Source organism: Haliotis cracherodii, unplaced genomic scaffold, assembly GCF_022045235.1.
Source record: "Haliotis cracherodii isolate W230 unplaced genomic scaffold, xgHalCrac1.p SCAF_26, whole genome shotgun sequence".
NCBI lineage: Eukaryota > Metazoa > Mollusca > Gastropoda > Lepetellida > Haliotidae > Haliotis > Haliotis cracherodii.
In genome coordinates, this window is record NW_027266282.1 from 4,297,512 (window position 1) to 4,360,544 (window position 63,033).

Sequence of the window (63,033 nt, forward strand, 5' to 3'; positions counted from 1 at the left end):
ATGAATAATTTTAAACAAGTTTCTTGTCAGCACCGTGACTCTTACATAAACAGTAACTACCTTTGACCCCAATCCCACATACAGAACACGAATAATTAATGTGCCCTTTTCTAATTGCAATAGAGTGGATTCCACGAAAATCCGACATACAGCTCTTCCCACAAATTTGTGATCGACCCAAGCATATGAATTTACATCTTGATGTGTCTCTCACCATTGTGATAAATATACACTTCTAGTATCATTTGTCTAAATGCATGCTCAGCCTAACATCTCCACTGGTGAGTCATAGCTGTCATCGCTATTTATAGATAAGCAGTCAGGGTGACATAGTGTGTTTACAGGTTATAGTGGCTGATAAGACTCGCCCTAACTAGGTCATGGTTTATGCATAGTTATTGTGTAGCTATAAATAGCGATGACAGATAACCCAAAAATTATGAATGCTATCTCGGGTTTTTTTTGTTCCTCTGACGGTGTATAAAACTGACTTATTGTTGGTCTCGGTATTGGGTCAAGTTTTTTTCCATTAACGAGGAAGTATTCATGCATGGCAGATTCAACATCCTTAAACGTTTGAATTGAATGTCCCTGTTTACGCAGTTCTTAATTAATAAAATCTAATCTTAATATCCTATTCCTGGTCCATTGTGACTGGGCTGCTTCGAGTTGTTCTAATGCTTTATTATGTTGTTTTCTCTCCTCTTCAACTTCTTAAGCGTTTGAGTCCCTCAGAGTAGAAAATAAAAAATTACTCCCCTAAAAAGCTAGATCATTAACAATAGCCCCACCAACCATCATCGCAATTGATGCCATGTTCGATAATATAAAATATTCAAATGTTGAATTACTTCATTATGTCTTCTGGGATAAGCTCTTGTTTGATGAGCATATCTTTTGTTGTCATTGCTAATCCAATATTGAGAATCATCATACCGATATCATACACATTAAAATCTAGCTTGGATGATCAATTTATCGTATTTTTTGCTATTTTTAGCTATTTTTGCTATTTTTGCTATATTTTTGCTATATTTTTGCCATATTTTTGCTATAATTTGCTAAGCAATTGCATAAGCAGCTGGTTGGTCGCTTTTTAATACGTGTTTACAGTGCTTCGTTGCTGCTAACAGTTTTCTGACTTTATCTCGTTCGGACTTGGTATAAATAACATCATTTTCGCATAGACATTCCTCGAATGAATCTCGGTCTCTGCAGTGAAACAGGGCTACCCATTTGGTCTGCTCTCTGAGATCTTTCAGGACAGAGTTGTATTTTTGAGTAAGTACCCAAACGCTATGATGAGTATGCCGTCCGGAGAATGCTAAATATGAAAGCATATCTTTATTTTTGTTCTTTACTCGCGCTGCAGTCGTCGATTACGAAAAGGGTTGATTCTCCTTTGTATTTTCGTTACATACTCGTAAACTGTCTTGTAAACGATCGCCCGGATCAACTCTGTGTACCCTATCATCATTCATTACCCAATCTCTCGATAGGTATGTTTTATTAACGCTTATAGTCGGGCACAGAATAATAATATGATCAAAAACGTCCCGATAATGACTTCCTAAAATATCTAGAATAAAAGCTGTTTTTCCACAACCCGTTTGCCCGCAGATGATAGCGCAGTCCGGTTCTTTAGGTAAAAGATTATTGATAGATTGCTTGCACGAATCGTCTATTCTGTATATTAAGTTGCACGTCGAAAATCACGTACAAATATATGTTTTATTTACCCGCCAATTCCTGGAGCTTCCTTATCTGTATAGTGACCCCCTCGCTGTCATTTTCTATTCTCCTCCCACTGCCGTGTAGTTGGTCATCGTCCGTGGTTCACATGCCGAGCCATAGCGCGTACTTCGTGGTGAGGTATTCACCCATCGATACATCCCTGAGAGACAGATCTTTCGCAACCGCGTTAACTTCTGGGCTTCTTATAGAAGGAAGTTTTTTAATCTCATCCCTTGTTGATACGCTAGCATTCCTTGACTATATAGTTGATTAGGAGCGCCCTCGATAGCAAATTCTACTTTTGTAATCTTGGGATTGTAGAACTTCTTGGTATTTCTTTTAAATGCATCGGAGGGGTCCTCGAACAACATTAAAATACCCTTCAACAATCTCGTGGGGACGCTTAGATTGATATTCCACGTTGTATCTTTTTTGTTCCTCGTGATCTTTCGATGTCAAAGCACGCGATCGTACAAAATGGCTAAACTTCCGGTAAACTGGTTACGAATTTGTCTGGCTAATTCAGGATCTGTTATCATATCATACTCCAGTGAGATATTGTCAATGGAATAGCTAGCATCTTCAGCAGCTCTGATTACTCTGCCATAGTCATTAAAAGTGAGTTCATATTCTAACCTATCACCCAGGGATGCTTGATAAAAGGGCATGTGGGAATCTAGTAATTCAAAGTCTAGCGGAATATAGAATTGGTTACCCAATGCACTGGCAACAGCGAGATCTTTTACGACGGTATTATCACCATTTTTCAGCACCCCCACGTAGTTTCATTGTGTTCCGATTACAAATACCTTGGTAGTGTAAGTTTTCCCGCTCTTTATCCGTTCTCCAGAGATCCATGTAACAATAGTATACATCGCTATCGTCGATACTCAAAACCTCTTTACCACTAATTTTAATCACGATTTTCTTAACGATAGCACGACCTATGTTCTGAACAGGCTCCCTGTTAACGTCGGTAGAAGTCAAACCAATCGTAAATGCTAGTCGGACAGTTCCCAGAGTTAACACATCGTGTGCGCCGAGATTAGAAAAGCGTACCAGAAGCATTTGATTCTGGTCGATGGTACTAGGGTTATTAGTTATAGTTACAGACTGACGAATTGCTTTGACCCCTAATGGATCCCGAAGTCTACGTTGTGGGTTTAACTTGCATCCGTATTGTGAAGACATTGTGATATTGAAATTATGTAACCTTATGTTTAATATAAAAATGGATGATTTTAATCTAGATAACATAACTGATACTAGTACAATCGAAGAGGGTACTGATGAAACCAGCTTTACGAATCTTAACGATGAACTTTTACAATCAGACGTTAATGATTATTACGATACCTTTAAAGATGTTAGCCCAATTGGTCATGACTATTCAAAGTTTATGATAGATAGTAAAGGAATATTGCGAATACACGGCGAACCTGATATTGACCTTCTGCATTATCGTATTCGTAAGCCCCTAGCTTTGTCTACAATAGCCGCTAAACATGGCATCAACTTTATTCGTAATGAATTAGGTTTTGTAGACTACTCACGACGAGAAAAACTTTCCGCGAAGACTACTAAGGTTCTTCGGTACGATCACTCCTAGGTCAGTGTACCATCCTCGGCATTCAGTATTAGGGAATTAGGAGGCCTTGACAAGGCAATGCAAACAATGCGGGGAGAACTCATCAATAATATAGCCAAGCTATCCGAATTCGACAAGCATATAGCTTATGAAAAAACAAAACTTGAACAGGTGGGTGATTAATTCAGTAGACGTCGAGTTGCAGAAAGATTGTATAACTTCGAAGACGAAAAATCGTCCCGCCTTGAAGCGGCTTCTAGTAAAAGAAAGGCACTTCGTTCACAAATCAGTCGAATTCGAGAAACTATCAATCAAGTCCTCAATGATGACACTACACTGGCCGATAAAATTAAAACATTGTTCAGAGAACAGGGGATAACCATTGCCAGTATTTTAACTGCATTGGGATTTATTATATCGACTTTGACTCTCGCGTTAAACGGTGGTACAGGAGGTGGCATACCGCCTAGTGATAGGGGTGGTATAAAAGAGTAGATAAAAAAGCATCTGCTCTTCCCGGTATAATAGGGAGTGTTGTTTCCTGGCTCTTGAATTTATTAGCTAAGACCACCACTTGGCTTAGTCAAAACTTGTGGGCCCTGATCGTAGCAATTGCAGGGCTGTCGTACGTATCCACTAAGAACTATTTAACCAAATCATGAGTAAACCAGCCGCGACTCCACCTACTATAAGCGCTGTTTTTTCATCAATATGTTGTTGATTTTTAGCTGTAATATGGGGTGACACTTGTGGTTGTGCTTTAGTAGATGTGTTGGTAGATATCTATGGCTTGACTATTCCCGTTTCGCCTGTGTTTGTTTGCCTTATTAATTCGATGTTAATATCTGAATTTACACCTGTATTTTGTTGATTGGCAGCAATAACAATTTTATTATTATAACCGATCACTTGACCGATCTTAGGTTCCATATTACTCGGAGACATGTATAGTCCTGGCACATAAACATCGTCTACTTTGGATTGAGCGTACTGTAATACATCTTGATAACGTTTTATAGAAGATGGTATGTCAACTGGTGAATTAATAGCATCCTCCACGTTTGTAACAAACTGTTTTTGTGCATCGAGCACCATCACAGAATTGATTATTCCCGTTCGTGTTTACGATTGTGCACCAAGAATTGCCCATACATAAGTTCTAATTGATTCATTAACTCTTACAACTCCTTGGTTAGTAAAATTATTTTCTGTTTTATCATATAGAAATTCATTCCAAGCATTTCCAGGTGGTTGCTCAACCTTTTGGATGGTGAAAGCAACACCACCCTTAAAGTTCATACGATCATCTCTCCACTCGTTACTCGAGAGAGCAAAGCTCGGAAGAAGCCGACCCCTTTTCAGTAAATCATCACTGACTTCTTTAACAGAGTGTGCACCAGCATACAGAATACCTAGACCATGGTTAACTCCACTCAGACGCCAATCTTTACTCGTAGAAACATTAAATTCCTGACAAATACGTTCGAATGCCCACCTATTGTACAGATTATTTGATGCATTCCATGCTCGATCCTGTGGTAATGGGGCACTAATTTCTTTTAGTATACGTTTAATCTGACAGTACACGTGAAATGATAAAACAGACTTATTTAGTTCAAATCCTGGGGCATAAAGAGATACACCACATCCTGTTGTGGCACACCATATGGCAAAGTTTACCTGATTCTGCCAAAATTGCATTGGATTGTGGAACCAATCGTGCACCATTTTATCGCTAGTTGCCGTGAACCTGTATTTTTCAAAGATATCAGGGAATTCAACAAAAAAATTAGCACCAGAGGCACTTACTAAAATCGACTGATTAGTAATGTAAGTTGATTTCATATTTAAGTTATGATATAGTATCATTGTATATTTAATATGTATGTCACACTCCCGGGAATAACAAATGGTCAGTCTATTCAACTGCTTCATACTATCGATAACTCAGATGGACAACTTGAAGTCGCTCTATGCGATGTAACGTATTACCCGCGGTGGACCAATATAAATGCTGCAAAAAGAAATACTCAGACAATAACAAATGATAAAGAACACATTATACCTGATGGGTATAACAGGTATGCTCACTCAATGATGAATTTTTTAAGCCTTTGGGAGTTAGTCTCACACAAAATGAGTCGAATGGGATGCTGATTTTGAACTCTGGAGAAAAGAGTATATTTCTTGCCTGGAACATAGCAGATACACTTGGATTTGCACACGGAGGAGGAGAAGTATTAGCCCCCAACAGAACAGGGCATGGAGTTAAATTACCCGATTTAGTTCCCTATTAAGAGTTGTGCATCCATCTTGATCAGATCAGTACAACTGTTAATATTCATCTCGAAAGTCCTTCAACTCTACTCAGAGCTATTCCAGTCAAAGATGAAAAATACAATAGCAGTAGAACGGAATCTTTCTCATCATCACAATATAAAAAATTAAAGCGTGGTATTATTTCAGACCTCAAAATTTCTGTATTAGATGTAAAACACCAACCTGTACATATAGGATACTTGAGTGTAACACTCCATATTATAAATAATGTTTGATTCATCAGGCACTGGAACGCTCAGACGATGTAATATAATTGCCCTTTCCGATCTCGGAGACACAGAAGGATTCAATAAACCCCGTACCGAAGGCAAGTTATACGCTTTAAACTTATAAGATAATGTATACAAGCAGAAAGAAGATGCATTCACAGGTAATCTAGGAGATTTAAGCTATGTCGACGTTAGTAGACTGCATAAAAACACTTTGTATAATCTTACTCTCAACAATGATAATAAATGGACTATGGTCGAAGCAAACATCGAGTGGCTACTGAATATCGTCATTACCCCAACGTATGTGATGATGGGTAAGGCACATAATTTAACTAAGATAATAAATAGTGGCATCGAACTCGGGGCTTATATCCCATCAAAACGAAAAAGTGTGTTAGTCTCTCCCCTGCCAGAAAACCCAGGTCATATGCTATTTAGTTGTCCGTCAGTAAAAAATGTTAGTTTAAATTTGGTTACTGAATTCGATGATATAAAAGATAACTTTAGTGCAATACCTAATCTTTCTATGCTTATAATTGAAGTCTTGTTCGGAGATGCACCGGAAGATGCCTTCGAAATATTACCAGGTCTATGATTAAATGGCTAAAGCAACATGAGCGTCCACGTTGCAGTATTATTTATATTGGAGCATCACCCGTTGCAACCCTTGAGGGGGTCCAAATTATTAAAAGTGACAGCATTTCTCTTACTAAGATATTCATGCCGTATAATATACATTTGATAAGGTTGATGTATACTCTCAAAACATTTAAGCAAGACCAATTAAAGACTATTATATGATATAATAATAATATGGATTTATATCCAGTGCTCGATGAAGTTGATGAATTTCGATTTCATCAAATAAGCGACATAAAACATCGAATAGAGAAGGAGAGGGAGTTGAGACTTGGATTGTATAAAAAGTATCGCAGAGCCGTGAATGCTCTCGACGGAGTTGATACCGCGCTTGTAACAGCTATAATGGGACTCGGTGTCACCGGTGTTGGTTCATTATCAATTATAATCGCCGCGCCTATGATACTTGGCATGCAAATAGCCGTCGGAGTCTCAGGACTGACTGCTATAGCGATAAAATTCATTTCTCAGAAGTTGCAAAAGAAAGCATTAAAACACGATAATATTCGGATACTCGCCGAAGCAAAGTTCAACAGCATTGAGGATCATATTTCAACAGTACAGGCTGATTGTAAGATATCCAAAGAGGAGTTTCGTTTAGTGTTGTCAGAACTAATCAAATACAACGCAATGAAGCAGGAGATTGGATCAAAGACCAGTGGTGTTAGTAGCGAAGACGAGGAAAAAAAGTTCATAGAACAGGGGAGACAATTATTCCGACTTTTAGAAGAATGCTTACAAAAATATATAATAATAGAATTTATGCTCAGGGACAAAATTATCAAATGGAGAGAATAACCACAAGGTATATTATTACAGCAGTGATATCAAACCAACCAAATACGGTCATCAATTGTTTCTTTCCAATTACCAAGAAGAGTATATAGTCTGGTCTCCTAGTAAAATGAAAGAAGAACCTGGTTATGTAATCAGCCCGACGTCATGCGTCTGGAATATGCGCAGTACGACTTTAAACAGCTGTCAAATATAGGATTTATAGACAGAGTGTAATCTGCTTGGTCACATTCGTCCATATTGTGTTTCTCACAGTGGTGCAGCAATGGTAAGTGTGTGTTCACAGTGGCGCTGCAATGGTAAGTGTGTGTTCCCAGTGGTGCTGCAATTGTAAGTGTGTGTTCACAGTGGCGCTGCAATGGTAAGTGTGTGTTCACAGTAGCGCTGCAATGGTAAGTGTGTGTTCACAGTAGCGCTGCAATTGTAAGTGTGTATTCACAGTAGCGCTGCAATGGTAAGTGTGTGTTCACAGTAGCGCTGCAATGATAAGTGTGTGTTCACAGTAGCGCTGCAATGGTAAGTGTGTGTTCACAGTAGCGCTGCAATGGTAAGCGTGTGTTCCCAGTGGCGCTGCAATGGTAAGTGTGTGTTCACAGTAGCGCTGCAATGGTAAGTGTGTATTCACAGTAGCGCTGCAATGGTAAGTGTGTGTTCACAGTGGCGCTGCAATGGTAAGTGTGTGTTCACAGTGGCACTGCAATGGTAAGTGTGTGTTCACAGTGGCGCTGCAATGGTAAGTGTGTGTTCACGGTGGCGCTGCAATGGTAAGTGTGTGTTCACGGTGGCGCTGCAATGGTAAGTGTGTGTTCACAGTGGCGCTGCAATGGTAAGTGTGTGTTCACAGTGGCGCTGCAATGGTAAGTGTGTGTTCACGGTGGCGCTGCAATTGTAAGTGTGTGTTCACGGTGGCGCTGCAATTGTTAGTGTGTGTTCACAGTGGCGCTGCAATGGTAAGTGTGTGTTCACGGTGGCGCTGCAATGGTAAGTGTGTGTTCACAGTGGCACTGCAATTGTTAGTGTGTGTTCACAGTGGCACTGCAATGGTAAGTGTGTGTTCACGGTGGCGCTGCAATGGTAAGTGTGTGTTCACAGTGGCGCTGCAATGGTAAGTGTGTGTTCACAGTGGCGCTGCAATGGTAAGTGTGTGTTCACGGTGGCGCTGCAATTGTAAGTGTGTGTTCACGGTGGCGCTGCAATTGTTAGTGTGTGTTCACAGTGGCGCTGCAATGGTAAGTGTGTGTTCACAGTGGCGCTGCAATGGTAAGTGTGTGTTCACGGTGGCGCTGCAATTGTAAGTGTCTGTGAGAATTGGGAGTAACTTCATAGGTCGGTGTTAGTTGAATGTCATTTACACATTGTGCATCCTGGGGACAGTTGATAACTGTTTGTTGAACAGAAGAGGGGAGAAAGGGGTTGTTTCGGAATTAAGGCGACTGAGTGGATTATGTGGTCAGGCATGGTGACTTGGGTGATAGCGGGTCATCGTGCCACGACAGCGTGGGTAGTGGATCATAATACCAAACATGAAGATCCGGGTAGCATTGGTCTTCAGGAACCTGTGGTTGTCCTAGGAGGCGATTAACTGGCGCTAGAAGGTTAACAGTCCCATTACCATCTTACCCTCTATGGTACATGCAAGTCGAAATTTAATTGTGTTTCATATTTTGATTTCCAACGTAAATTCCCAATTTACCAGTGAAGATCCGGGTTAGAGTTGGTCTTCAGCAACCCATGCTTGCCGAATAAGGCGACTATGCTCGGCGACTAACGGGATCGGGTGGTCAGGCTCGCTCATTTAGTTGATGCATGTCATCTTATCCTAATTGCTTAGGTCGATGCTCATGATGCCAATCACTGGATTGCCTGGTCCAGAATCTGTTAATTACAGATCGCCGCCATATAGCTGGAAACAACAAAGAAACAACCGAAACAAAACTAACAATGCCCATCATGTATACCACTGTCTGTCTGACCCAGGCTGAATTATTTACAGGCCTGCGGCGTTAAGCAAACTCTTGTTGTTCAAGAAAGAGAATGAGGTCAGTGAAACTAGACTCCAACGAATTAAAAGTCTACAGTTGGGCCCGCATCAGATTGATGTGGCAGCTGTTAATGTCCTCATACTGCCTGATTTGAAACCCTCATTGTCTTTCATTCCAGAAGTTGGTATCATTCCTGATAATTGTGGCACTCACCGTTTTATCTGGATGTGGTGAGTAATCATTTCTTCAAGAGCGTTGCATTCTGACTTAAACAATTAAACAACAAAGATGCAAATGACTGTTGTATTGTGATCCAATTATTGTTCTATTGTTGTGCTATTGTTGAGTTTAGTTGTATTACTGTATTTTATTGTATTACCGTTGTATTGTTCCTGTATTATTGTTGTATTGTTGTATTTGTTGTCTAATTGTTGCATTATTGTATTATTGTAATTTGTTGTATTGCTATTGTGTTTATTGTATTATAATAATTTGTTGTATTCTTGTAATTTGTTGTATTCTTGTATTATTGTGTTTGTTGTATTGTTTGTTTGTTTTGTATTATTGTTGTATTATTGGGAGTGTTGTATTATTGCTGTAATTTGTTGTATTATTGTTGTAATTTGTTGTATTATTGTTGTATTGTTGTAATTTGTTGTTGTGTTGTATTATTGTTTCGTTTGTTGTATTACTGTTGTAAATTGCTGTTATTTTGATTTATTGTATTGTTGTTTCATTTTTATATTGTTTATTATTATTGTTGTGTTTATTGTATTATTGTTGTGTCTGTTTTATGCCTGTTGTATTATTTTTGTGTTGTATTCTTATTGTTTTATTGTAATCGTCAGATCCATGTGTTTTAACGATCATGCCGAAGTGTATAATCTGCATCCTTGTTTCCTAGACTGTGAGAAGCGGTTCCTGCTTGACACTCTGAGCCACGCCGTGGACAGTCTCGGACATGTCATCACTGACACTGCACACAGCATCGGCAACACCCTCGGGCATGTCACAGGAACGTTGCTAGGTACATGGAACTAAACGTCGTTTCCCTTTGATTAGTTTGTGTTTGTAATGCCGCACCTAACAATATTCCGGCAAAATGACGGCGGTCTGTGGTGGTGCTGAGAGGTGATGTCGCTGTTCTCACACGTAAGTAAAGAACATGGGGCACAAACGTTATAACGTAAATGCAGGGTATTATATCTTACCAGAGACCATTATTTTATGGTATCTGATCTGACATAGTCTTAACATGTTCAGGCCCCGTAAAGATAAGAACCCGGGATAGAATAGGTCTTCAGCAACCCATGCTCTTGTAACAGGCGACTATGCTTGTCGTAAGAGGCGACTAACGGGATCGGGTGGTCAGCTTCACTGACTTGGTTGATGCATGTCATGGTATCCCAATTGCGTAGATTAATGCTCATAATGTCAATCACTGGATTGCCTGGCCGATACTAGATTATTTACAGATCGCCGCCACATAGCTGGAATATTGCTGAGTGTGGCGTTGAACAACAAACAAAAGCAAAACATCATATTCAGGCCATGAGATTTAGAGAGAGTGTTGAAGAGACAAATACACGTAGATGTAATTGTGATGATGTCGATGTGGATGCTGCTGATGACGACACATTTCAAGATCTGAAAGATGTTTTACTTCCGACGTAGCATGGTGAAAGTATAGATGATGATGAAGATGGAGTTGACGATGATGACTATGGTGATTATGATGGTGATGATGCGTTGCTACCCTCCAGGAGCTGTTGGGGGTCTTGCTGAAGGCATACTGACGTCTGGGGCCAACCTCCTTCTGCATAAAGTGGACATTGTCACCAAGGGAGCTGTTGAAGTGCTGAACGGTGGCCTTGACTTAGCCTCTGGAGTTGTGCATGGCGTCACCGACATTATCGATGGCATCTTAGGGCATTGTTTCTACTTCTGTAATAACACACAACCTGGTGGTAAATAGAGGTCTTCCTTGTGTACCTATCTCAGAACCTTCACTGTAAAAACACATACGCATACATATTTTGGAATGTGTTTAAATCCTAAACGGAATACACATTTGGTGTGATATACTAAACACGTTTAGGGCCTGTAAACATAAAACGAGCTGTCGCCTCACAGCCTAGCCGCCACCTAAACACATGAGTGTTTACGCATGTTTAGAATATTAAAATGTTTAGAATTAATACATGTTTACGACAAAGAGTATATCTGTGTGTACTATCCCATTGATCTAAACATGTTTAAATAAAATTCATATCATTGTGTATTATCATAATAATCTGAATATGTAAAGGAAATGCTTATCATTTAGCTGTTAAACACAATCCAAAGCATGTTTCGACCCTGAACGCGTCTACATTGTTCATATCATTGTGTATTATCATAATAATCTGAATATGTAAATAAAATGCTTATCATTTAACTGTTAAACACAATCCAAAGTATGTTTAGACCCTAAACGCGTCTACATTGTTGGGATAAGAATGCACTAAGGTTTGTATTCAGAATTCCAACTAATTTTACTGTGGAAAGAGTGGGCAAATAGAACCTCCCTAATCTGTTTACTGCTGCATGGTCCCTGAGGCATCATTTGTGGTTTAATAATTAGCCACACTACGTTTGTCTCGAACTACGGACAACCCGAAGATGTTCCTCTCACTGTACGATGAACGGCAAAGCTATATCCATAGCAGAAACGTATTGTGCTGTTGAGGATGAAATGGACAACTTTTATGTACATGATTCCTGATTGCGGAGCAAGGTCATTGTTAAATGTTTAGTGAGTGAGTTGGGTTTAACGCCGCTTTTAACATTATTCCAGTTATATCACTGCGTGCCTTTTATTAAATTTAGTGTCTGTCATTCAGGATGCCCGTGAAGATCCGGGGTAGAATAGGTCTTCAGCAACCCATGATTGCCGTAAGAGACGACTATGCTTGTCGTAAGAGGCGACTAACGGGATCGGGTGGTCAGGCTCGCTGACTTGGTTGATACATGTCATCGTATCCCATATTGCGTAGATCGATGCTCATGATGTCAACCACTGGGTTGTCTGGTCCATAGTAGATTATTTACAGACCGCCGTCATATAGCTGGAATATTGCTGAGTGCGGCGTTAAACAACAAACAAACAAAACACTGACCGAATGTAACCCTTTGCTGTTTTATTTGACATGTTTCGTGTTAGTTTCTTAACAGGATCTTGTCCTCGTCTTTTCTTCGTCTTCTTGTATTTATAATGAATAAGGAAACAAGTTTTTTCAATGCATGTATATAAAAAAATTCTCTTTCTGTAAGGTCGCGCAGTTCACCCAGTTATCAAGTGTCCACCCAGCATAAGTGCGACCGCTGAACCAAGGTCAAGGTCCAAGGTCGTCACGATTGCTTCTCCAAAGTACAGTGACCCTAATGGGTTCCCTGTCACGTGAGTCATTCATATACCCATTGGAGGTAGTCGATACGAATGTTCTAAAATGTCTCTTATACTTGTAATACTTGTCTCATGCTAGGGGCGGTGGGATTCGCTCGTCACGCCGAAGACCCGGGTTCTATTCCCACATGGGTGCGATATGTGAAACCCATTTCTGGTGTGCCCCGCCGTGATATTGCTGGAATATTGCTAAAAGCGACGAGCACGACTCTGAAAATAGCAGTCGAAAAAAATTACTCTTTTGAGCGCTAATTACGGGATCGCGTCACCTATGGTTGGTTTGTTGTTTAACGCCGCACTCAGCAATATTCCAGCTATATGACGGCATGTAAATGATCGAGTCTGGACCAGACAATCCAGTGATTAATGTCATGAGCATCGATCCACGCAATTGGGATCGATGACATGCATCAACCAAGTCAGCGAGCCTGACCACTTGATCCCGTTAGTCGCCTTTTTACGACGAGCATAGTCACCTTTTACGGCAAGCATGGGTTGCTGAAGACCTATTCTACCCCGGAATCTTCACAGGTCGCGTCACCTATGACGAGTATGTGAACACTTAGATAGATCACCGGGTCCATATTTATTTATTTGTTTTTTCATCTTCAACCTCAACTATAGCAAGATAGAGGGCAAGCGAAATATAAAAATTAAACATAATAACAATAAGTTCACTAATTGTGTAACTTATTTTATGACGACATATTAAAGTTTAAAACACTTCGTACCCGACTTTAAATTTGTTTATGACGTAATTCGGGTGACTTTGCTTCGGAAACGAATTTTTAATAAACCATACTGAAGAATGATCAAGCTGATCTGGGTTTTTGTTTTTGGTGTGCAATGGTTGTCGTGTTTTTTTATCCGGCAGGGCAGATTTTTCCACAGCGGCGGGGAAAATTAAGATACGAAGACTTTTGATTATTTCACGTTGGAGTGAATATTCAGAGCGGGCGGGAGATGGGAAACACAGACAAACACAAAAAGCCTTAGTTGTGATCTGCTAAGACGTTCCCAAACACTGGTCACCGGCTATACGATTCTTGCATGTCTCGTGATCATTTAGGATTTTTTTTCCAGACTATCGGTACACAACCTGCCCGACAGCAACGTCTTCACAGAAGGCAGCACTGCCGTCCGCTACACCGTCACCAACTCCCACGGCCTAGCCAGCAGCTGCCTTGTGTCCGTCACCGTCACGGGTGGGTGTCGGGGGGTGGGGCGGTTGCCTTTGGTGGGAAGGGATGAGTTGCGCCAAGGTGGGGTGGGGTTGGGTGGGGGTGAGGTACGATAGGGTGAGGTGGAGGTGAGATGGGGTTGGGTGGAGGAGGAATCAACAGTATGTGTATAACTGCACTATTTGGTTGTATTCGAATGGGGGAAGTAAAACGAAGTGGAAATGTTAGAAATTAAGCTTCTCATCCTACTTCTTTCCATTCTGAAACGGCTTCAGGGGGCATCGGTCGCCCAGTCGTCTTAGTCTCCGCAATTCGTTGTGCAGAGTTGCGTCCCTTAGGGGCGTCAAGAACCAATAATCGTTGGTTAGCGAATCCCAGATTCTCCTCGATTACGTTTCTAGGTTTGTCGGCACCATACACGTGCATGTGGGTTTCACTAGGGTTATAAACTTTATACCCTCCTCATCTCGGATTTCCCTTCCACATCAACATGACATGCGATGACATAACGGAAATATTAAGAGCGGCGTTAACACACCCACTCACTTTAAATACACTTAAATAAGATTATAGTTATGCCTTACATGGGCCGTAACTAGCATGGAGATTCTGATTTAAAGTTTTGCATGTTTTTTTTTATTATACTTAACGTCCATGATATCAACTGTAATCATTTACAGATAACGTTGAATTATTCATTGATCGATTGTCGTTTTCGGAAACACTTCATACAGACGCAGAGGCAACGATGGCTATAAGTTATGTAAGGCGCCGCTTCTCCATTTGCAGATTTGTGTCCCATAGTTGCGTCAGGATCCGCTGATAGTGTGTTCGAATCCTAGATTCGGCCCGATTATGATCCCTGGTCTGTCATCAACAATCTGCGTCCTGTCCGGGCATTTAATCTGACATGCTTTGACAGAAATACGATGGACCTACATTATTTAGGTCCATGGAAATACTATTGAAATCAGCGTACAACCAAAACAGATATCACACAGAGATAGAAGGGTAGGCATACCCTAGAGGGGCGGTCGGGTAGCCTAATGGTTAAAGCGTTCGCTCGTCACGCCGAAGACCCGGGTTCGATTCCCGACATGGGTACAATGTGTGAAGCCCATTTCTGGTGTCTGCCGCCGTGATATTGCTGGAATATTGCTAAAAGCGGCGTAAAACCATACTCACTCGCTCACTCATACCATGGACTAGAATTGACTGCAACTAAAATGAAAGGAAAGTTAGGCAATGTCGTGTCCCGAAATGCCCTCCTGTATCATGGGACTCTTTCAGTGAAGCGGTGCAGCAGACCGAACTATATTCAAAATGGCCGCCTGACTTGTACATCGGCAACGGGTTACCTGCTGTTGGGGGATTCCTGCGACGTCTCATGTAGCAGTGGCTATCGGAGGAAGGGTGCTGGCACCGTCACCTGCACCGATGATGATACTCTCAGTGCTTCCTTACCCGTGTGTGAAGGTAGGTTCTTCATCCTCAAAGAACAATGCTGCTTTCTTCATCACTTGCAGGCAATCCTTAGTACCATATCGACCCGTGAAGATCCGGGTACAGAATAGGTCTTCAGCAATCCATGCATGCCGTAAGACCGTGTGGTCAGGCTTGCTGATTTGCTTGCGTAGATCGATGCTTATGATGTCAATCACTTGGTTGTCTGGTCCAGACTCAATTATTTGAGTCATATAGCTGGTATATTGCTGAGTGCGGCATCAAACCACAAACAAACTAAAGATAGTACCATCTCTAGGTTCCGAATATTCTTTATTCACATTTGTACATAAGGTAGACATAAGGTGTTTCACTTTCTGCTTGTTGACACGAAGCTGCAAGATTTCGGGTATTTTGTCCAGTAAATATACTTTGCCAATCAGATACCCCTCAAATGTAAGAAGACTGTCATACCAATTTCGACATTTTCTTACCTGATACTTAAAGTCACCCTCCAGGTTTTTTTTATTAACCCACTCTAACAAGCATACCCCCTCATACATACTGGTCTCCAGCCTTACAGTGCGGGGCTCCCCCTACACCCCCCACCGGTCACTACACCTGCCCCCTGGGGGGTACCTACGGATCAACGTGCTACCTGACCTGTCCCCCGGGGTCGTCACCTGCACACAGCAACTTCTACATCACCTGTCAACCGTCAGGAACATGGACACCGGCAGGGCAGTGTGAAGGTGATTTGTGTTTGGATTATTCGTATTAATTTTGATTCTTTATCTTTTTAGCAACTTGCCTCGGAACGATACGAGTGGTAAAAACGAAAATAGAACGACGATGTTCATTTGTTACTTGACTGTGATTAGATTCAACAAAAACCGGTGTTGTATTCAAGCGGCCGCCATCTTGTTTTCCAAATCCGTACCAGTTTTTGTTTTCCTTGTTCAAAGTTTACTTTCGACGAGAAAAAAACTGTTTCGAGTTTGGAAATGAGGGATTTTAAAATTTAGAATTGAAAAATATATTACGACTTGAACCTAATCGGTGATGTAGAAGAGGTGAAGGCGAGGTAAAATTGGGTTTAACGTCGCGTCCAAGATTATTGCACGTGTGTGTGTGTGTGTGTGTGTGTGTGTGTGTGTGTGTGTGTGTGTGTGTGTGTGTGTGTGGCTGCTTGTACTAGTCCGGACTGATGCCTATTTATAGTGCTAGTTAACTGAGATACAATGCCGCAGTTTAACATGAATACCCCACTCAGACACAGTATACTGACTCCGGGCGGTCGCTCTACCACTAGACCACGGAGGCGGTCTAGATGTAGAAGACAAGATGTGCATTAATTATACAGCGTCTAGATACCCGCCGCCGGGGTAATGTGTAATACCTTATGTTGCGTGCTTTACATGTTATGACTTTCAATCCCACTGTGACCAAGAAACAGTGTATATTCGACAAAACCTTTAAAACTACTCAGCATACCTTTTAAAACTTCCGGTAATCCACATAAATTAAAGTGATAAAACCCTTTCCATATTCATAAGGTGAGGTGACATGGGGTCGTGTCCAAGATTATTGCACTTATATAGCGACGTGCATGTACGTGTGTGTGTGTGGCTGCTTGCACTAGTCCGGACTGATGCCCATTTTATAGGGCTAGCCCACTGAGGTGCCATGACACATTTTAACACGAATACCCTACTCATACACAGACTACAGAATCCAAGCCGACCAGTCCTTATTTTAGCTCCATAATGCCGAGCGACAGGCAAGGTATCAACTAGTACCATCTTTTGGTATGACGCGGCCGGGGATCGAACCCCCGACCTTCCGCTCTCTGGGCGGGCGCTCTACCACTAGACCACGAAAGCGGTCTTTCATATTCATAAGAAATCGATTGTACGATTCCGACTTTATCATAAGCATGTGTTCATGAGTCACCGAAAATGATTATCATACTACGTGAACAGCTGATCATGACCGTCATCGCAGCAGTATTGAAAATGACGTTTTAATCCGATGAAAATATACTGAACCAAATTAAAAACTTCACAATCCTAGAATTTTAACATTTTGACCAATTATCATTGTGGGCACTTATTGTGTATTTAAACAGTAATGGCCATGTATTTTCTTCAGATAACACCCGTTTTTGTGCAGGTGAATCGATCAAAATCATGTGCACAGCACTATAGTGGCAAAAGTGGTTTTTCACGTGCAACTGGTCACGTGGCCATTATACCGCACGTGTTTTCAGCCATACTTGTTAGCAGTCATTAACAAAAAAAGAAAAACACAAGAAAACAAAAGTCTTTACGGCCATTTGTTATGCCACGCCTTTCAAATGTGCAACGTGAACGTGCCATGGGCATGTTGCAGACGGGAACGTCCGTAGCTGAAGTCGCAAGGACGATGGGTTGTAGTCGACGGACTCTTTATGATTTACAGACGCGTCTACAGCAAACGGGTACCACTGCTGATCGCCCTCGGCCAGGTCGGCCACGTGTGACGTCACATGCAGAGGATCGTCAGATTGTTTTACGTCACCTCCGTAACCGATTTTTGACGGCTACATCAACCAGAAATGAACTGTTTAGGGGTAGACTGAGTGCGCAAACTGTTCGAAACCGTCTGAGAACTGCTCAACTTCAGGCACGACGGCCATACTGCGGGCCGATTCTAACTCAATTACACAGACGTCAACGTCAATTGTGGGCACAACGACACTTATGATGGCTTGGGGAATTGGAATCAAGTCGTCTTCAGTGATGAATCCCGATTTAATCTTCGATTTGCTGATGGTAGGGCGAGGGTGTGGACGGGCCGTCATGAACGTTTGATCTTCCAACAGAACAATGCCAGACCCCACACAGCAATTCTGACAAGGAATTTCCTTCAGAATGCGGGAGTCAACGTCATGGACTGGCCGTCAAGGTCTCCCAACCTCAATCCAATCGAATACGTCTGGGATGCTCTTGGCAGAAGTCTGCGCACTCTCCAGAACCAACCACAGAATTTGCAAGATCTTGGCACCATTTTGCAGCAACAATGGCGTCGTCTTCCCAATCATGTGTTCACAAGCGTCACAAGGTCCATGCGGAGGCGTTGTGTTGCAGTTGTCAACGCACATGGTGGCCATACACGCTACTGAACTTGCGTGCCATCAGATTCTCGTGCTTGGGACTTATGATTTAAACTGTTGATGTTATTACCGAATACCGTAGGTGCCTGGAACAAATTATGGTTACCACCATTAATTAAAATCTTTCTGTGGACATTAAAGATTAAAAATTACCTTCTCTGATACATTTGTCCGTTGTATATCATATATGGGATTACTTTTTAAAATGTGAAGTTTTTGATTTGATATTTTCTATTTTCTGTTTCCCCACAGTTGTCTCCCCTCCCTCCTTCCTCCACACCAACTGCTCCGCTGGCGTCACCTATACCCCCGTTACTGGTACAGCCAATGCCAACGTCACATGGAGTAACGTTCTCGTCGACCCCACGAAGGGTGTAGGCAAGGTCAGGGTCACCCAGACAGTCGGGCCTCTACCAGGCTCCGTTGTAGGTCCAGGCAGACAGACAGTCGTGTACGAGGCCCAAGACCAGACTGGAAGCAAGGCGACATGCTACTTTACTGTAGATGCATCGAGAGCTGGTTAGTGTGTTTCTCGCCCACATTGGTCGTGAAAATTGTTGAGCTTTTAGTTTATAGTTGAGACATTGATCAAACGAGCCGAGAGCCGCGATGAAGTCCGACAGTCAAGACATGAACCTATACCGGGGTCAGTAACATGTCTTAACTGTCGGACACAATCCCGGCTCTAATGCTTTAGAAACTTGGCTGATACGCTTGTTGAATTCCCCTCGTTACTTATTCCATAGTGTACACCCATGAAGATCCGGGGTAGAAAATGTCTCCAGCAACCCATGCTTGCCGAAAAAGGCGACTATGCTTGTCGTAAGATGCCACTAACGGGATCGGGTGGTCAGATTCACTGACTTGGTTGATGCATGTCATCGTATCCCAATTGCGTGGATCGATGTTCATGATGTCAAGCACTGGATTGTCTCAATTATTTTACAGATTCCGTCATATAGCTGGAATATTGCTGAGTGCGGCGTTAAACAACAAACAAACAAACAAGTCATATTGTAAATCCTGTTCCAATGGCTTCTATATAAGCTGGAAATGTATTGCGAACAAGTTGCAAGCTCTGCCAACCGGGGCCGCTCTTTTTGATGGAAATAGGCGAATGCAGATTTAGATCAGATTTGTACTTGCTTTCAATAATAGCGATAAAACCCTTCCATAATCCTAAAATAATCTCTGCATATCTCCGCTAAAAGGAGTGTACATTTTACGATTCCAACTATTTTATGAGCATGTGTTTATGAACCATGTGCTCTTGTTCCAAATAGTCAATATACAAGGTTTTCACGAAGAGGTAAGCGTACCGTTATGCATGTTCCCATATCCCAATCTTGCAACAGTGACAAATCACTTATTAACTCCTTCTAGCGTTTCAAGTAATGCAATACGTGCAGTATGACTTGATGCCACCAAAACACATCATAAAGCATGTGTACTGTCAACTGGGCGTCGACGGAGATTTTCCGAATCTTTTCGTGTTTTTAATGAAGGTGGTCAAATGATTTGATGCACTTCACTTATTACAAAAAAGATCGTGATTATCAGATCGTCTTTACTGGGCGCCACCATCTTGTTTGAAGCAAATGCAAGTGATATGGGAGGTTGAATCTGATTGGTCAATAGGAGGGAAATCATATAGCGATTGGTGGCGCTACGGTCGAGGATGGAATCAAGTTCGGCAAGATGGAAACTGGACTTTTGTAGTCTGTTAACACCCTTGCCTCGTGAAAATGTGAAATATCTGGGCCCCTGCCAACTCGCTCCCTCACTCACTCTTTGTTTTGAGCTACCTATACATACCCTCATACTCACTCACCCTTGATTTCAGTGAAGACATGCACACCACCTTCCTACAGCTTCACCGACGTCAACTTGAACTTCACATGTCCACGCAGCTTCTACGTGGGCAGCTCGTGCACAGTGCGGTGCACGCTGGGATACCCCCTTGTGGGCGCTGACCACATCACGTGTACCGACAACCCACAAGCCACACTGGGCGTGGCCTGGGCATTCTCATCGCTCTCTAGCGTACCGTCATGTCAGAGTAAGGAACACTAGAGAGATTATTTAACTAACATGTTTTTTAGATTTCGGGCACAGGTGGCCCAGTCGTCTCAGGCGCCGTAATTCGCTTTGCAGGTAACGTCCCTCGGGCGTGCCAGAAACCTTTGATCGAGGGTCCAACCCCCAGATTCGCCAGATATTTGTCTTAGCACTCAAAGTTTTACTTGTAGAATCCCTGACGTCATGACACAAAAGATGACGTCATATGCTTCTATGACAAATGACCCACCTTGTTATCAGAGATAAAACAACTAGAAAACGTTGCTCTGGTAAACAATTCGAATCTTTTATCCCCCCGCCCCCAATATAATCCCCTGGTCTGTCTATCCGTCCATCCGTTCGTCTGTCCGTATTTAGTTCTGGAGCATAACTTGAAAACCGTGAAAGATTTTTCATCCAAACTTAGTGCATGTATTAAACAGAGCTGAAGTAGTGCATTTTGCTATTATATAGGAATTTCATGTTTCAGGATATTGTAGAAAGTTGAACAGCATTTAATTGAAGTTATCCAATGGCAATGAATAAAAAATGGGGTATAAATTGCCAAACTCCTTTTCCGAATTGCATCAGATCGGATGCATATGTCGTCTCCTGATGACTTATGTTATACAAGTAGGCCAATCGTATGAAAGTAGATCCACGCCATATAGGTATCAACCCAAAACAGATTCAACTTAATATAAATCTGATCTAAGCGCTCGTCCCATTAAAGGACGACCTTTCGCGAACTTTGACAAACCAGTGAAATGACTAACAGGAAGTCAATATTAGCCAATCAGAAAGCAGCTATATGGAGTTTTACCGCACTAGTTTCAAAATGGCGACTTCCGTTCAAGAACAGTTTTCGATTCAAAATATGAAAACTGAACAAAATGATATTCTGGAAGTAGTACTCTATGATTTAAAATGTTGATCACTTTATAACCAACCCCTAAATGTCGTTCGGAATGCCTCGTGGTGACCTGTCCGAGGTTGCATAATTAGAAAACACTTTCACTTTCGCGTTCTCGTAGGCGAAGCACTGATTGGTCGGATGAAAGGTCATTCTGACGTAACCTGTAATGGAATGACCTCAGCTGTTTGTGTGGCGGTAGCGAGCACTAAGACCTGATTTTAATGAGATTGAAACAGACATAAAACAACTGTCACTAGGGCCACACGGAACAAAAAATATGCCCCCAAGATTTTGCTATGACCTGTTGTGTGACCTATATACGTACTTACAGAGAGGAGCTGTCCCGCCCTGCTGCCTCCAGAAAATGGGGAGTTGTCATGCGACAAGTCGGTGTCGAGCAACATGTGCCAGATGCAGTGCCAAGATGGCTACCTGATCCCTCGATCAGCGCCCTCTAACGGCATGTACACCTGTGGTGGTAAGAGCGGCACGTGGAAGCCGAACCCTTACGTCATGCCGTGTGTTGGTGAGTGACGGTTTGCAAGCACAGTGTACTGAGGGGTGTACGATTATATTCTTAATCAGCCAAGTCAGTTCTGAAACATTTGTCCAAACATAACAGTGATTGTATTCAATCAATCCCCAAGGGCACCCATTGTCATGACACTTCAGGATAAAGAGGTTTTCCACCTATGATGCCAGCTATAACGAGCACGAAGATGTTTCGTTTGTGTGTTCGTTGTTTAACGCCACACTCAGCAATATTCCAGCTATATGACGGCGGTCTTCAAATAATCGAATCTGGATCATACAGTTCAGTGATTGACATCATGACATCAACCAAGTCAGCAAGCCTGACCACCCGATACCGTTTATAGTCTCTTTCGGCAAGCATGGGTTGCTGAAGACCCATTCGAACTCGGGTCTTCACAGGGCAGCACGACGATGCACAGTGAACTGTTACAACATGAATTTTATTTTAAAATGCTAAAACAAATCACGTAGCTTTTCATCTGTGTTTTTCAAAACGTCACATTAAACAATACTCATTACTTTTTTCTTTCAATTAACCATGCATATTGTTGTGACTGAGCCAATAAAAAAACAAGAAATATACTGACTCGGCCTGAGATCCAAAAAGTTGATTATTATCTTTTCATTGCCACCGACTCACATCATTTTATTGTCCTCAAGTAGACACAGACTAAGAATCAGTGTGCACCCGATTTTTGCTTAAAGTGTGCGACGTAAAATACTATGTCCAGCTCTACCAAAGAATCATGCTTCACGTGAATCTCATCCATCGACAAATGCACTGAACAGATTCTTTGAAGATGGTATATTTTGAACAGTAAAATTTCGAAACAAATGGAAGAATCTGCCAAAAATAATTTATTGTGGCCGAATATAAAGAATTATTCTTAATAAATCTTATGATTATGTCAGTTCAGTTCACTAGTTATATGTCCAGCCATTTTATATTCGGTGGGGAGGGGCTGTTTGATACAGTTTATCTTAGTCAGTGCTTCAAAACATAGAGTTTATTTCTTTGAAAGGAATGGCTAAAAAAAGGTTTTGTACCCACAACACATGCTATTTTAGAACATCAGCAACCCCTCCACATATGAAATTGTCGGTGCCTAAGTTTGTTCCATTTCCCCAGTGTTTTCTCATTTCCAGCCAGTACCCTGCCACTGTCTTTCCGTGCCCCGGGAATCGTCTACTACTCGGGGGCGTGTCCAGCTAGTGCCTCGGCTCGGGCTCAGATCAGGGACAACTTCATCAAGTCTCTCACCAGCAGTATCTTCATGTCCGTGTGCGCTGACAGGACGCAGTGCAATACACAGAACGTGGACGTCATATGCGGCACGGTGACCGGCAATCGCACGACGTCCTCCCAAGTGCAGTTAAAGTTTGACATTGTTGTTCCGTACAGCTCTGCTAATGGCGGGGGACCACTGGCTGTAATGGCTGCCAAGAACCTGCTGAACAAGGTCGCAGCAGGTACGTTGTCTATCCGATATTAATATCTGTACGACTTATCTAACAAAGGGGCGGTCGGGTAGCCTTATGGTTAAAGCGTTCGCTCGTCACGCTGAAGACCTGGGTTCGATTCCCGACATGGGAACAATATGTGAAGCCCATTTCTGGTGTACCTCGCCGTGATATTGCTGGAATATTGCTAAAAGCAGCGTAAAACATTCTCACTCACTCACTTAACTGACCGCTTGATGAGTGAGTGAGTTAAACGCCTCTTTGTAAAGTATTCCATTTATACCAGGGCGAGTTAGCTTCATGTGATAGGAAAGCCGAATTGAGGTCTGACCCCGGAGTACAGGTCTTAACCAGTTTGGTGAAACCCTCGAACATGGGTATGATGTTCACAACCTGGAAACATAATTGGGGTAAATCTGGGATTCGAACCCACGATCACGGGTTCCTGGCTCGCCTAAGGGACGTTACTTGCATAGCCAACTACGGCGCAATAGACTACTGGGCCACCCGTTGTCTCTTTGATGACATGATTGCGTTCCTGAACCTTTGCACAATACAGAATTTTAGGTCCAGGTCGCAAATTAACTACTTGTGCAATTTGAACTAGCAGAGGGATAGGGACGAAAGAAATAGTGTCCATTCACAATCCCACGATCACAATTCAAACTGCAGCGCTTTAGAGGACTGGGAAGACCACATTGTGATGTGAGCATGTTAGATCGTGTGATTCCAGGGTTCACTTTGCCATTTGTTGAAAATATGTTTTTAGGAATCACGACTGGTGTCAAGTCTGGGTCTCTGAATTTCCTGACATTTGGGCTGTCTGCATCAAGTGCTGTGCTCCATGTTGATGCTATGGCAATAGACTGTCCACAGGGCACGGGGCCGGACTATGCTAGTGGAGCTTGTGGTCAGTATACACCAATGTCAATGGTCAAGGTCATGGAATGTACAGGCGCAGTAGGACGAGGGATAAGCAGTGCCTGACACTGACAAAGATATGTCAGTGGATCAAAGGGCCAGCACATAGGAAAATCTACTAGTCCTTTAGATCTCTACTAGACACAAATTAATGGTCCTGACAAAAATGGGTTTCAAAATGTGTTACTTCATTGCGCAAGTAGAATGAGAAACCAGCCAAGGTTTGTACCACGCTGATTTTGCTTAGAATATAGAGTTGATCTATTGCTGATTTCAAAAGTCGTACAAACTTAAATTACATGTTCGTCCCCAAAATAACACTAGCCTTCCGGAACAGCATTTGCTTAATTTTACTGGCCCTTATGACTCTGACCAGCAGACCAGCGTTTGTGTCGAACACTGGGATTAGTTCGATACAGAATACTGAGGGTAATATAACTATTGGATTTTTATTAGAGACAAAACACCACTTTCCTCGCACTGCTTTAAGACATACATTTGTTTCTCTGCAAGGAGGCAGACACATTTCGGGAAGCACAACTAGGTGGTCAGGCTATTCAGCAGTGAACAATGTTGATGCCAGTACCTTTTTAAAACCTTTATGTAAACTATTTACGCCAAACATTGTCGGGGAAGAGAATATCAAAAGGCGTGTTGTGTGATTTCAGCTGGATGTCCAAGAGGCCAGTATTACAACCAGACCAAAGACTCGTGTGATCCTGTTCCGAAAGGGTCTTACCAGCCATCGGACAACTCCGTCACTTATGTGCCGTGTCCTAATGGGACGTCCACGGAAACTACCGGAGCTGTGAGCCTCGCCGAGTGTCACGGTAGACAATCATTAAAGTACTCGACGGTACTCGCGTATACGGGAACACCGGTTGGGTTAGGATGGACTCGAGCCACACATCAAGGGCTCGAGCACCCAAGCTCCTCACAGCGATAGCCCGTTCGAGGAGCTCCCTATACCGGGAGTGTAAAGGTGTCACGCGCTGTGGAGGAGTTTGTCGAATACCCGACCAGGGGAGATAACCAACACCTTCACTTCTCTAAGTTGCAGTAGATGGAGGTGTAATAATAGTACAATGTCTGGGCTTAACTAATTCTAAGAAAGAAAGAAATTAAGTTGAGTAAGAGGCATATTACCTTACAAACAGGGTGCTCCGTGCCGGGTCGCATTTATAGCACGGCGTGTCAGCCTGATGTGGGACGAAGTTGTTCTGCTCGTTCCCCACGCTGATGAAACCTACGAGCACAGGTATGGCACTGACAAACCTAGAAACATGATCAGGGCCAAGCATGGATTCGAACCAACCATCATAGGTGTCTGGCGAATTTTAATCGAATTGCGACGCCTCAGATGATGGGCGTCTCTTTAATTGCATGCTTATTATGTATATATATCTTAGAAGGGCAATTAGAATTACCTTAAATTAAGAAATAAAAGCCGAATTGGTGTTGTTTATCGTGTAATAAAAAACTACAGGGATAATGAACCACAAGGAGCACAATTATATGTCCCTGTCACATATGAACTATTTCTGTAGCTTGGACAAGCATTTAGGTAGGGACGACAAAATAGAGCAATCTTTATTATATTTATGAATGAAGACCCTGTCAAGCCACACAAGCAGGCATTGGTTGTTTCTGATGATGCCCAATACGACCTGTCATTTGATCGTCATTGAAGGGGTAATAGTGACACTGAAACACGGCCGTTTCAGAGGTGTGCCCGCCTGGCCAGTACTCCGCTACAGGACTAGCGCCATGTTCGCTGTGTGGAGAAGGCACCTTCTCTGTTACCCCCGGGGAAGTCAACTGTAGTACGTGCTCCCCTGGGTACACCACCCGGGACTCGGGGGCAACCAGCCCGGGTAGCTGCATTGAGGCCACATACCGTGAGTAGATCACGATAAATAATAGCAAAACATGTTGATTGTTGGACACGTTATTGTTTAATTAAACACCTGCAAAATGCCAATCTGACGATTAAAATTACAACACAATAAATCAATTCAGACAATTGCAAGATTCTTTGGCTTTTGATTGGCTGATCAAGCAATGTTTTGGCTTTAATATTTCCATAAACAGAACGAAAAGTAGGCCCGTCCACCAACAGACTACAGTTTCCTGATTGGTTGGGCTTCTGATGTGTTTTAAATAGAATCTGGAATACTTATGATATATGGGGAAAATATAAGTGAATCTTAACGCAACGAGCTGACAATTATTTTAGCTATGCCTGTTTGCGCTTAGACAGAACCCGGTCGCAAAAATGGCCATGAGAGGGGCATGAGTCGATATTCGGCTTGTCCCGGAATACCACGAGTTGGTAGCCAATGAGTCTAAGAGTTGGCTAAAAGGATCATGTGGTGAAGCCCATTCCCTTTTGACACATGTAACTCAAGCCCCCTACATTTTATCCTATTCTTCTCTACATTGCCACAACAGTCGACAACGAGTGCCTGAGCAGCCCTTGCGGTGCCAACGCCTGTGAGATGCTGGCTGATGGCTTCCGGTGCCGGTGCTCAGGGGGATACAGCGGGGAGCAGTGCCAGACTCCCCCCGACCACTGCGTCAGTCAGCCATGTGCCAACAGAGCTACCTGTGTCACATCCCCTGGGGCGTTCGTCTGTCAGTGCGTGGCTGGGTACACGGGCGATCGATGCCAGGAACAGATAGGTAAAGCTTTTTTTCAGCAATCTCTTTACATTAATGGGAGTTCGAAATCCTCTGTAAAATCCACTTATGGGTTCGACTGTTTGGAAATAATTAGATAAAGATGACATCCAAACGGATGAAAGATTAAACGGGATAGTTTTCTATTTTTCAACCAAGGATGTTATGTTTGCACATCCTAGGTCAAGAACATATCAGACAACCAATGATTTATTGATCTCCAAAAACGAATATAAACGGGGAGTTCCGAAAGCAAAACCATAAAGCCGCTGTATTATATTGTTGGGAAATGTATTTATCAGGTCGTTTCTGAGCGTCATGTCATCAACAACTACAAGTGTGCATTATTGAGGATATATTTGTGTTCTGTTGCTGTTTTCTTTTGCTGAGATCGACATTTCCAAATCGAGGTAGTAAAGAAATCAAGCCGAATCGTTCAGAAAGCTGAGCGCTGATTGGCTAAAGAACCCACGTATAGTTCAATTAGATGGGTCAAAGTTCACTCAGGAGCCACCTGACGCGACATTCTATGGAGGTGTTGTCATATCTTGACGCAGAAAAGTATCCTAAAAGATCTAACTTATATATGACGGGCCTGATTAGAAGTATGTTCTTCACTGCTATATATGCCTGTGAACAGTAAAATTTAATAATCCTGTGTTTCTCCCTTTATCGAGACAGGATCTTCTGGTTGTTGGTCACGATTATTCATCAATAGATCTCATCAACACAGCAATGCTCGTGGTGAACACCATCTCCTCGAGGCAAGGGGGTTAACTGACTGTAAAAGTCCAGTGTCCACCCTTGCCGAACTAGGCTTGATTTATGTAGCCCGATCGACACAGCGCCACGTTGTTAACGAATCGGATGTCTAGTTTCGCAATTTTGATTGGACTATGCATCAGACTTGTTGGTCCAGCCAAACTGTAACTCCGGATTTCAAGCCAAGTTCGTTAAGGGTTGAAACCGGATTTTTATAGTCAGTGAGCTCCCTTGCCTCGGGAAGATTGTGTACACCAATGTTCTGCACTACTTTTACCTTTCTTCCCATTATCAATCGTAATTTTTGCTGAAATACTGCTTAAGCGTGATCACTAAATGAGTCCTTCTCCTGTGTGTCCCCCTTCTGTGGTGTTCGCTCGTCACGCCTATGACTCGGTTCGGTTTCCGAAATTGTCGTCCCCAGCTGTCATGTTGTTTTTTACCTAACTCTGACCCTCTATTAAAAGTGAACGGTGGCTGGAGCGGATGGTCACTCTGGTCAGACTGTTCGGCCACCTGTGGTCAGACTGGCCTCAGATCGAGGTCACGTCACTGCGACAGTCCAGCCCCACAACATGGCGGACTCGACTGCAAAGGGGAGACAACTCAGACAGAACCCTGCAATCGGGTACAATGTCCAGCGTGTATAACCTTCCCGAAGCCGCCGAACACCGTGTTTGAATGTAACCAGACAGGCTCCACCAAAAGCTGTAAGCTGAGATGTAATCTAGGATATAGTTTCACAAATGAACCACTGCCGTCGTACAACTGTGGACCAGGGACAGATTACACGTGGGACTATGTGACCAGAGCTGCCGGGTTTCTGCCATCTTGCAATAGTGAGTGTACTCCCCAGGTAGCTGAGAATGCAATATGAATGTACACTTATCAATACTCGTTTTGCAAACATGAACATTCTTTAGGGCGTGGATACGTTGTCATATACTAAGCATTTATGATTTATTTCGTTCACCTCCTGTTAGCCTCCGTAAACACATCGATCATAACCCAAGCCCCCTACTGTAACACAGACAGACCTATTTACAACATGCACAAGTGCAACCTATTATTGAAAAATGCAACCTAATATTTATATCTACATGCACCAAGTGCATGTCGACAAATTTCAAATTTGTATCTTGACTAAACCACAATTGTCCACACATCGGCTTTATCCATGTGTACTTTGTCATTCTTTCTTGGACGTCCTTGACGTCATCAGACTGTGGGTACTTCACGCTAAAGTACTGTACTGTGGCTTAATCTATCACTGAAGTCGACCATCGTATTACCTATGATATTTAGATTATCCAACCAGTATAATGATAATAATTATTAATTGTACGCTGGTTGCCACTGACATTACCACATACGAATTGTACCGTCAGTACTAACTGTACTAAAAATCATGACACAGTCATCAGAGATCTGAGAATTTATTTAGATAACTTTCTGAGACCAGGATGCTACCTGGTTTTGTCTGGTGCAGCAAGCTTTTTAAGTCAACATGCACATTGTGCAAGTTAAATCAAGTTCCTTAAGTCAAACCTTGCCTACGACAATTGTAACGGTCAGGTCGCCTTGATGAAGGAGGCTCTGTAAGCCCTGCCTTGGACAATCATAATGGTCAGATCGCCTTGTTGAAGGAGGCTCTGTAAGCCCTGCCTTTGACAATCATAACGGTCAGATCGCCTTGTTGAAGGGGGCTCTGTAAGCCCTGCCTATGACAATCGTAACAGTCAGACCGCTTAGTTGAAGGAGGCTCTGTAAGTCCTGCCTATGACAATCATAACGGTCAGATAGCTTAGTTGAAGGAGGCTCTGTAAGCCCTGCCTATGACAATCATAACGGTCAGATCGCTTAGTTGAAGGAGGCTCTGTAAGCCCTGCCTATGACAATCATAACGGTCAGATCGCCTTGTTGAAGGAGGCTCTGTAAGCCCTGCCTATGACATTCATAACGGTCAGATCGCTTAGTTGAAGGAGGCTCTGTAAGCCCTGCCTATGACAATCATAACGGTCAGATCGCCTTGTTGAAGGAGGCTCTGTAAGCCCTGCCTATGACATTCATAACGGTCAGACAGCTTAGTTGAAGGAGGCTCTGTAAGCCCTGCCTTTGACATTCATAACGGTCAGATCGCTTAGTTGAAGGAGGCTCTGTAAGGCTTTGTTCTAGTACAGAATGAAACCACAGTATACAATGTTATTTTCGAGCCGACTGAAAAGTGATTCATAGAATCACATAGGCATTTATTACCAAAATTCAAGCATCAAAGTGTTCAGATATTAGCCTAAAATTAAAGCTTTTTATGCAAGAACATTAAGGTCATAGTCAGTTGGCTTTTTTTAAAAAAACGTTTTTTGAGCGTGTCCGTATTGTTTGTGTTTCCAGCGATGGAGGCACCCCGAGGCATGAGTATCAAAACCACTATATCCTACACCGGGCTAAAATGTTCCTTGATTAACTCGGACGCAAAGTACAAGCAAGAACTGACCAATGAAATCGATCAACACTCCAGCAAGTTGGCATGTAAAGATGGTGGCTTCTGTTCCTCCAAGACTAAGGTTAAGTGCTCTGTGCCTGACCGGGATGTCGTCGTGGATCTCACACTGACGGTTTCTGGCATCACAGATTCGGGGAGTCTCAACATGCACGAGTACTTTACAGACAAAAAAGGTTTGAAACTTAGAAGCTTTCACGAAAACAACATTATCTGAACATGATGTGTGTTTGTTTAACGCCGCACTCAGCAATATCCCACCATTATAAAAGCGGTCTGTGGGGTGGGGGGCATGTTTCAGGTTTGTATACTGGAGCTTAAAGGGGGAGGTCATGTTTCAGGGTTTGTTTACACGAGCTTAAAGGGAGGAGGTCATGTTTCAGGTTTGTTTACTGGAGCTTAAAGGGGGGGGGGGGGGGGGGGGGGGGGTCTAGTTTCGGGGTTTGTTTACCGGAGCTTAAAGGGGGGAGGTCATGTTTCAGGGTTTGTTTTCTGGAGCTTAAAGGGAGAGGTTTTATTTCAGGGTTTGTTTACTGGAGCTTAAAGGGAGGAGGTCATGTTACTGAAGCTTAAAGGGGGAGGTCATGTTTCAGGTTTGTATACTGGAGCTTAAAGGGAGGAGGTCATGCTTCAGGGTTTGTTTGCTGGAGCTTAAAGGGAGGAGGTCATGTTACTGGAGCTAAAAGGGAGGAGGTCATGTTTCAGGTTTGGTTACTGGGGCCTTAAAGGGGAGGTCATGTTTCAGGGTTTGTTTACTGGAGCTTAAAGGGGGGAGGTCTTGTTTCAGGGTTTGTTTACTGGAGCTTTAAGGGAGAAGGTCTTGTTTCAGGGTTTGTTTACTGGAGCTTAAAGGGGGAGGTCTTATTTCAGTGTTTGTTTGCTGGAGCTTAAAGGGAGGAGGTCATGTTACTGGAGCTTAAAGGGGGGGAGGTCATGTTTCAGGGTTTGTTTACTGGAGCTAAAAGGGAGGAGGTCATGTTTCAGGTTTGGTTACTGGGGCCTAAAAGGGGAGGTCATGTTTCAGGGTTTGTTTACTGGAGCTTAAAGGGTGGAGGTCTTGTTTCAGGGTTTGTTTACTGGAGCTTAAAGGGAGGAGGTCATGTTTCAGCTTTGGTTACTGGGGCCTAAAAGGGGGAGGTCATGTTTCAGGGTTTGTTTACTGGAGCTTAAAGGGGGGAGGTCATGTTTCAGGGTTTGTTTACTGGAGCTTAAAGGGAGGAGGTCTTGTTTCAGGGTTTGTTTACTGGAGCTTAAAGGGGGTGTCATGTTTCAGGGTTTGTTAACTGGAGCTTAAAGGGGGGGGGAGGTCTTGTTTCAGGGTTTGTTTCCTGGAGCTTTAAGGCGGGCATGCTCCAGAGTTTGTTGCTCATATTCAGTCTAGATCTCGACACTGTAATTTGTGTCATGTATGAAACTGGAACATTATCTCTGGGAAGGGTAATCGACTGTTAGACTGATGTACACCAAAGAATTCTACTTTGCAGATATCCACAGTAAAGTTTGAAATGACTTCAATCAATTGTAATATCCCCGAATCCTTTTGTGCAGAGGCATTAGCGAGTAAGTGTGGGTTGGCGTAGTTATGAAGGTATTTCATGTGTAAACATGTGGGAGAGTCAAGAGTGAGTGAGTATGGTTGTACGCCGCTTTTAGCAATATTCCAGTAATATCACGGCGGGGGACACCAGAAATGTCCTTCACACATTGTATCCGTGTCGGGAATCGAGTTGAAATTTAACGTTGCATCAGTATTGTTTCATCCATATTGCGACGAAAACAAGAATTCGAACCAACGATTCGCGGATCCTGCAGATAGTCATTCGCCGCTTAAGATAACCGGGCTGCGCTATACTCCTAAGAGGTATTAACTCACTTAAACTTGCTTCGGACTTTATAACCGATTTAGCAGTAATGTAAATTAATATAATTAAAGAAACACGTTTGTTCCATCTGTCCATCAGCTGATTAACATTTGAGTGAGTTGCGTTTAAGGGGACTTTGAACAGTTAAGTCATGCATTTATGTCGGCCTATAAGTCAATCTCATTAAAATGAGATCTTAGTTCTCGCTACCGCTTAACAAAGATCTGAGGACATCACATTACGGTTCACGTCAGAGCGACCTTTCATCCGACCAATCAGATTGTCGCTTACCAGATTGGGAAAGTGACAGTCGCAATATTTTCTAATCATGCAACCTCGAAAGGGTTAACATCGGGTTTTCCGAAAGATAGTTACGGTCCGTACGACTGAATCTGGCCAAACCATCGTCTGTCTCACTTCAATGGGGTAAACATTTCAAACGAAAGAGATTTTCCAAAGCCGTTGAGAAGTACCGCTATACAATCTCGGTCATCTATAAGAATATTTTTTAATTTTCTTTTGTCCAGTTTTCAAATTTTGAATTGAGAATATTTTTTAAGTGTCTGGTTATGAAGTCGCTAGTTTGAAATCGGTGCCGTAATGCTCGAGAAAGCTGCTTTCTGATTGGCTAATGCCGACTTCCTGTTAGTCATTTCATTGACCGGTCAAAGTTCGCGAAAGGTCGATGTCCTCAGATCTTTAGCGGTAGCTACAACTAAGATCTGATTTTAATGAGAAAAGTCTCAGAAACCGGGTACCAAACCAATGATCATAATCAGAGCGAATCTGTGAACCCATGATCAGCTGATCCTGGCACGCCTTAGAACACTGGACCACCATACCCACGTATCTATCAGTTGTCAGTGTGTTGTCATCGTGCAGTGTCCCCGGAGTTGGCCTCGTACCTGCAGACTGTGATGTCCATGGAGTTGACGGGGTCGCAGTTGGTGAACTACACAACGTCCCTGCTGTCCGTCACCGTCAACAACCACCACTACACCGCCATCTCCAAGGGTATTGTCTCCGCTGTCCAATGTGACATTGGCGCTGTTTACCTAGGATCAGTTTGTGGTAGGGATTGTTACAAATTTTGAATAAGGACGTTTCACTATTAAATTTAATTTAATTTTTTCTTGTTATTAGTAATATAATTGGCCCGTTCCTAATTGTTTGGTAATTTTAAACACTTTTTAAAAAAACTTTTTAACACCGTTTTCGTTTTATATCCGAATTCCGAAATTTTAAATACACCATATGTCATTCATGTGTGTCAAGGTTCGCAGGGGAACGTAGACGTGGTAAATATGGCATCGGGAAGCGTCTTTCCATACCCGTGAAAATATCCGGGGTAGAATAGGCCTTCAGCAACCCATGCTTGATTTAAAAGGCGACTATGCTTGTCGCAAGAGGCGACTAACGAGATTGGGTGGTCAGACTCGCTGACTTGGTTGATGCGTGTCATCGATCCAAATTGCGTGGATCGATGGACATGTCATCAATCACTGGATTGTCTGGTCTAGACTCGATTATTTACAGACCGCCGTCATATAACTCGAATATTGCTGAGTGCGGATTTAAACAACAAACAAACAAAACTTCAAGCCGCGGGCGCACGGCCAAAAGAGGCCTCACGGTGCATTGAAAACGTTTACTTTTATGGATTCGTAACCTACGTAAAACAATCAATCTGAGCATAACAACTTGACAGAAGTGACGAAACTACCATTGTAGCTGAAAAACAATTGCTTATATAAGAAAAAACCCACCTAAAACAGCCTTTATTGTTTTGTTTTTTAAATCAGTAAACCTCAAATGACCGTTTATTCAGTAAATTATTCATTCGAACTCTACACGGTCGTACATACTTATTGTCTAACTTGAAAATCGGAATTCTTTACGCACTAGGGTTTTAATGGTAGATGGTGTATCATAGCTGTGAAAACCTTGGTCACAATGCCAGTGAGTTCTGCCACTGCAGGACGTTCGTTCAGCGCAATGAGGCAGATCAAGACATACCTCTCGTCAACAATGACCAACGAGAGGATGAACTCTGTGTCGTAATTATGATAGGCGCACATAACGGTTATATACGGTACAAGGGAAGTAACTCTTGTCTTATGTTATGAGCTCAGAGAAGTAAAGATACACCGGAACAATTGACGTGTTGTTGGTTAAGTAATAAGTCTTCCTACGACAACCCAAAACATAAAATACGTTACAAGCTGTTTGGCACTCCTCCGCACCCACAAGGACAAAGTGAGTGACGACATTTCTGGTGGACGGAACCGCCAACTTGCCCAAATCTTTGAATCAGAACTGATTTGTCACAAATATTTCAACGTTAATTTAAAGCTTCTGCGGTTCTGTCGACGACATGGTGACTTTATATTTATTGTGTATTTCAATGTGAGTGAGTGAGTTGGGTTTAACACCGCTTTTAACAGTATTCCAGTTATATCACGGCGTGTCAGCTTAATGTGGGAGGAAAGCCCGAAGTGATGCAGGTCTCGGACGTTTACCACTTCAGTGAAACCACGATCACGGTATGGATTCGAACCCAAAATCATAGGTTTCTGGCGTGCCCAGTATTTCAATGTGTCGAAAATGTGTTTTTTTGTGAAACACGTATATAGGGGCAATCATGAATATGCTTTTGCTTACACTTAAAATTAGCCAAGATGCGCTCCTAGGAGGTTGATTGTAAGTATAGATCTATATACAGTAAACTACGGTTATTACGAACTCAAAAGGACTACTATTTTAGTTCGTTATAACCGTTGTTCGTTATAAGCATATATACAGCATAGCTACAGCAAATTGTCAGGACCAGAAAAATAAGTTCGTTATCCAGTAAACTACGGTTATAACGAACACGCTTATAACGAACTAACTTTTAAGTCCAGACTTTATGCTGTAGTTATGCTGTATATATATGCTTATAACGAATTACAGTTATAACGAACTAAAATTAGTAGTCCCTTAGAGTTCGTTATAACCGTAGTTTACTGTATGCGTAATTTCGTTATAAGCGTGTTCGTTATAACCGTAGTTTACTGTACAGCAATGGATATATTTTTAATCGGCCCTACACTGTCTATACTTACCACCTACCTCCTAGTTTCTGTGTCTGCCCCCTGGTGTTGCAGTGAGGTGCGGAACTGGTACCCGCCAAGTACAGGACGTCTGCCAGCCATGTGACACCGGTACATACCAACCACGCGAAGGCCAGAGCCACTGCATGACATGTCCTAAGGGGCAGATAACTCTGCAGACAGGATCCACAAGGTCACAGGATTGCATCAGTGAGCCATTTATTTGTGATATTTTGTCATTTTTTTCCATTTAACATCTAACTTGGGATATTACAGCTGTTTCTCTATCCCCTGTACTGTACCAGACAATCCAGCGATTGATATCATCAGCATCGATCCACGCAACTGGGATCGATGACATGCATCAACCAAGTCAGCGAGCCTGACCGCCCGACCCCGACAAGCATAGCATAGTTTGCCTTTTACGGTAAGCATGGGTTGCTGAAGACACCTATTCTACCCCGAATCTACATTTTTTGTTTTATTGTATAAAACATATATCTTCTTTTCACAGCTCCCAATGTCGTCACACTTCCGCCACTACAGGTACTTCCGGTTTAAATCTGATAACTCCATTCACTTCAGCTGGTGCTGCGACATCCATCTTGTAACATCTGTGACAGCGTTATTACAGAATAACCGACGAGGAATGTAGGATTATCTGTCTCGAGTGAGTGAGTAGGGTTTAGCGCCGCTTCGAAGAGTATTCCAGTAATATCACGGCGTGTCAGCTTAATGTGGATGGAAAGTCCGACGTGATGCAGGTCTCAGACGTTTACCACTTTGGTGAAACCCACGAGAACAGGTTTGATGCTGACAGACCTAGAAATAAAATCAAGACGAGCCGGGATCCGAACCCACGATCATAGTTTTCTGGCGGGCCCAAGGGACGGAACTGTGCACACAGCGAATTGCGGCGCCTTAGACGACTGCGCCACCCGTGCCCCCGTCTCGAGTAAATGACTTACAGCAGTCATTCACCAGGGGCAGATAATAATCCATTATTCTTTAATACCTCATTGTCATTTAAAGAAAAGGTACATGAAATGTCAACCCTCCACTTGAGTCATCCTTTTGTTCAGATGACGTGATGTTATCAATTGTCTACGTCATTAATAATAATATATATTAAGCTATGCCTTTGTTCTGGTAATCGCTGAAATGCGCATGTGCAAATATTGGAGAGTTATGACGCACGAACGTCCTATCCTCACTGGTAATGTTAAACTTTCTCGCTTTCAATTCCTTTGTTAAAAGGTCAATGAATTCGAAAGGAAGGTTAATCTTCAACATTGATGCATTTAGTAGCCAAGAAATGCCTCGTTCCTCTGAACCTCATAACTCACGATATTAGTTCAACTCTTATATAACACAACTATTGCTATGACTTATATGCTGGGGCAGTCGGGTAGCCTAGTGGTTAAAGCGTTCGCTCGTCACGCCGAAGACCCGGGTTCGATTCCCGACATGGGTACAATGTGTGAAGCCCATTTCTGGTGTCTCCCGCCGTGATATTGCTGGAATATTGCTAAATGCGGCGTAAAACCATACTTACTCATTTGTATGCTTGTTTCAGATTGTGACTAAAGGGATTCAGATCGGGAGATAAGGCGCCAAAGAAGTGTCTGAAATACTCTGATGGAGTGGTTAATAAAATATCTTACTTACTTACTTACTTACTTACTTACTTACTTTGGAGATTTAACGTGCGCTTTCCGACTGATGCGTATTTCGCACACGGGCCTGGCCAGGCCATTTAATGTGTTTCCGAAAGGGGCGAAGGTGGCCTGTGCAACCCTAAGAATAAAATATCTGTCGTTGCAGTCTTTAATACATCAAAGGAGTGAGTGAGTCTGTCTCATTAAAATCAGATCTTAGTTCTCGCTACCACCAAACAATGATCTGAGGACATCTCATTACAGGTCATTACCGACCTTTCATCCGACCAATTAGAGCGTCGCTTACCAGATCAGGAAAGTGATAGTCGCAATGTGTTTTCTGATCATGCAATCTCGAAAAGGTTAACATGAGGTGTTCCGAACGACAGTTACAGGCTGTAGGTCTGATTCCGTCCAAATGATCTCTCGCTTCAACGGAGTCAACATATCAAACGGAAGGGACTTTCCATTACCTGTTGAAAGTACTGCCATAAAATCTCGGCTATCTATTAGACATTTCAGAATTTTCTTTTGCCCTGTTTTAAATTTTTAACTTTGTCAAAATATGTTTCAAAGCATAGACAGGAATGGAAGTCGCCAGTTTGAAACTAGTGCCTTAAAGCGCGAGAAAACTGCTTTCTGATTGGCTAATATCGACATGTTGTCAGTAATTTCATTGGTGGGTCAAAGTTCGCGAAAGGGGCTCTGACGTGACCTTGAGGGGATGCCAACAGATCTTTGCTCACTAAGATCTGGTTTTGAATATGATTGGTGAGTGAGTGAGCTGGTGTCTAGCAATATGCAAGGGACCCCAAGAATGGGTTCACGCGATGTGTTGGGATCGAATTTTGAATACCCCACTTTCTAATCTCTTCATATTAAAATACCCTACTCATATTTTGATAATGAGAACAGAGGTCATTGTAAGTCGTATACTGAGCCACACCACAACCAAAGATCCTCTTGAGATGTAAAACCAGAACACGGTACATGACACATACATGGGACTACTCTGTATTCTAAATGCAAAACAAACAATGGTATACGCATACCTCCAACGTAATTATATGTCTTTTCCGTGATTAATAATCGAACAAAAACCTTGTCTTCTTGCAGAACGTATTTCCAGTGCCCTGATTTACAAAATAACCGCAGCCTGTAAAATCTAAAGCAATTGCGACACAGTCGCTTTGCGCAACTGAGTCAAGATTTTATATAGACGTAGAATGTTACAAGTACCAACTGTGAGTGAGTTAGTGAGTAAAGATTGACAACCCCTTCAACAATATCCCAGCAAGATGAGGACGTGGGACACCAGAAATGACACTACATGTCGAGCGAAGCTTTAACGAACTACGGCCACCACAAATGTACGAACACCTGGTGTCACTGTAATCTTACTCCATCGGGTTAATCAGTCACCCGTGATGCAGAGGTTCGATTGGAGATGCAGCAGTAACGCATCTCCATTAAATATTGGTTATGAAATGAGGCCGTGTGTAACTCGGGAGTGTCAAACGAGCTCTACTCGGAGCGTGAATTCGACCCGTGAAGGTCCGGATTAGAAATGATCTTCAGAAATCCATGATTGTCGTAAGAGGCGACAAACGGGATCTGGTGGTCTGGCTCGCTGACTAGGTTGATACCATCTTATCCCAATTGCGTTGATCGATGCTTTTGAGGTCAGTCACTGGATTGTCTGGTCCGGACACGATTATTTACAGATTGCTGTCATATAACTGGAATATTGCTTCATGCCTATTCGAACCCGGATCTTCACGGGGCCTACTTGTATGCAAATTGCGACTACATCACGAAGCGGCTGTATCTATTCACGGATGAAGGATGCACGTGGTGTATAAAACTCACGAAGCAGTGACAATGCCTTACCATGATTCGCTGCTTTCTATCAAATTGGACCCGTGACGATCCGGGGTAGAATTGGTCTTCAGCAACCCGTGCTTGCCGTAAGAGGCGACTTACGGGATCGGGTGGTCTGGCTCGTTGACTAGGTTGATGCATGTCATCGTATCCCAATGACGTGGATCGATGCTCATGATATCATTAACTGGATTGTCTGGTCCAGACTCGATTATTTACAGACCGCCGTCATATGGCACCTGATATTGCTGAGTGCGGCGTTTAACAACAAACAAACATATTCTATCAAATTGTCGCGCACGTTTGTGTTTGAACTCATGTGACAGAAATACGAATATGAACAACTCTTGTGGTAGCAATGTTTACAGTATTCAAATTCATTTATCGCTTGTCACATCAATCGCATGCAGCAGTAACTCCATGTACCGCTCCACGTCAAGTTCTTTAACAATTTGAACATTTGGTTTCTTTCCAAGCCGCTTCCCCCAGTCCACGACCATCTGACCTCTGGTCAAGTGACCATGCAGTTCCACGCTTGCGTACACGTGGTCACTCTTCGTGATAACCTTGTTATCTATAGCGCACGCAGCCGCCACCTCGTCACAAGGAATGTACGTTGTCCAGTTTAACTCCTTGCACGAGGACACCATGAGGCGTTCGACTTCCTTCATAAACTGGCATTTCTTGGAATTGTGTTTTCTCAGTTCTGCATACTTTTCCTATGGAAAAAAATTGACGCTGTTAGTGTGGTTTTACCCATCTTCACGAGGCAGGGGAGTTAACTGACTATAAAAGTCCAGTTTTCATCCTTGTCGAACTAGGGTGGAATTATGGAGTTATATTTTGGCTGGACTAACGAGTCTATGCTTAGTCCAATCAAAATCGCGTTACACACTAGAGTGAGTGAGTGAGTTGGGTTTTACACCGCTTTTAACAGTATTCCAGTTATATCGCGGCGTGTCAGCTTAATGTGGGAGGAAAGCCCGAAGTGATGCAGGTCTCGGACGTTTACCACTTCGGTGAAACCCACGAGCACGGGTATGGTGCTGACAAACCTAGAAACATAATCGGGGCGAACCGGGATTCAAACCCACAATCATAGGTTTCTGGCGTGCCCAAGGGACGTAACTCTGCACAGCGAATTGTGGCGCCTTAGACTACTGGGCCACCCGTGCCCCCCTTTACACACTAGACATCCGGTTAAAAGACCGTGTGTACCGTCAACTGGGCGTCGACAAGTATTTTCCAAATCTTTTCATGTTTTTAATCATATTGCTCAAATGATTTGATGCGCTTCGCGAGGTAAGACCCGTTATATTACAATGTAGAATTTGATTATCGATCAGATCGTCTTAACTGAAGCAAATGCACGTGATATGAGAGGTGGAACCTGGTTGGTCAACAGGAGGGACAGAGAAGGGACATAACTCGTAGAAGCCACTGGTGGCGCTACGATCGAGCCAATCCATTCCAACGTAGTTAACTCCCTAGCTTCGCGAAGATGGGTTTTACCCCGCTTTCAGCGACATTCCTGCAATATCATGGCGAGAACACATACCCCGGGGAATCGAACTCGGGTTGTGCTTTAAAAACTAGAATTCTGGAATTATTTTCTTGTGAGTACAGGGTTAGAACCCAGCAACCAGTGCTTCTCGAAGAATCGGTAAAATGAGGATCGGGTGGTTAAAATGTATGACCTGTCTGATTGTGTGTTCATGCGGCCCAATGTCTGGGTAGACTAATTATGGTCAGGCATCCACAATATGGAAGACCTATTACGTCTATAAATACTTTCAGATTTTTAGTTTGTTAAATTATAATAGAAATATAATATTCTGCTGTAAAACATCCTTTCCACGACAAAGATGTAAATCAACATTTTGTGTCAGGGTTAATCTGAAAAATACAATTTTCGAATACTTCAAATATACTTCCAATACTTGAGAATACTTTTCTTCAACACGAGTATGATTAAAATATTCATGATAATAGTAAAATACACATACCCAGGTCAGAGCGTACTGCTCACAGAGTTCCCAACAGGTCAGCGTGATGGGGCATCCCAGGGAGTTCAGCACGATGTGGGCGGCTTCCGGGTCACTGTAAAAGTTGAACTCCCCGCTCGGTGTGACGTTACCTTCACCTTTGATAATTGTAATTATCATTCACGATTCAAGTTCTAAAAAATATATACCTTTAAAGGTAGGTTGATTATTTTTTAAATGTGAAGTTTACACACTTTTCCATTGGACGAGAGGTCGGTCACATGACCGCGACATGTTCATCTACTCATTCGCCGACGCGTGGCACAGATCAGCAAGTCATAGTTCTGTGTGCTCATTGTATTCCATAAGCTCCCAACAGAGTATGACCGCCTCCGTGGTCGAGAGGTAGGGCGTCCGCCAGGAGAGCGGAAGGTCGAACCCAGGCCCCGTCATACCAAAAGACGGATGGATGGTACTTGTTGTTACCCTGCTTTGCGCTTGGCATTAAGGGGCTAAAACAAGGACTGGTCGGCTCGGAGTCATTATACTGTGTCTGAGTGGGGTATTCATTGAAGTGATGCAGGTCGTCTTGGATGTTTACCACCCTGGTGAAACCCACAAGCATGGACATGGTGTCAAACCTAGAATCATAATCAGGGCGTATCTAAAATTCACGATTACATGAAAGCACCGTAAAATACTACTTGTCGCCGGAGAAGTCGAGAAGACGGACAGGTCTTGAGTTCAAATTGTAGCTGTTACATGCAAATACTGCTGCAAATAAGAACATTTCTCCAAAGTGAGTTGATTTCACAACAGGGGACAGTCATGAGTTCGAAGTAATCTGGTTGGTGTGTATGAAACACCCACGATCATAGGATTCTGGTGTGCCCAAGGGAGGCAACTCTGTGAAGCGAAATGCGACGCATAGGGGAGAGGGCTACTCGTGCACCCGTCACATAAGCCAGGATAAAACTAGTTTTATTGCAGAATATTTAGCGAGAAACTTTCTAATTATTCCGAGGTTCCGGTTTTGTAAGGTAAGTTTAGTATCGAGAATGGCCCCGAGATCTTTAACAGTGAGTTTTGAATGGTGTCGCACCTTCTATGCCACATAGTACGCGGATGAATTCTGGTCGAGTCTGCGCACGTCTGCATGTTGGACCTCTGAGGATGGACTCTGAGAACAAAGCTTGACCATATACCAGAGATTGCACGGTGAACGTGAGCCGAATGAACAAATTTCGAATACATACTAGTATCATAAAGGGAGATATTTTGACCATACACAACAGTATCCAAATTAGCCTACCTCTGTAGTTTCCGCCCATGATGTAACAGGCTTTTAGCCTAGACCCGAGATCTCGATCCATTCGTACAGCCATGGACACATTGGTCAGTGGTCCTATCGCAATCAGAGTTATTTCCCCTGTAAATGGAAAATCCATTCCAATATGTTGATGTGGCATAGTGGAGTGATTAAGTGAGTGAGTTGGGTTTAACGCCGCTTTTAACAGTATTACAGTTATATCACGGCGTGTCATCTTAATGTGGGAGGAAAGCCCGAAGTGATGCAGGTCTCACACGTTTACCACTTCGGTGAAACCCACGAGCACGAGTATGGTGCTGACAAACCTAGAAACATAATCGGGGCGAACCGGGATTCGAACCCACAATCATAGGTTTATGCCGTGCCCAAGGGACGCAACTCTGCACAGCGAATTGTGGCGCCTTAGACGACTGGGCCACCCGTGCCCCCGATAGTGGAGTGAATGAGCTAGGTCTGACGCCTCCTTGAACGCATTCCAGTCATCATCCGCTATATCTCCTGGGCTCGCATTTCGGTGAGCCTACACCAACCCCCGTATCCTTTCCTGTGGTTCTGGCTATCGCAAATTATCTTTCACTAACATTTTTCCGACCAATCAAACGTCGACATAGGGGGAAAGGATAAGGGAGGTAACTCGTATTACCTAGAAACCAAAACCACCGCCAGTTTTAATGAACATGAAGAGATCCTTTCCATAAAAAAGATGGCTGAGGGCTTTGTTTTGCGTGTCATTGACTTTTTCAATGTTGAATGTCTCGCAAACTCAATCATAATCAATGGGACTGGTCAACATGACACTGAGGCCGGTTTGTAACTCGTATTCTCATTGATACGTTAAACCTGGTAGCGAGGCCAATCAAATTGGCAAATGGAAATCAAGTAAGAGTTACCGTATTCGACGTAATAAGCGCCCAGGGCGCTCTCAAAATTAGAAATAGGCGGCTCTTATTAGAATATACCTTTTGTGAACAAAAAAAACAGAGTCGAAAGATCGTAATTTTCTAGGTTTATGTACCTGAAATGATACAAAAGAAAAATCTGTGCGTATCATGCACAGATATATTTTTCCAGAATTTAATTGCCCATAATTAAGGATGCATATCACACACGAGTGCGTATTATACACGAATAAAAGTCTTGTGTACATTGATCTATCGGAAGAGGTGCTAATTGGGATTGTTCAGTAGCTATTATATTAGCAAATATCACCGAGGGCGCTTATAAGGATGGGGCTCTTATTACGTCGAATACGGTATTTGAGATTGCGAGAACCACGGAATGGATCCAAGGGTTGATGGAGATTTACCGAGGATGTCCAGTTATATCACAGCGTGATGTGGTATGAAGCCTATATAATGCTATACCACAACCCTAAAAAGCCATTTCTGCACGCAGTTGCAAGCTCTTTGTGCCGTATTTTCAAAGGAACAAGCCAGCCTTAACATTCATAAATCTTTTATTGCTAGTTTTGATTATTATTACTGTGTTAGGAAGGATGACGTGAGGTCCCGAACCTTTTGTTATGCTGTTGCTGAGAATGGTATCTACCTCTTCATTCAAACACACACATCCAGTGCCACCTGTATGTAACCTATAGCTTGATAATGTGCACTTGTATATGAGAATGTATTGTAAAAGTAATAAATGTACCTGGGTATTGTTTGGTGATATCAATCAGTGCTTGTACCGCGTGTTTGGCCTGGATCCGGTCTCGACTGGGTGGGTCGGGGTCAGGAACGTCTCCAAACCCGTCCTTGCCGTGATAGTTGTATTCATCGGGTTTCTCCCAGCCAAGCAACATGTCTTCACAGCCTCTGTAGATCGGGATCTGGTGGCAGATAGAAAATGTATTACATGTCCTCGCAGCCTCTGTAGATCGGGATCTGGTGGCAGATAGGAAATGTATTATATGTCCTCACAGCCTCTGTAGATCGGGATCTGGTGGACGATAAGAAATGTATTACATGTCCTCACAGCCTCTGTAAGATCGGGATCTGGTGGCAGATAAGAAATGTATTACATGTCCTCGCAGCCTCTGTAGATCGGGATCTGGTGGACGATAGGAAATGTATTACATGCCCTCGCAGCCTCTGTAGATCGGGATCTGGTGGACGATAAGAAATGTATTACATGTCCTCGCAGCCTCTGTAGATCGGGATCTGGTGGACGATAAGAAATGTATTACAAGTCCTAACAGCCTCTGTAGATCGGGATCTAGTGGACGATAAGAAATGTATTACATGTCCTCGCAGCCTCTGTAGATCGGGATCTGGTGGACGATAAGAAATGTATTACATGCCCTCGCAGCCTCTGTAGATCGGGATCTGGTGGACGATAAGACATGTATTACATGTCCTCGCAGCCTCTGTAGATCGGGATCTGGTGGACGATAAGAAATGTATTACAAGTCCTAACAGCCTCTGTAGATCGGGATCTAGTGGACGATAAGAAATGTATTACATGTCCTCGCAGCCTCTGTAGATCGGGATCTGGTGGACGATAAGAAATGTATTACATGCCCTCGCAGCCTCTGTAGATCGGGATCTGGTGGACCATAAGAAATGTATTACATGTCCTCGCAGCCTCTGTAGATCGGGATCTGGTGGACGATAAGAAATGTATTACATGTCCTCGCAGCCTCTGTAGATCGGGATCTGGTGGACCATAAGAAATGTATTACATGTCCTCGCAGCCTCTGTAGATCGGGATCTTGTGGACGATAAGAAATGTATTACATGTCCTCGCAGCCTCTGTAGATCGGGATTTGGTGGACGATAAGAAATGTGTTACATGTCCTCACAGCCTCTGTAAATCCTATAAAGATTTGTAAGACCTTAGACTACTTGCCTCCAATCTGTCCGCCGCCTTTAGAAGTCGGAGAAGGTTTGAGGTCACCTGTGCTGCAGTAGCGTTGCCCTTGACCGTGGTCAGAGCAATGACGTCGACGTCAGACGCCGCTAGACACATCAGTATAGCTTGAGCGTCATCGATGCCGGCGTCTGTGTCGATGATGAACTTTCTTGTGGTGAGGTCATGAGCTGCCATGGTAGACTAAACGACAAAAATAATCTGATGATAAGGAGGACATCCCTGCTCGCATGTTTCAACAATGCTGTAAACGTCAACAACTTGTGTCTACAATATTAAACTCGTAAAACGAAAGGTCTTCATGTTTTCCTTTGAAAGTAAACTCTGTAGGTATACATCAATCGTTAAACGTGTAGCCAAGTGGCTGTTGAGTGTGTGAAGAAATTAACGTTGTCTTACACCAAGCACAGGGTATCGAAGGCAAGGGGGACGAGTCCTCTTGCAGGTTACGGAAGTGGGCGAGTGGTGACGAATGCGCAAAGGACGATGTATGATAAAGGCCCTGAAATGGAGATGTTCACTCCTGGTCACATGACTGACAATCTCATTAAATCAGATCGTTTACTCCGATTTCATACCCCTCAAGATCTGACACACCCTCTGTTATCTTCCCGAGGCAAGGGAGTTAACTGACCATAAAAGTCCAGTTTCCACCCTTGCCGAACTAGGCTGAAATTATGTAGTTATGTTTGGGCTGGACTAACGAGTTTATGCATAGTCCAATCAAAATCGCGTAACGAAATCGACACCCGGTTCGTAAACTGCCGTGCTTATTTCGGTCGTTTGGAGGATTTGCAAAGCATGTGTGCCAACAACTTATCAAAGGGATTTTCCAAATCTTTTCATGTTTGGAATCAAGATGTTCCCGTGATTCACTTCGTGAAGTAAAAACCCGTTTTATGACAATATAGATCTTGATTATCGATCAGATCGTCTTCACTGGGTGACGCCTTTTTATTTGAAGCAAATGCTAGTGGGGAATGAGAGGTGAAATCTGATAGGTCAATCGGAGGAACATAGAAGGGACATAACTCATAATAGCCACTGGTTGCCCTAAGATCGAACCCAGAAATTCCAGCCAAGTTCGGCAAGGGTGGAAACTTGACTTTTTGTAGTCAGTTAACTCCCTTGCCTCGGAAAGATGGCCCTCTGTGGGTCATGGGTAGGATTCACTGAGAGCTTGTCAGAAACGTTTTTCATAAGTTTGATCACCAGCAAGTATTTTACCCAGGTTATTGTTCTAAGGTTGGATTCGCCAAATAATAAACAAATGGTGAACGTCTACCTTGGGTCACTGGCCAGCTTGAAGTCTATTTTACTCGAAAGGTTAGAAAAAAAATCATTAACACTTTGACAATACGTACATGTCAAATTAATTCACACTGTAGTTAGATCCGTGAAGATCCTGACTAGATCCTGCCGTAAAAAGCGACTATGCTTGTCGTAAAAGGCGACTAACTAGATCGGGCGGTCAGGCTCGCTGACTTGGTTGATGCATGTCACCGTATCCCAATTGCGTAGAATGATGCTCATGGTGTAAATCACTGGATTGTCTGGTCCAGACTGGAGTATTTACAGACAGCCGTCATATTGCTAGAATATGCGGCGTTAACCAACTAACCAACAAACAAGCTAACTAATATTAATTAATAGTTATATATTCGTTCATATTACAGATATACAGTAATAAGATACACGATTTCAAAGCAACCTTTACTTCTGTAAAATAGAAGATCACAAAGATATGTACCACAGACCAAACATCACAACACAATCACAACCACTATTCATAGTCATACCTCAAACGTATTCACCGTCATGCACGAGAATAGTCAGTTCATTCACTTTCTTCATTATTACAAACAAATAGATCTCTATCACAAAAAAACAAACATTTTAAACTGTGAATCAGTAAAATATTGTACATTATGCCATAGAATTAACATTGAATCAGAACAGAAGCTGGGAAACTCGGAGCGAACAAACATGCGTCGGCGACCGCGCAAAGACCTCGTCATTAGACTGGTACTGTTCTCTAAGGCAAAAATTATTAGTTCAAATAATAATTTCTAGATTAAATAAATAATAAGAACATGTTGCCCCTATAAGAGACTAGCATCCTTACCTTACATAGATTTGCCTATTGTAAAGACAGAATTACTATAGCCCCCAGTATAGTATGGTGGCCGAGAGGGGACATCGCTTTATCGCTTTCTCGCTTTATCGTTTTTCTCGCTCTATCGCTTTCTCGCGGTATAGCAATATTTCCTCTTGGCCACTATATGGGTCGCATGTGCCGGTTATTTGCTTCTTTGCGATAAAAAGTATATACGTAAAACAACATTAATGAATTGTTAAACCTGACCTCAGTGGGCGGAGGCTGATGTGGGTTTTAATCATAAAAGAGAGCTGAGATTTTTCCAGTCACATTTCAAATTATACATATGAATGTTGAAATTTTCTCACTATCTACTTAAACACAATTTAACAGTACATACATAGGTGCTTTTATAACAATCCACGTATATCTGTGTAAAAAAGAATTTGATTGATTTATGGCCCTATTTAACTATTGGATTCCCCGCCCCCAGGCCAAGTTATCAAAACAAATAGCAAATAACACCGCTCAATAGCGCTGAGTAGTACGTACTTCCTAAAAATCAATAGTGTTTCCCTAAAAACAACGCTTATATCAACGTTTATTCTGTTTGCGGAGTAGATGTCATCAAAGTGGAAGTCCAATGGTAATACTACCGGATGTCCATTAGGTAATTTCGAGCTTTTGGGTGACATATTGTTCTCAGTGACCGTAACGTGGAAATAGAGTGTTGATTGGTTAAGTATTCAAGTTGGTATTTCCGCTATTCAAAGTTTACAGTGAGGCCGTCTTATCAACAGTCATTTCTGGGACATAAATGCAAAGTATAGTTAATTAAGTCTTCTCTCATTTTTGCATTTGTAATTAACTCTAACGTGAATATTCAAGATTTACAGTACATACTATTCAAAAGAAGTTAAAGAACACCCGATTCTTTCATATGACTATGGTAAGTCATTAGAGAAAGCGATAGGGCGAGAAAGCGATGAAGTGAGAAAGCGATAGAGCATGAAAGCGATAAAGCGAGAAAGCGATAGAGCGAGAAAGCGATATTTCCCATAATGCCGGACATTAAAACGTTTTTTGCTGATATTTAGTGATCCATTCCTGTAATTCTCACCGCTATTTTGCCTCTTATGATTAGATTTTTTGAAACATCCTGTAGTAGATAAATATGTTACAAAATACACACATATGTTTTTTCTCGTTTAGCTTGTATATTGTCTTGTAGTGTAGTAAATATGCAAGATTCACAGAATACAGATAGTCACTGTTCATATTAGCATTTTGCATTTTGTTCATAATAGCGCGCACACGCACACACACACACACACACACACACACACCACACACACACACACCCATCAATCTTAAACTGAGAAAAAAAAAGAGATCATATATTGACAAATAATTGTGAGTTTTATCAGCCACTGTTTGTATTGTTTGCACTGTCCAAAGAATTATTTTTTTCGGTCATTAGATTTGTAATTGAAGCCGAATATGTGCTCGTCCGATTTCGGGATCACACTTTTATTCATTTAGTTGCATGTACATTATGCAAACATGTACAGAGTTATATTTCCCTTACAAAATACAATTGGATTAGATAAATGTCTCTACCTTAAGTCACATGTACGACTTTCGAGAGCGTCATTAACCCCATTCCTTGGACAATAGAAATGAAATGCGTTTTAAATATATATTTTTAAAAACAACTCGTTTCTTATAATTACTTTCGATGAACTGACTTCGGGAATTAAATTTAATGCTTAGGTGCTTGTAAAATAAAGTTTAACTTTCCCGCCAGTAGAAACTAGATATCCGATTATAGTATAGGCTCAGGCAGGAATATACATATTTATGTAACAATTCTCTATCCATTTAAACTGTTTGGTTAACAATTGTGCGTTCTGATGTGAGTTATGTAGTTATCTACTACATTTTTACACAGACAATGAGTCGGACACACACACAAACACACACACACATATACATAATTTTGACAAAACTAGACTAAAGATATATATAAAATATTACAATGATAGCTGATTTGATATATGTTATAGATAATCATAGTAATGCATTTCATATTGTTATCAACCTTAACTATGTGGCCACACTAATTATTATGTCTCTCCTTATGTGTAGTTTACACAAGTACACATATCAACTGTGGTAACGCCACAGCGATGGGGGCAGTGGGGTAGCCTAGTGGTTAAAGCGTTCGCTCGTCAAGCCGACGACCCAGTTCGATTCCCCACATGGGTACAATGTGTGAAGCCCATTTCTGGTGTTCCCCGTGATATATCCTGGATTACTGTTAAAAGCAACGTGAAACCATTCCCACTCACTCACAGCGGTGTTTATCAAATTTCTATAAGCAAGTACATATATTTGTAGATTTGCACAAGACAAGAAACACAACTCAAGTTAAACATACATCAAATGTGAAAAAGAACATTTACTGACAACAGTGTGACACACAGTAACATTATATACTACCGAAAACAAGTTATAGAACATCCACAATTATAAGATTGTATTTTTTGCAAACAATCAGACATGACTAATTAACCATAGTCTTCTTAACTTCTCTTGAAAAGAAGGGGGCACGGGTGGTCCCAGAAACCTATGATCGTGGGTTCAAATCCCGGTTCGCCCCGATTATGTTTCTAGGTTTGTCAGCACCATACGCGTGCTCGAGGGTTTCACCGAAGTGGTAAACGTCTGAGACCTGCATCACTTCGGGCTTTCCTCCCACATTAAGCTGACACGCCGCGATATAACTGGAATACTGTTAAAAAGCGGTGTTAAACCCACTCACTCACTGTTTTGAAAAGTATATATTTAGATTTTAACCTGATTTATTTAGAGCGTATTGTCATGATCTGCCACGCGCTTTCGGCGTGATGGTCACATACAACTGAATAGGGCTATAAATCAAATCAATTACATTTTACGCGAAACTCTGTGGATTGTTTTAAAATCACCTACGTCTGTACTGTTAAATTACGTTTAAAGTAAATAGTCAGAAAATTTCAACATTCCCTCCCAATTGCAGCAGATATCACATGCAGACCCTATAGTGGTCAAGAGGGCATATTGCTTAACCGCGAGAAAGCGATAGAGCTATATAGCGATGTCCCCTCTCGGTCACCATAGTATAGGCCTCAATCTCGGTTGCCTTTGAGCAAAGCTAACCTCGTCATGTGACCCCGCTGTTCTGTTAATTGCTCACCAGCCCTAGTAATAGCGGTTGCGATTGTAGTTATGCGATTGTAGCATGATAGTTGTACGGATATCTCTGTGGTTACTCACAGCAAAACCTCTACATGCTACATCTGAATAATTTGACTTAATGGAAGCGTCGATACACAATTATGTACAACGTGAGCTTACATGAAATACGGGGGTTACCTTTCGCCTGTGACGACCCAGCACTCGGAAAGCGTGAAGGAAATGCATGTCTGCTGGTTAAAAGAAGCTGAACAGGCGTGAATGGACAAATGCACTTCCTTAATATTCCGATATTTTAACATCCATGTTTTTGAACAGAGGAGCCTTGCGCGAACGCCTTACCTTTGAATAACATATCCCTGACCCAGATGTGGCCTACTCCGGTGGTTTCAATGTCATGTCGAATGGCAAGGTTTACCGTATCTCCTCTAAAATGAGGTGAGAGGAAATGGGGTTTAAAGTTGCTTTCAACCGATATAGCAACGTGTATGCATCTGTACTGGTACGGACTAATGTCAATTTTATAGTGCTAGCGACACGGAGATACAATGGCGCAGTTTAACATGAATACCCTACTCAGACAACGTATACTGATTCCGAGCCGACCAGTCCTTTTTGGCCCCATAATGCCGACCGACCCGTGCAGATTCGGGATAGAATAGGTCTTCAGCAACCCATGCTTGCTGTAAAAGGCGCCTATGCTTGTCTTAAGAGGCGACTTACGGGATCGGGTGGTCAAACTCGCTGACTTGGTTCATGCATGTTATCGATCCCCATTGCCTGAATCGATGCACAAGATGCCAATCACTGGATTGTCAGATCCAGACTCGATTATTTACAGACCGCCGCCATATAGCTGAAATATTGCTGAGTGCAGCGTTAAACAACAAACAAACAAACAAAACAAACAAACATAATGCCGAGCGTCAGGCAGGAAACAACACGTACCATCTTTTAACGTCTTTTGGTATGACGCGGTCGGGGATCTGTGACATTAATAGACGAAGTGTCCAAACCGATTGGACGAACAGTGAGTGTGTTTTAACAGTATTTCTGTTTTGTCACGTAAAGTTGCAGGTCTTAGACGTATACCATTTTTGGTGAAACCTACGAGCACTTGTATGGAGCTGAAACACCTTGAAACACCTCGGCAATATTCCAGCTATATCACAGCGGCCCATAAATAATGGAGTCTTGTCCAGACGAAGCATGTGTTGATATTTGCAACGTCCGACGCTGTGTCCGACGCCGTCGGGATACGATGAGGTGCGATCACACCGTCACTGAGCCAAAGTCACCATCAGAACCATCTAGTCGCCTGTTAGACAGGAAGAGACTGGTTGAACTGGGTCATGTTCCTGGGGGTTGGCTATCGGCTTCACCAGATGTGTGATTGAGGTTAGATATTTGTTCAGCTACAACTCCAAAACCAGATATTATATTGAAACTAGGAGCTCGAATATATTGAAACTCCTTGCAACAATGTATTTGTGTCGTCTTTTTATTTCAAAGGTCCGAAGCATAATTATTATTTTTCAGAATTTTCAGGGACAAGTTATTGTTTTTGATAAAATCCCAGCTCTCTTTCCCCCTCCCCTTTTTCAGGCTTATTGGAAATGTCAGATTGTAAAGTTCGGAAAAATTTTGATTGGTAAGAAAGCTATAAAGATTGGTAAATAAACTAATCGCTGACGACTACCCATTTTCTACATTATGCACTTGCACGTTTTGGATTCCTGGCTAATAAGAATGGCTAAACTACATAAGAAAAATCGAAGTATTCATAATGCTTTTATTTTAATAAGACATATACAGTTAGTTTTTTTTAATATAAGCGTGCCTGGGTGATTTATATACATTCTTAACCTTTTAACAAACAAAAATAATCAACTGTTTATATTTGAATGGGTGTCGGGTTTGATAGAATATATGGTAGTTCGCCACGCTCATAATTAGTCCTCGAATGCTTTCAAGAGCATCTTCTTCAACATTACTTTGTCCATCTCAACCACAAGTCTCACATTTGGCTTCCTGGCCAGCACTTTACGCCAGTCAACAACCATCTGACCTCTGGTCATGTGACCATGCAATTCCACAGTTGCGTACACGTCATGGCTTTTTGTGATGACGTCATTATCAAGAGCGCACGCCATTGCCATCTCGTCTGCCATCTCATACTCCCGGTATTCTTTCTTGCATTCCGCTACTATGGCAAGTTCCAGTGTCTTCATTAGCTCGCATTTTGCCGACGGAAAGCTTCTCAGTTCTTCATGAACCTTCTGGAATAGAGAACAGACATACAACAGGTTTGTCGTCCCCGTGCTGGTGAAGGACAAAGCGAACAAGGTTCTTGTCATCACTGTCTCCGTGTAAAGTGAGGGAGTATGGTTTTACGCCGCGTTTAGCAGTATTCTAGAATATCACGGCGGGGACACCAGAAATGGGCTTCAAATCCTGGTCTTCGGCGTGACGAGCGAACGCTTTAAGCACTAGGCTACCACACAGCCCCGGTTGTATCAAGGGGACGCGAACAATGGGATTCACACATTTGGTCTGTATGAGTGAATGTAGCTTGTAGAAGTAAACGAGTGAGTGAATGTTGTTTTGCTGCACAGTCAGCAATCATCTGGCTTGGTATGGTATAGCATTCCAGCCATATCATGTTGTACCTAGAGTGGGAAGAGAATCTGGGCATTCGGCGTGACGAGCGATATACCCACGGAACGAAGGTTATGACATACCCATGGAAAAATGGTAAAAAGTATTGGCTTGTTAAGATCTACCCACGAAATGAAAGTCAAAAGTAGTGGATTGTTGGGCACTTCCTGGGAAACAGAAGGTCAAAAGTAGTGGATTGGTAAGACCTACGTAGTGAAAGCAGGTCAAAAGCAGTGGATTGTTAAGACCTACGTAGGGAGAGAAGATCAAAATTAGTGGATTTTAAAACCTACGTAGGGTAAGAAGGTCAAAAGTACTGAATTGTTAAGACCTACGTAGGGTAAGAAGGTCAAAATTAGTGGACTGTGAAAACCTACGAAGGGTAAGAAGGTCAAAAGTATTGAATTGTTAAGACCTACATAGGGAAATAAGGTAAAAAGTAGTGGATTGTAAAGACCTACGCCAGGAAAGAAGGTAAAAAGTAGGGGATTGTTGAGACCTACGTTGGGAAAGAAGGTAAAAAGTAGTGGATTGGTAAGACCTACGTAGGATAAGAAGGTCAAAAGTAGTGGATTGTAAAGACCTACGTAGGGGAAGAAGGTCAAAACTGTTGGATTGTAAAGACCTACCCAGGGAAAGAAGGTCAAAACTATTGGATTGTAAAGACCTACCCTGGGAAAGAAGGTCAAAACTATTGGATTGTAAAGACCTACCCACGGAAAGGTCAAAAGAATTGGATTGTTAGGTCCTTCCTGGGGAAAAGAACGTCTAAAGTATTGGATTGTAAAGACCTACCCAGGGAAAGAAGGTCAAAGGTATTGGATTGTTAAGACCTACCCAGGGAAAGAACATCTAAAGTAGTGCATTGTTAAGTGTTATCCAGGCAAAGAAGATTATACGTGTTACATTGTTAAGACCTACCCAGGGAAAGAACATCTAAAGTAGTGCATTGTTAAGTGTTATCCAGGCAAAGAAGATTATACGTGTTACATTGTTAAGACCTACCCAGGGAAAGAACATCTAAAGTAGTGCATTGTTAAGTGTTATCCAGGCAAAGAAGATTATACGTGTTACATTGTTCAGACCTACCCAGGGAAAGAAACAGTCCAGACAGAGCTCCCAACAGGTCAGCGTGATAGGGCATCCCAGGGAGTTCAGCACGATGTAGGCAGCTTCTGGGTCACTGTAAAAGTTGAACTCCCCACTCGGTGTGACGTTGCCTTCACCTGTAAAATGTGTTTGGATTAAGTATTTTTATATCTATAACCAAAGCTTCTCATGCATTGTGAAAGAAAAGGTATATTTACCGAGTGACCAGGTCACAATGGTGGCTCGATTGATATCAAGAATGTGTAACTCTTTCCTGTATATATTTAGTTGTTAGTAGTGGGACTCATGTGGGATCAGGTCCACTGAGTCATAGAATTCTGTACAATTTAGCAATTTTCCAGCAATATCACAGAGGGGGACACCAGGAGTTGACTTCACACATTGTAACCATGTGGGGCAGAGAATCCGGGCATTCGGAGTGACGAGCGTACGCTTTAACCACTATTGTCCACTGAAGTATTTCATTCTTTCTATGATGATTTTATCGTCATAACTTAGCTTTTGTTAAAAATATTGAAAAATTCAAATTTCATAAACAGTTCCACATTGTATGTTCAAGAACACAAAGCCTAACAAGTTGTTCTACTTTCACCCCAGACTCTGTTTAACCAAATTTTCTGTAACTAAGCACACATTTTTGTCTCCACACACAAAGGTTAAAGTGTTATAAAATCAACAAAATAGTGATTTTTTAAAAAGCATATCAATTAGCTCATATTTTAGTAAAGTGACCGTCTGTATTGACTGCAGGTGCAGGTGAGCTACAGTGCAATATGTGTTGTACGTACTCACCTTTATAATTGCCACCCATGATGAAACAGTCTTTCAATCTGCTGCCGAACTGGTTGTCCATCCGAATAGCCATCGAAATATTCGTCAGTGGTCCGAGAGCTACCAGACTGATTTCCCCTGGAAATGAACTCTTTGAGCTATTTCAGTAATACAATTTCAGGTATTAAATACTTACTTTTTTGCATAAATTGTTTGAACGGCAGGTGCTACCGGTATCGTAGGACATGCTTACCCTTTTTGCGAACACCCAGTCTCATCACTGATTTTTCGTGGTCTATTCATTTGATTTTCACAGCTATTTTGCCCTTTAAGCCAAATGGAATCTGTTTTGGCGGATAATCTAGACTGGTTCATCTCCTGCATTGACAATTTATTTTCACATCTAATTGGGTTTGCAGGTGGAAATCTGATTATGGTCCTTTATGTGGTGACTTGAATAAAACACCACACGTTTAGAGTTCTGTTTTTCTGTTTTAATATTGCCTGAATTCTCCCAAGACGATGACAAACATTTTGACAAATTATTTTATTATCAGTTTTAAGTTTAAGGAATCCGTAAACCAAATACTTAATAAATATTAGGCACTAATTATACTGGGAAGTGGCGTATAGACGAGTATGTGTGCAGGTTTATAACGGATGTAGATGGCTCTATCCTAGTTTTCAGTTGTTGCACAATGTATGTGCTGGGTGCATGGCTTTGGTACCTGGGTATTGTTTGGTGATATCAATCAGTGCTTGTACCGCGTGTTTGGCCTGGATCCGGTCTCGACTGGGTGGGTCGGGGTCAGGAACGTCCCCAAACCCGTCCTTGCCGTGATAGTTGTATTCATCGGGTTTCTCCCAGCCAAGCAACATGTCCTCACAGCCTCTGTAGATCGGGATCTGATGGCATATAACAAATATATTATAAGTCCTCAGAGCCTCTGTAGATCGGGATCTGGTGGCATATAACAAATATATTATATGTCCTCAGAGCCTCTGTAGATCGGGATCTGGTGGCATATAACAAATATATTATATGTCCTCAGAGCCTCTGTAGATCGGGATCTGGTGGCATATAACAAATGTATTATATGTCCTCACAGCCTCTGTAGATCGGGATGTGATGGCATATAACAAATATATTATATGTCCTCAGAGCCTCTGTAGATCGGGATCTGGTGGCAGATAACAAATGTATTATATGTCCTCACAGCCTCTGTAGATCGGGATCTGGTGGCAGATAACAAATGTATTATATGCCCTCACAGCCTCTGTAGATCGGGATCGGATGGCATGTAACAAATGTATTATAAGTCCTCACAGCCTCTGTAGATCGGTATCTGATGGCATATAACAAATATATTATATGTCCTCACAGCCTCTGTAGATCGGGATCTGGTGGCAGATAGAAAATGTATTACATGTCCTCAGAGCCTCTGTAGATCGGGATCTTGTGGCAGATAAGAAATGTATTACATGTCCCTCACAGCCTCTGTAGATCGGGATCTGGTAGCAGATAAGAAATGTATTATATATCCTCACAGCCTCAGTCGATCTGTTGCAATTGTTGGAATTCTAAGTCTAAAAATAGAAACACCCACACACATATGAGTTAACCTTAAAAGCAAATAATAATAAGTCAATTGTAGATAAAGTGATAAACATACGCAACACATGTGCCTTCAATTTCAGTTAATTATTATTAAATATCATGCGCCCTATTGTAGTGCTACATAATTTCAGTCCTAGACTGTGCTTCATGCTTTTAGAGGCGTAGATGTAAAACATTGTTTAAAACATAATTTGAGTGAGTATGGTTTTACGCCGCTTTTAGCAATATTCCAGCAATATCACGGCGGGGGACACAAGAAATGGGCTTCACACATAGTACCCATGTCGGGAATCGAACCCGGGTCTTCGGCGTGACGAGCGAACGCTTTAACCACTAGGCTACCCGATCGCCCCTTTAAAACATAAGGTAAATATGAAACCACAGCAAAGTACAAAATACCTGTCGGGTTTCCTTTGCCTTATATGGCAGGAATCGAACAATGGACTCAGGTTTTAGCCGAGATTTCTCATAATTATGCAAAGGGTTTTGTCGTTTTTATTTATTGGCTTTAATTTCTCAGAAGAGATCATTAATCATATTGATCTAAACCTGAGATCCAATGTATTGACGGGTGATGGGAGAACGTCTGAAGTCAACAGACAGTGCGCCGTGCCATAAGCTTACGTTATAGGTGACAGGTGAGGGGAAATGCGGTTTTAACGTCGGGTTCAAGCTTAGTTCACTCATATCGCAAATTGCATGGACGCGCGTGTACATTCCGTACTTAGCTTACTTCATTGGAACTTATTATCCTGCCCCAACGAAGTTGGCGGGGGATATAGAAAAGGGTTCCGTTAAATATTTCTCTACAAAACTTTGCATGTCTATTAAAATCATGCTGAAATGGTGCCTTTTACTATTTTGGAATTTTATAAAAAAATTATTTTTACGTTTCAGTGGCAACAAGTTGGACTTAGGTTCTATAGGGTAGAGTTTGTTTCCGGAGCATAACTCAAAAACCGTAAAATAATTTCTTACAAAACTTTGCATGTTTACCAGACACATACTGAACTGGTGCCTTTTGCTATTTAGGAGTTTTATAAATTTTTATTTTTTACGTTTACTTGGCAACGAGTTGGACTTAGGTTCTATAAGGGTGGTGTTCGTTTCTGGAGCGTAACTCAAAATTCATTAAATACTTTCTTACAAAACTTTGCATGTCTACTAGGCACATACTGAACTTGTGCCTTTTGCTGTTTAGGAATTTTACAATTTTTTATTTTTTACGTTTCCATTGCAACAAGTTGGGACTTAGGTTCTATAGGGTAGAGTTTGTTTCGGGAGCATAACTCAAAACCCATTTAATACTTTCCAATAAAAACTTTGCATGTTTACCAAACACATACTGGACTGGTGCCTCTTGCTATTTAGGAATTTTAGAAATTTCTATTTTTCACGTTTCCATGGCAATAAGTTCGACTTAGGTTCTACAGGGGTGGTGTTCGTTTCCAGAGCGTAACTCAAAAACCATTAAATACTTTCTTACAAAACTTTGCATGTCTACCAGGCACATACTGAACTGGTGCCTTTCGATATATAGCACTTTTAGAAAATTTTATTGTTTATGTTTCCATGACAACAAGTTGGATTTATGTTTTAATATAGGATTGGTTTACTTAAGGAGTACAACAAATAAACTGTTAAATATTTCCTTGCCAAACATTTCATGTCTATACATAAAGCGCTTACTGAACTAGTGCCATTTGATTTGATTTGAAGGAGTTTTAGAAATGTTTATTTTAGAATTTCCATTGCAGCTATTTTGACATGGGCTAAGAGAAATGTTGGGTCAGTTACCTGGTTTGGGAACATAACATGTTAAAATGGGCGGGGACATAGATGACTGTGTCAACTATACGCTTGTTTATCTTAAAATGAGGATTGTCAATCACAAGATTTGTAAGCACTTGCCTCCAATCTGTCTGCCGCCTTTAGAAGTCGGAGAAGGTTTGAGGTCACCTGTGCTGCAGTAGCGTTGCCCTTGACCGTGGTCAGAGCAACGACTTCGACGTCAGACGCCGCTAGACACATCAGTATAGCTTGGGCGTCATCGATGCCGGCGTCTGTGTCGATGATGAACTTCCTTCTGGTGAGGTCATCAGCCGCCATGGTAGACTAAACGACAAAAAGAATCTGATGATAAGGGGGAGAAAACCACAACCGTCTCTGTGGCGTGCTATTTTTCAAGTCCTTATTTCTCCCACCTTTTTTCAGGGCCAAGTGGAGTTGGCTGAGTTGGTCTGTATTAGATTCCATGGTACGACCCCATGCTTGTCATCATCCAATCCATGCTCGGTTGTTTCACCAAGGTCGTAAATCTCAACGCCTTGTGTGACCTGGTTTCCTGCTAATGTAAGCTGACAAGCCTTGATATTGTATTTTTGGTTTGTTGTTTTACGCCGCACTCAGCAATATTCCAGCTATATGACGGCGGTCTGTAAATAATCTCTGGACCAGGCAATCCAGTGATTTACATCATGAACATCGATCCATGCAATTGGGATCGATGACATGCATCAATCAAGTCAGCGAGCCTGACCACCCGACAGTCACCTTTTACGGCAAGCATGGGTTGCTGAAGACCTTTTCTAACCCGGAATCTTCACGGTTCCTTGATATTGTAACTTAACTTACATGCCAAGTGGCCACTTTAGGGCTCTCACTCGCTCCAAATGTTTATTTTATGTTCTTTCTTTGCACAAAACGGTATCGTCTAAAAATATTGAACTCGAAAAACTAAATTAAGTGTCTTCAGGGTTTGCTTTTAAAAATAAGCTGTAAGTTGACATCAACCGTCAGCTTTGTTTCAACTATTAATACGGCGCCTGTAAATACAAACACCTGGGGTAGGCAAACAAGTGGTTGATAGCATGAGTACAATCCACGCGGTCGGTTTGCGATGACGCAATCAGCAAGTAAACGGCAACCCATGCTTGCTGTAAAAGGCGACTATGCTTGTCGTAAGAGGCGATTAACGGGATCGGGTGGTCAGGCTCGCTGACTTGGTTGATGCATGTCATTGTATCCCAATTGCGTGGATTAATGCGCATGATGCCAATCACTGGATTGTCTGGTCCAGACTCGATTATTCACAGACCGCCGTCATATAGCTGGAATATTGCTGAGTGCGACGTTAAACAACAAACCAAAACCTAGTCAGATCTAAGATGTGTTAGCTAGTGTGCTGTAGGTAATAACGTTGTCTTTTGGACTAGCATTAACACTATGACAATACCACATGTCAACTGACTTGGGGGCAGTCGGGTAGCCTTGTGGTTAAAGCGTTCGCTCGTCACACCGAAGACCCGGGTTCGATTCCCGATATTGGTACAACGTGTGAAGCCCATTTCTGGTGTCCCCCGCCGTGATATTGCTGGAATATTGCTAAAAGCGGTGTAAAACCATACTCACTCACTCAACTGACTTGAAACTGAAGTTAATATTATTTTACGATTATATATTCGTTCATAATACATATACACTGGAAATAAGATCTTCTAACAATTAGATATACATCAAAATAAAACCTTTTACCCGTGAATCAATAAACTATTACACATTATGACACGGCATTAACACTAAAATAGAAGACATGATGAGACATCTGTTCGGAGCGAACAGGATGTGACCAACCTGCTGTTCAGTTGATGGCTCATTCGTCCTCATCACAGCGTTCGCGATCGCCTGTTTTCGCCAGTCATGAATGGTAGTTATATAGATATCTCGGTTGTGACGTAAAGCACAATTGGCACGTTAGATCTGACTTGGGTGACTTGATGAAAGCGTCCATGCAAAATTCAAGACGGCATGGGGGATTTGTATTTGAGTTAGCATGCAAAATAGGGATTGCTTTCTTTACCTAAGACGACCCAGCATTCGGAAAGCGTGTAAGAAATGCATGTCGTCTGCTGGTGAAAGTCCATTCTTTTCACGTGGTGGTGATCGGAAGTTTGTTTGTTTATTTGCTTGTTTTTTAATTCCGCACGCAACAATATTCCAGCTATATGACTGCGGTCTGTAAATAATCGGGCCTGGACCAGACAATCCAGTTTTTGACAAAATGAGCATCGTCCTACGATGACATGCATCAACCATGTCAGTGAGCCTGACCACTCCGATCCCATCAGTCGCCTCTTACGACAAGCATGGGTTGCTGAAGACGGGGAGTGAAAGGCACAATGCACTTCATTCTCCGATAGTTTATCATGTATGGTTTTAAAACAGAATAGCGCGCACGTCTTACCTTTGAATGATATATCCCTGACTCAGACGCTACCAACAAAGCGTTCTCAACGTTCGATGTTTACCGTATCTCCTCCAGTAAACGATGTGACCTTAACCCTCTTGGTGCCACGGGACCATATATGGTCCCTCACTTTTCACACCCGCATAGTGCCAGGGGACCATATATGGTCCCGAGAAAATTTTGATATTCAACACTGAGTGCGCAAAGTCAAAACTATAACCATCATAAACCCAAATCATCTTAGCTTTAACATCGTGTAACTCATACTTTATACAGTGCTACGGATTGCGAAATATGGCGAGATTAGTAATGTGGTTACCGCGCTTCTCGATCTTTTTCTGCCATGTTTGAACACCAAGCGAATGACGGCAATGTTTATTATGCACCCATGTCACATACACGTAACTATCATTATATCAGACAGCCAATTTGAAAAAGAAATCTGATCGGGCTGATCAGAAATGATTTACTTGTCCCCACTGTATTGGGGTAAGAGTACTAACGTTTAGTCGGCCACGGTAGTTTTTTGTTCCAAGTATTGCATATGTTTATCGACTGTGTGTCATGGCGATTTAGCACGGCGCTACATACCAACCGACAGTGCAGATTGTCTTTTTGTTTATGATGCTGAATTACAGAAAATATTCAAATCAAAGATATGGAAAGATAGCTATAATCGTTAATATTAAGTTGGTATTGTGTATATTTATGGGCAGGAGGTTCATGATCAAAACCTAAACATTGAATGGCCAAGCCCGAAGTGATCGACAGGGCACGTTCGCCTCATATCTGTGCCGCGATTTCTTGTTTACCGGTTGTCCTACATACTTGCCCGTTCAGACAAATACTGCTACTTTTTTCATATGAAATGACTAAGAGTCATGTGTGATTGCTCAAACTACCTGACCGTGTGAGTGACTTGCCCTAACTGTTTGAAATTTTGTCGCAAATGGAGATTTCAGAAGTGTGGCCACGACATCTAACGTGAGTCGACGCCATATTGTAAACAAATTGTGTCAAGGTCGGTTCCACATGTGGTAGCTCAGGCCCCGTTTCTGTCGATGGTACACGCGATACAAACATAATGCAACTACTGAAAACATCAACATAACTTCTACAATGATGACATCAATACCTTTTTGTATTTCGATTAACCGCTTATGGATACGCTGTGCTTTTAAGTTCAATTTCGATTTGTTTTTCCTTTCATTGAAACTGTGATAATGGCGGTGTGATTGGTTTGCTGAAATAGTATTTTCCATGAGTCTAATGTACATGGTACATGTTGTAATTGTAGAAGATAATTGATAACCAATCGTGTATGCATATATATCATCAAATACACATTACTAATCTCTTCAGAAAATGGAATATATCATAGCTCGTTTTCAAACATTCTGCTATGGATATTAGATCAAAAAATGATATTAGATTTACAAATTATTCATGTACACTGTACTCTCGATTAACGTATGATAATCTATTGCAAGTCTTCAACTCTTATTTGATATGTCATCTGAAATGTCAGCAATGAGTACAATTAATTTTATTTCGTTACAATCTGCAATTTTATTCAAATAGGCTAATAGACGGTCGGTGATTTCCCGCCGCTGTGAATTTGTCGTCTGGACAGGTGCGCGTGATTTGACCTCGCGTGTTGTGACGTGGATGACGTCACTTGAAACAGCTGATCTAATGTTGTGGTAGTATAATGGATACACGTGGTTTCATTTTCCAAATAACAATATTCTCTTTGACTGAACTAGAAAGCATATCTTGTACATCACGATTGGAAAATGTCTACGGCGACCGACGAGTGAATGAGACCGCTTATCATTTGACTAACAGTGTTAGAATATTTGGCGCAGTTTTCTAATTTTGGTATGTTGACATGTGCTTTTCATATCTGTTTGAAGGCTTGATATTCCAAAAAAATAATATGCATTTAGTTGAGTACAGTGAGAAAGCTGTCAAAATGGATCCAATATTAAACCATCTAGATTTTTAAATATTTTAGCTTCATCTATTGGAATCTCGAATGGTTCAATTTATAACATAAACAGTAAAAGTAATTAGATCTTCTCACAATATATAGATAATCAATTTCTGAAAGACAAACAGTTTTTAGTGTAAATGTGACTTCGTTTTGGTGTTTTATATAGTTATATGTATGTCTTTTTTCACTCTGCATTATCTAAATTACCAAATACTTCGACCAGTGACATATAGTAGCAATTAGATTCTACTTTGTTTTTTATCCTAGGTATGAAATAGA

The 63,033-nt window shown here is 42.1% G+C and overlaps 3 protein-coding genes across 5 annotated transcripts; 1 reads left to right on the plus strand and 2 right to left on the minus strand.

The window, feature by feature from the left end:
- Window positions 1-8,524: 8,524 nt before the first annotated feature.
- Window positions 8,525-36,970, plus strand: LOC139473099 (sushi, von Willebrand factor type A, EGF and pentraxin domain-containing protein 1-like). Its single transcript, XM_071255620.1, has 22 exons — window positions 8,525-8,568; window positions 9,469-9,520; window positions 10,195-10,317; window positions 11,054-11,257; window positions 12,603-12,729; window positions 13,819-13,940; window positions 15,207-15,392; window positions 15,935-16,111; window positions 18,766-19,032; window positions 20,357-20,572; window positions 21,819-22,013; window positions 23,168-23,491; window positions 24,252-24,392; window positions 25,072-25,233; window positions 26,128-26,301; window positions 26,855-27,085; window positions 28,312-28,683; window positions 30,236-30,520; window positions 33,089-33,277; window positions 35,353-35,508; window positions 35,813-35,844; window positions 36,875-36,970. The coding sequence occupies exons 1-22, from the start codon at window positions 8,566-8,568 to the stop codon at window positions 36,905-36,907; spliced, it is 3,771 nt and encodes a 1,256-aa protein (XP_071111721.1). The 5' UTR covers window positions 8,525-8,565; the 3' UTR covers window positions 36,908-36,970.
- Window positions 36,971-39,214: 2,244 nt separating this feature from the next.
- LOC139473100 (nucleoside hydrolase-like) lies at window positions 39,215-50,749 on the minus strand. Of its 3 annotated transcripts, none has more exons than XM_071255621.1 (7): window positions 50,698-50,735; window positions 45,420-45,522; window positions 45,000-45,203; window positions 43,803-43,980; window positions 42,135-42,251; window positions 40,844-40,980; window positions 39,215-39,556 (listed from the first exon to the last, which is right to left on the minus strand). In XM_071255621.1, the coding sequence occupies exons 3-7, from the start codon at window positions 45,195-45,197 to the stop codon at window positions 39,215-39,217; spliced, it is 972 nt and encodes a 323-aa protein (XP_071111722.1). In that variant the 5' UTR covers window positions 45,198-45,203; window positions 45,420-45,522; window positions 50,698-50,735. The 3 variants fall into 3 exon arrangements, with proteins under 3 accessions (XP_071111722.1, XP_071111724.1, XP_071111725.1); XM_071255623.1 differs by lacking the exon at window positions 50,698-50,735 and adding an exon at window positions 47,146-47,209; XM_071255624.1 differs by lacking the exon at window positions 45,420-45,522 and having other exon boundaries at window positions 50,698-50,749.
- Window positions 50,750-52,252: 1,503 nt separating this feature from the next.
- Window positions 52,253-58,621, minus strand: LOC139473094 (nucleoside hydrolase-like). The gene is made up of 5 exons (XM_071255614.1): window positions 58,424-58,621; window positions 55,623-55,800; window positions 54,916-55,032; window positions 54,103-54,239; window positions 52,253-52,634 (listed from the first exon to the last, which is right to left on the minus strand). The coding sequence occupies exons 1-5, from the start codon at window positions 58,619-58,621 to the stop codon at window positions 52,308-52,310; spliced, it is 957 nt and encodes a 318-aa protein (XP_071111715.1). The 3' UTR covers window positions 52,253-52,307.
- Window positions 58,622-63,033: the final 4,412 nt, after the last annotated feature.

Coding starts and splice junctions, on each gene's coding strand:
- LOC139473099 (XM_071255620.1), top strand. Junction 22,014..23,167: donor TTACGTCATGCCGTGTGTTG/GTGAGTGACGGT, acceptor TCTCATTTCCAG/CCAGTACCCTGCCACTGTCT. Junction 23,492..24,251: donor GCTGAACAAGGTCGCAGCAG/GTACGTTGTCTA, acceptor ATATGTTTTTAG/GAATCACGACTGGTGTCAAG.
- LOC139473100 (XM_071255624.1), bottom strand. CDS start 45,197: ATGGCAGCTCATGACCTCACCACAAGAAAGTTCATCATCGACACAGAC. Junction 42,252..43,802: donor TATCACCAAACAATACCCAG/GTACATTTATTA, acceptor TTCCATTTACAG/GGGAAATAACTCTGATTGCG. Junction 39,557..40,843: donor AGCAGTACGCTCTGACCTGG/GTATGTGTATTT, acceptor TTTTTTCCATAG/GAAAAGTATGCAGAACTGAG.
- LOC139473094 (XM_071255614.1), bottom strand. CDS start 58,621: ATGGCGGCTGATGACCTCACCAGAAGGAAGTTCATCATCGACACAGAC. Junction 54,240..54,915: donor CATGGGTGGCAATTATAAAG/GTGAGTACGTAC, acceptor CACATTTTACAG/GTGAAGGCAACGTCACACCG. Junction 52,635..54,102: donor TGGACTGTTTCTTTCCCTGG/GTAGGTCTGAAC, acceptor TCTCTATTCCAG/AAGGTTCATGAAGAACTGAG.